The 72,089-nt window shown below is 37.5% G+C and overlaps 3 protein-coding genes across 5 annotated transcripts; 2 read left to right on the top strand and 1 right to left on the bottom strand.

The window, feature by feature from the left end:
- Positions 1 to 23,092: 23,092 nt before the first annotated feature.
- On the top strand, positions 23,093 to 28,539 carry LOC137727770 (uncharacterized). 3 transcript variants are annotated; one of them, XR_015952254.1, is made up of 6 exons: positions 23,093 to 23,485; positions 23,619 to 23,856; positions 24,760 to 26,367; positions 27,083 to 27,169; positions 27,434 to 27,520; positions 27,604 to 28,539. XR_015952254.1 is itself a non-coding variant. In XM_088677707.1 (6 exons), the coding sequence occupies exons 3-6, from the start codon at positions 25,904 to 25,906 to the stop codon at positions 27,639 to 27,641; spliced, it is 642 nt and encodes a 213-aa protein (XP_088533833.1). In that variant the 5' UTR covers positions 23,093 to 23,485; positions 23,619 to 23,856; positions 24,760 to 25,903; the 3' UTR covers positions 27,642 to 28,539. The 3 variants fall into 3 exon arrangements, 1 of the variants encoding a protein (XP_088533833.1); XR_015952255.1 differs by having other exon boundaries at positions 27,060 to 27,169; XM_088677707.1 differs by having other exon boundaries at positions 27,117 to 27,169.
- Positions 28,540 to 29,128: 589 nt separating this feature from the next.
- LOC137727769 (14-3-3-like protein 16R) lies at positions 29,129 to 32,072 on the bottom strand. The gene is made up of 4 exons (XM_068466585.2): positions 31,353 to 32,072; positions 30,453 to 30,575; positions 29,591 to 29,707; positions 29,129 to 29,479 (listed from the first exon to the last, which is right to left on the bottom strand). Exons 1-4 carry the CDS (start codon positions 31,836 to 31,838, stop codon positions 29,420 to 29,422), a joined length of 786 nt encoding a protein of 261 aa, XP_068322686.2. The 5' UTR covers positions 31,839 to 32,072; the 3' UTR covers positions 29,129 to 29,419.
- A 23,654-nt stretch (positions 32,073 to 55,726) lies between these two features.
- LOC137728143 (uncharacterized) lies at positions 55,727 to 56,413 on the top strand. The gene has a single exon (XM_068467019.2). The coding sequence runs from the start codon at positions 55,727 to 55,729 to the stop codon at positions 56,297 to 56,299; it is 573 nt and encodes a 190-aa protein (XP_068323120.2). The 3' UTR covers positions 56,300 to 56,413.
- Positions 56,414 to 72,089: the final 15,676 nt, after the last annotated feature.

Below are 72,089 nucleotides of genomic sequence, written 5' to 3'. Positions count from 1 at the left end.
ATCAAGAAGGCTGTGGTTAGTACTTGCGTACACATTGAGTGGTAACTCATTTAGACTAGTCAATTCTGGAAACTTGGGGAGGATGAACATTCTCTAACAAATGTAGTGGTAATGTTAATAAAATAATTGAAAATTCCTTCAGCAAAAATATAACATATGAAGCTTGGCAATGTACATACATATATTTGTACAAAATTAAGTACAAATTTTGTTTCGTATACTAACCTTATCCAGATTCAAGTGTAGATTGAGAGTGAGTAGCTGTCGAAAATAACTCTAAACCAATCCAAAACCTTGATTTAGATAATCATACACTTCTGACATAGACAAATTAACTAAAGAGGGTACCTGCTTCAAACTAATGTCTCATTTATGCTGATCCACGCCTTCATAAATAAGCAACACCTGATTAGGAGCACAAATCTCAAGTTCAAATATGTTCCAGCATTCACTTATCGGAAGGGATTTCAACTGCAGTGAAGAACCGGAAACCTTCAAATTCATGTAGTCTTTCGAGCCAGAGATACAGAGGTGTTCAAGTAGTGGGCAGCAAGAAAGGAAGTGCTTGACAAGCTCCCCACTTACATAGACAAAGTCAAAGAGAGGTGTCTAAGGGACATACCAAAAAGGCTTTTAAACGGCTTTTCTTGGAAAGTATAATCATTCGCAAAAGCGGCTGGTGAGCATATAGCTCCTAGGCGGCCAAGGTGTGCCTGAGGTGTCCAATTAAACTACTTATAACCAATCTCCCCCTAATTGAACTATTCATGACCAAAATCCCTTTGATTGAACTTCTCTTTTGACCAAGCTTCTCTTAATTATACTTTTCTTGACTAGGCTCCCCTTGATCAAAACTACCATCATCATTGGCAAAGGCGATTATAGACTTATTAGCTAGAAAACATCGCTCATCTTCATCTTGATCCAATCATCATCAGACATGCTTGTTGGCTTGATCTTAACACCTTCAGTAATGCATATCTTCCATTCTTGAATTCCATATGACTCAGGTAGAGCGGGTGAGTTCATCGTAATCGCATTTTCCATTCTAAGCGGATATCAGCCAAACTTGGCTCTGATACCACTTGTGAATATCGCCTTTAAGAATGGGAAAAACAAAACAAACTCAGAAATCGAGAACAAATAACCAAGATAAATAACACCAAGAATTTACGTGGTTCGGTTATATGTGCCTACGTCCACGGGACAACAACAATATTTTACTATATCAATAACGATTACAACCAATAATCTTGCCAAGCCTCTAAATTAAGACTTGACGGTAAACTTGAAAGAATGAGAACAAGAAATACTCTTACCTCATTTCTTTTCTCTTGTACACACTTTACAATATTCTCACTCTTAACTCCTTGAGTGTATACAAATTCATTGTTTTGCTCCAATTTCAAAACTAGTACAATAGCCCCTTATTATAGACATAATAAAAGTTCCTTCAATAAGGATTACTAATCCTAATTGGGATCTAGTTATGAATCTTTCTCTAACTGAGAAACTAAATCCAATTGGGAAAGCAACTCCAATTGAGAAACAACTTCAATTGTGAAAAGAATATAATCATCTAAGATAATAATTCCCAATAGACTTAGGACAACTTATAATGGGCTAGAAAAACTCAATAATCTCCATTTCTAGACCATGAGGAAGGTATACTGAAAATATGATTGCTTCTCTTGATCAAGCTCCTATTGATTGAACTTCTCATAACCAGGCTCCCACTGATTGAACTACTTATGACCAGACTCCTTCTAATTGAACTACTCATAACTAAGCTCCCCCTAATTGAACTACTCATGATCAGAATCCCTCTGATTGAACTTCTTTTTTACCAAGCTTTACTTAATCAGACTTATCTTGACCAGGCTCTCCCTCATCAGAATTACCATCATTATTCGCAATGGCAATTATAGACTTTTTTTTTTCTGGAAAACATCGCTCATATTCATCTTGGTCCAATCTGCAATAGATATGCTTGTTGGCTTGATCTTAACACCTTCAGTAATGCATGTCCTCCATTCTTGAATTCCACGTAACTTAGTTGGAGAATGTGAGTTTCATCGTAATCGCACCCTCCATTCTAAACTGATATCAGCCAAACTTGGCTCTGATACCACGTGTGAATATCACCTTCAAGAATAGGAAAAACAAAACAAACTCGAAAATTGAAAACAAATAACCAAGGTAAATAACACCACGAATTTACATGGTTCGACTATATGTACCTACATCCATGGGACAACAACAACAATCTTTCACTATATCAACAATGATTACAACCAATAATCTTGCCAAGGCTCTAGGATTAAGACTTGACTATGAACTTGAAAGAATGAGAACATGGAATACACTCTTATCACTTTTCTTTTCTCTTGCACACACTTTGCAATATTCTATCACTCTAACTCCTTGAATGTGTAGAAATTTATTGTTTTGCTCCCAATTCAAAACTAGTACAATAGCCATTTTATATAGATATAATAAAAGTTTATGTTATAAGTGATAGTCCAATTCAAAACTAATCTAATTCCAACTTCATGATGCGAGAATTACTTGACACTCAAATTAAACCCTCGTTTGACAATTGTAGTAGAATGGATAAGTGAGGGATCGTTCTAGACCGGGGATTAGGAGGGCTTGCTAAAACCTTCTAAATTGACTTAAAAACATAAAAACTAAATTAAAATACTCTTAACAAGACTACTATGACTCAGAATGGCTTTGAAAAACTCAAATTGTCTAAAACAATCAAATTGACTCAAATAGAAGCTAGAACTTGATTTAGATGAATTTGCAATTGTTTATGACTCCAAAAGCTTAAAGATACAAAAATAAAACAAATACGAATGATTAAGACTTAACAAAATAGGGGGGGAATTGTGGTTGGACGATATTAAATTAAAAAGACAGAATATAATTAAAGGCAAAATGTAAATATGAATGTGATAAAAATATGGATGATGGAATAGCCAAGGGGTTCTTCTCCACACATGTTACACTTGCAAACAAAATTGATTCTCAGTTGGTCTTTCGATAAGTTGTGAAACTCAATGCTCCAAGTTAATTAGATCCGCTTAGATTAACTTTCAGATTTCCCTAAATTCGTTGGATTGAATGGAATACGCATTACAACCAAATTATTCTTAATCAAAGTCCCTAACTATGGAATACGCATGATAGAGACATTTAACCAAGATCATTAAGTTCAACGGAAATCATAAACATCGACGAGGCATTCGTTACTATGGAAAACGCATGAAACTTATGCCAAGAATTCGTTTAACGCGATTGTTTATAAGCAACCTCTACTACTTGTGAATATAAGTTCATAACGATTAGGTGAAATTCACTTATATTCTAGCGTCATATTTATGCATGAAAATTAAGCTTGCAATCTCAATGAACATACATAAATAAGTTATCAATCAAACAGTTAAACGAATTGAATCCACAACTTATGAAATTCCAACCAAACGTAATCAATTCAAAATGCAAATATAAACATAGTTTCGAATCACCCCCTAGCTAAAGGGGGTTTAGTTCCTCATAACTTTGAAATCAAAGAAACACCTAAACATTCCAACAACTCAAACGTGAATTGTATGAACGTTTAGGCACTCTTCTCTTCCCTTCTCATACGTACAAAACAAAGAGAATTAAATTTAAACTTTGAAATCAAAGAAACACCTAAACATTCCAACAACTCAAACTTGAATTGTATGAACGTTTAAGCACTCTTTTCTTCCTCGTTGTTGTAGCACAAGGTCTAAGGTGAGCTTTGGGGATTATGTGAAGTGTTTTGGAGGGATGGGAAGTGGTTGGATAGTGGCTGCAATGAAGGAGAAAAACTGCACAGAAAATGGAAGTGTTTGTAACTGAAAATGTGTATGGAAGAGTGAATGAATTTTGAGGAGTGTTGGATGCTTATTTATAGGTGAAATGGGGGAACAAAAGAGGGAATATTGCAGCTAGGAGGGGATGAATGATTATGGGTGCATGTGTTTGGAATAATGAAGGGGGAATGTATGTAATAAAACAACTAGGAAAAGTTATGGAAAGTTGGAAATGGGAGTGGGAACTCACGGCATTGTTGGGTTGTTTATGGGAGAATAAATGTATGATAATGGCTAAATAATTAAAGGGAATGAATGGGAGTGACACTAGGTTGGTTATGCATGTGAATGCAAGGAGGAAAGCTGAAAATGCAAGGGAAGCTCACGGCACAATGTTGTTTTGCTTCTTGAAATGCATGTGAATGCATTTGAGTGTAATATGAAAAGAATGACTAATTAATGTATGTAGGGTTGATATGCATGTGAATTAGGTTGGAAAGAGGTGGAAGTGGAATGTTATGCAATGATAATGTCTTGTAAAGATGCTAATAAATAATGCATGTAGGGTTAGCTAGGTTGGCTTTGTTTGGGTGCATGTATGTTAATGGTGGTTTTGCATGTGAATTGATGGATTGTTTTTGATGGAATGGATGGTTCTTTGCATGGCTATAAGGGATAGAATAAGAGAGAATGGGCTAGGCCCTTTGTTTTATGTCCAAAGTGAAAATAAGGCCTTCAAATTCGTCCAAACTTTGGCTCCATGGATAAGCTATCCAATCCATGCCCAAAAATGCTCCAAATGGCCTCAAAATGCACTTTCTTGCTCCCTAAGCCCTTAGAACCTGAAAACACACAAAAGAAGCATAAAGAACTAAAATAACTAAAGAAACATAACGTAAATGTACGAGAACAAGCCATTTAAGTCGCATGAATATGCTCCTATCAAATACCCCCACACTTAGCTTTTGCTAGTCCTCGAGCAAAACAGAATAAAAACAAATAAACAAAACGACACTAAACACGTAAAACACAACCTAAACCTTCCAACAACCGTCTTAGGGATTTCCAATGCACATGACATGTTAAAAATCATCATTCTCACAGATTTTTAGTCATCTTCACACTTAAGTACATTCTTAATCATAGTCACCATATACTAGTTCACAATTAAGCATTTAAAACCATGTTTTGAATGTAGTAACATGCCTTAGAGAATTTGCTCAATTCCTTACAAGATATGCACTCGATTTTCACTCAGAATTTCTAACTACACACCCTAATCTAGTCATATGTGAGAAGATTGATGTAAACATGAAAACGAACACTCACATATATGTATCATAAAGAGAGCAATTTCTGGAGTTAATAAGCATGTTTAGGTATGATCTCATGAATGGAATGCTACTACTTAGAATGAGAACCAGTGATTCCATAAGCTCATATCAATTTCAAACTCCGCAAATTGAAACACATAACACTCAAGATAGAAGTTGAGGGAGGTAACGGGGCTAAGGGTAATGGTTTAACAAAGAAAGGTAGAGTACACAAACGTTCTTAAAGCAATAGTGAGCAAAGTATTGAATTAGGCACTTAGAATTCCCTTTAGAACGCAGAAGTTAACTTTGAACACCCAAGGGGAAGTCACAACACTTAGGGCCATATTCAAACTTTTTGGGCCCTTTCATCAACAATCACACTTGTGAGTCCATTCTCACTTATTTTCACTCTTTTTCTTTTCTTTTCTTTTCTTTTCTTTTTTTTTTTTTTTTTTTTTTTTTTTTTTTTTTTTCCGTGCCTCCTTTAAGACTTAGGCACATACATACACACAAAAATCCCTTCCCCCACACTTATTTTCTGCAACATATTAATAAAAAGGAATTCAATTAAGTCATGCTCACTATCCTTTAAGAACAAGGGTATAGGAAAGTCCTACTCTAGGCTAGGTAAGGGGTGATGTGGGTTAACAAAGAATAAAGGCTAAACGAGGCTCAACGGGGTTAAAACTTACAATAAATACGAAATATGGGAAGTAAGGCTATTTGGTTATGGTGGCAACTACACAACTTCATCTTGATATATGTTATGCAATTCAATGTCATGCTTTGAATGAAACGGATATAAGTTCTAGCATTTAGTTCTATCATGATACAATTGCATTCTAAGTAGTAACCAAGCAAGGAATAATGAGATCATGCAACAACTTTAGAAAACAAAGAATCACAGAAAATAACTCTCCAAAGAAGGTAATGGCTCGAGTCTCACAGGGTTGTAGCGTTTGTTTGAGTTCCTTCCTTCAAGCATGTTACAAAAACGAATTTTTCTTTTATGATTGCATGTGAAGTCATATATTATAACCATAACTAAGCATAAACCAAGAGCAAATCAAACTTTTCTCTATGTTTATAACTCTTTCTAACCGTCATGCAATTATAAACCAAATCCTTAACATTGTGTTGGAAGGTATCCTAAGACACAAACTCACAAAAACGACTCAAAACACTCTTTTTAGGCTTTTCAAAACAATTTTTCAAATTTTTATGTGCTTTTCGGAGTTATAAAACAACACACACTAAAATAGTTTTAAAACAGTGAGAAACAACATGTGAAGTGATAGGTGATAAAATCCAACGAATTTGCATCAAATATACTTAGTTACCCCCCCCACACTTAAATCAAACATTGTCCTCAATGTTTTAAGCATAGATTCACACAAAGCATAAGTAAATACACAAAAAGCACTTAAACATACTAAACATGGCAAAATGTAATTAACAAAGAGAAGAGTTTAGGGACGCAAATCTGGTTATGGAGTGTAAATTCCATCTTCTCTTTGTTGATTGCAATGAGGCTTGATCTTGATGATCCACAGGCTTACTCTCGAACTGGTTTCCGCCCATCATTGATTTTCCTTTGTGCTACTGGGCTGGAGGATTCTTTTGGTCTTCCCCGAAGGTCTGAGCTTATCCCTTTTGTCTGTTTCTTTGTTCAATCTGTGCAGGAGTGGTCCCTTCTCTGGAAGTGTATCAACCGTTGAAGATGACTACTCGAGAGCAACGCTAGGTAAGCAATCAGGAATAGGTTCCAGGCAGTTGGCTCCAGATCGGAAGACTGACTCCAAGTGCCGGCTGATTGCTTCTTTCACTTTGCCATGCGAGTAAGAACAAGGACAAAGAAAAAGACAGGGAGAGAGCATGATATGAGATACTTTTGCTTTTGACCTTGATGATATGAGATACCTTTGCTTTTGAAGAAGCGGTGAAGGAATCAGCGCATGTATTTCCTCCTGGGTCATATGTACTCCAGGTATCTGGTATCATCTTTGGGGAAGAAGAAAATTTTGAGTAATTCAAAAGGCTTTGCTGGGAGTGCGCCCTCAGAGGTGAGAGAGAGTTGGGCATTTTTCTTCAGGTTTACCCTGCCATAAAAGACGAAGGTCGACATATATAGAGATAATATCAAGTGGTGGTACTTTTTACCTTCGTCGACAAACGTTTTGATCCCGCAAATCCGGCTTTTTGAAATAATGGCGCCTCTTCGATCTCTGAACACGCCTCTTCGATTTCTGAGCAGGCGCCCCTTCGAGTGCTGAACGACACGTGGTAGTGCAGATGCGGCTCCTTTTGACAAAGCTGCACGCGTCTTCTGAAAAGCTGAGAAAGTGTCGCCGAACTTTGCGCTTGTCGGCTAAAGACGTGTAATTGAGATGATGGCCTCCACGTGTTATCAGCTTTGTCAGATATCTTTTGACAAAGCTGAACGCGTTTTCTGAAAAACCGCGAAAGCGTCGTCGAAATTTGCGGAGGAAAATCCGGATCTCTGAATCGGTGGACGCGTCGCCATGGCTTTTTATGGAGCTATCGATCACCCCAACAAATACACTCTGAAGAAATCCCATTCTTGAAAAATCGACTCCGGCCCTTTGAGAATTAACTCCAACCACCCCTTCTTTCTGAACACTTTTGAAAAATGGCAAACTCATCGAACCTTAGCTTGGAATTGAGCCTTAGCAGTGATACGGGCGCGCCGCGTCAAGGTAACGTATGGCGCCCTTCTTTCTTTTCTTCTAACGGTCCTCTCACAGGTGAAGACTCCGTGATGCAGGACGCCACAACAGCTACAATAGTAGCTAGGAACCTCCTCACTCCGAAAGATAGCAGGCTGCTGTCAGGACGGTCCGATGAGCTGGCCGTTCAAGAGTCCCTCGCACTTAGTGTTCAGTGTGCGAGTTCTGTGTCCAACATGGGCCAACGCCTGCTTGCCCGCTCCCGTCAGGTGGAATCATTGATGGCAGAAGTGGAAAGTCTCAAGCAGGAGATCCAGCAGCTGAAGTATGAGAATAGAAGTTTGCACGTGCTTGCAAACAACTATTCGACGGGCATGAAGAGGAAGCTTGATGAGCTGCAAGAGTCTGAAGGTCGGATTCACAGTGACCGTCAAAGGTTCTCGTCTTTCCTCCAGAGGCAACTTTTTCCTGGCTCATCCAGCGCTTGGCCAAGTATTGAGGCCTGGAATGCTCTATCTTCGATGCCTTCTGCTCCTATGCCTTCTGTTCCAACGCCTTCTGTTCCTACGCCTTCCGCTCCGATGCCTTCTGCTCCTACGCCTTCCGCTTCAAGAGTAAAGCCACGTAGTGGGGCCTCAAGCAAACACCCTTTGTGAAGCACCATCTTTCTTTGTTTAGCAGTGCCTATCAATAAATCAAACATTTTCTCAATGTTACAATCATAGACTCACATAATTAATAAACAAACAAACAATAACAACTAAACAACCTAAGTAGCGCTAAGACACAAACAAACACCAAAATGACTCAAATGACTCTAAAAACACATATTTTTGGGTTTTTCAAAAGATCTTTTTTTTTTTTTTTTTTTTTTTATTATTTATTTTTTTTTTTATCAAATTTTCGAAGTTTTATACCAAGACACTATAAAACACTCTAAAAACGCTTAAAACAGCAAGAAACAACATTCTAAGTGATAGGTGAATAAATCCCACGAAATTCATGCAAATACAAATTGTTTACCCCCCCACACTTAAATCAAACCTTGTCCTCAATGTTTTAAGCAGAAAGTCACAACAGAGCAAGCAAATAAACAAATACGAGAAAGAAAGCAAAGTAAGGCAGTAAAGAAAAAGAAAGGAATAAAAATAAGTCTCTTAAAGGGGTTTTCCAAGTTCTTCTCTATTCGGATGCATGGGTTGCCTCCCAAGTAGCGCTTTCTTTTACGTCTTGCAGCCGGACGGTACCTCCGTTTAAGCTTGACTAGGTTCCACGGCATGGAGGGGTACCTCCTCCACGACATGCTCCTCAAACATCTCGTAATAGGGCTTCAATCGATGCCCATTCACTTTGAATTCTTGCTGCGTCCTTGAACTTTTGATTTGCACTGCACCATGAGGGAAAACATTAGTAACAACAAACGGGCCAATCCATTTAGAACGCAACTTACCAGGAAACAACCGTAGGCGAGAGTTGAAAAGTAACACTTTCTGCCCAACTGTGAAGGTCTTGGTTCGAATCATTTTATCATGGAATGCTTTGGTCTTGGTTTTGTACATCCGGGCATTCTCATAGGCTTCATTCCGAATCTCCTCAAGTTCATTCAATTGGAGCTTCCTATGAACTCCCGCTGCATCTATGTCCATGTTGAAAATCTTCACGGCCCAATGTGCCTTGTGCTCTAACTCTACGGGCAAATGACATGGCTTACCATAGACGAGCCGAAAAGGTGACATCCCAATGGGTGTTTTGTATGCCGTACGATATGCCCACAGTGCATCATCTAAACGTACGCTCCAATCCCTCCTTGTTGGTCCAACGGTCTTCTCCAAAATTTGTTTGATTTCTCGGTTAGACACCTCGGCTTGGCCATTTGTTTGAGGATGGTAAGGTGTGGAGACCTTATGGTTGACATGGTACTTTCTTAGCAACGCCTCAATGGTCCGATTGCAAAAGTGAGACCCTCCATCACTTATGATTACTCTCGGCATTCCAAACCTAGCAAAAATGTTAGTTTTCACGAAATCTGCAACCACCTTAGAATCGTTAGTACGGGTGGCTTTTGCTTCCACCCATTTAGAAACATAATCAACGGCTAGCAAGATATAAGTGAAACCATAAGATGGAGGGAAAGGGCCCATGAAATCAATGCCCCAAACATCAAAAATTTCAACATTAAAGACAGGGGTTTGCGGCATTTGGTCCTTGGTACCTATGTTACCCATTCGTTGGCAACGATCACAAGACATACAAAAGGTTCTAGCATCCCTAAATATAGTCGGCCAATAAAAACCACACTCTAAAACCTTGAGGGCAGTGCGTTGTGTGCCAAAATGACCACCACATGCATATGTGTGACAAAAGCTTAGAATTGAGTGAAATTCAGAATCATGCACACATCTACGTACAATTTGATCTGAGCAATACTTCCACAAATAAGGGTCATCCCAAACATAGAAACGTGCATCATTTTTAAGCTTATCACGTTGGTGCTTGTTTAGTTCATTTGGAATTTGTTTAGCCACCAAGTAATTCACTAAATCTGCATACCATGGTTCACTTACCTCAATGGAAAGCAGCTGCTCATCGGGAAAAGTTTCAGGGATAGGTACGGCATGTTCATGCTCCTCGTGGATCATTCGGCTTAAATGGTCAGCCACTACATTCTCTCTTCCTTTCTTATCCCGGATTTCAATATCAAATTCTTGAAGAAGAAGAATCCAACGGATAAGCCTCGGCTTTGCTTCCTTTTTCGTGAGCAAGTACCTCAAAGCTGCATGATCAGAATAAACGATTACTTTAGTACCAATTAAATATGAACGGAATTTATCTAAAGCAAAAACCACAGCTAGAAGTTCTTTTTCCGTCGTGGAGTAGTTCAATTGGGCATCATTGAGAGTCCGAGAGGCATAGTATATGACATGCGGCCGCTTGTCTCTTCTTTGTCCTAGAACAGCTCCTAATGCATAGTCGGATGCATCGCACATGAGCTCGAACGGAAGGCTCCAATCTGGAGGTACAATAATGGGGGCCGAGACTAGCTTCTCCTTGAGTTGGTTAAATGCCGAATTACACTCTCCATCAAACTTGAATGGCACATCTTTTTGAAGCAATCGGCAAAGAGGGTTGGACATCTTGGAGAAGTCCTTGATAAAACGCCTATAGAACCCTGCATGGCCAAGAAACGAACGTACCTCTCTAACCGAAGTAGGAGAGGGTAAGTGACGTACAAGGTCTATTTTTGATTTATCTACTTCAATTCCTTTTTCTGAAACAATATGTCCTAAAACTATACCTTGTTTCACCATAAAGTGACATTTCTCCCAATTCAAGACAAGGTTAGTTTCAACACATCGTTTCAAAATTAAGGTCAGATTATCCAAGCAATTATCAAATGAACTCCCAAATACACTGAAATCATCCATGAAAACCTCAATGATCTTTTCAACAAAATCGGAAAATATACTTACCATACACCTTTGGAAAGTGGCCGGTGCGTTGCATAAGCCAAATGGCATGCGACGATAAGCAAATGTTCCAAAGGGACATGTGAATGTGGTCTTCTCTTGATCATCCGGGGCTATCACAATTTGGTTATATCCAGAGTATCCATCAAGAAAACAGTAAAAGGCATGACCGGCTAACCTTTCGAGCATCTGGTCGATGAATGGCAAAGGAAAGTGATCTTTCCTAGTCATGGCATTTAGCTTCCGGTAATCGATACATACTCGCCATCCAGTCTGAATGCGTGTAGGCACGAGCTCATTCTCATCATTCTTGATAACAGTTACTCCGGACTTCTTGGGAACGACTTGAACTGGAGAGACCCAACGGCTATCGGAGATAGGGTAGATCACTCCGCAATCCAAAAGCTTGATTATTTCCTTCTTCACCACTTCCATCATCGGAGGGTTGAGACGGCGTTGAGCCTCTCGGGATGGCTTAGTCCCCTCCTCAAGAAGTATACGGTGCATGCATGTGGTAGGGCTTATTCCTTTAATGTCGGCCAAAGTCCACCCTATGGCCGTTTTGTGCTCTCGCAGCACCCTCTCAAGCTTCTCCTCCTCCATTGCCGTGAGACTTGATGAAATGATGACGGGCAATGTTTCGCCTTTTCCCAAAAACACATACTTCAAATGGTCCGGCAACGGCTTAAGTTCAAGCGATGGTGCCTGAACAACAGAAGGTAGCATCTTAGTGGAAACTGAATTTGAAAGTGAGAGTGGAACCTTACCATATTGTTGTGGTAATGACTCAAGGGCTGCCACAACCTCAATTATTTCTTCACTAGAACCCATTGCAAAGAATTCCTCCTCCTTGCCGTGGCCTTGCATTGGCCCAAATCCTTCATTTTTGCGCTCTATGGCCTTAGTGATGGTTGTTTCCAGGGCGTCCTCATTCAATTCTTCAAGGTATACCTGCGCCAAAGAATCGATAACATCAATGGAAAAACAAGAATGGTCATCAACGGGATATCTCATAGTTTCAGAAATATTAAAATCAATCACTTCCCCATCGAATTCCATTGTCAAGGTGCCTTTGTATACATCAATCTTCGTTCGGGCCGTCTTCATGAATGGCCTACCAAGGAGAATCGGCAAAGATGTAGAATGGGCTGAATCCTCCATGTCTAGGACGTAGAAATCAGCCGGAAAAATTAAATGGTTCACCTGCACAAGCACATCTTCCAAAACTCCTTTTGGATACGCGTTAGAACGATCGGCCAATTGTATAATTACACCATCTTGTTTTAATTCACCCAAATTCATAGATGCATAAATCGAATAAGGCATGACATTTATGGATGCACCTAAATCAAGCATGGCATGTTCAAAACGATTATGTCCAATCACACAAGGAATCGTGAAACTACCGGGGTCTTTGCACTTGGTAGGCAGTTTACGTTGCAAAACAGCGGACACATTCTCGCTTACCTTCACTACCTCTTTGTTTGCCCTTCTTCTCTTTGTATTGCATAGGTCCTTGAGGAATTTAGCATACTTTGGAACCTGTTTGATTGCATCGAGAAGTGGTATGTTCACTTGCACCTTCCGGAACGTTTCAAGAATGTCCTTCTCGCTTTCTTCCTTTTTTTCTTGCATGAACCTACGAGGAAAAGGTACATTGGGCAGATTAGGACGTGAAGTACATGAATTTGAACTTAAATTACCTGATTTGGCCGAGTTAGGGTGATCTGCCTCAGGTTGTGTCTTCTCTTCATCTACTTTCTGGGCAGATGTGGGATTGTTTGGCTCGGTCCCAACTTCTTTTCCACCCCTTAGGGTGATGGCCTTGGCGGATTCGAATCCTCCCTTTGGATTGACTGTGGTTGAGCTAGGAAGCTTTCCTTGCTCTCTAATCTGTCCAAGGAACTCAGAAATCTGCCCTATTTGTTTCTTCATATCCATCATCTCCTTCTCGTTATTTTCTATCCGGTTGTTTTGATTTTGCAACCCCTGCGAAATAGAGGTTAGTAATTGCATAGCTTGATTACTTTCCAAAGACGTACCTGAATGAGATGATGCCGAAGGTTGTTGGGATTGTTGGGGTGCATACGGCTTGGAATAAAAACCAGGGGGGTTTGGCCTAAATCCTCCTTGTTGGGCAGCTTGTTGTGGCTCCCTCCATTTGAAGTTTGGATGGTCCCTCCATCCGGCATTATAAGTGTTCGAGTATGGGTTGTTTTGATTTTGTCCTTGGAAACCAATTGCATTGGCAGATTCCCACCCACCATTCTCGATTAGTTGAGGGCACTTGTCGGATGGATGCCCTTGAATTGAGCACACGCCACAGACTTGGTGTTCTTGTGCTTTTGGACCAATCACAACCTGAGAAACAAGAGAAGTAAGATTAGCAAGTTGTGATTGAATTTCAGAAATAGCACTCACCTCATTTACACTTTGTTGCCGTGGGGCTTCCCTTTGGCCCACTCCTTCATATTGTTGAGCGTTGAGCGCTCGGTTGGCTATGAGAACCTTGGCATCCCTTGGTGTTTTGTCCACCAATGCTCCTCCCGCTGATGCATCAAGCATTTGACGTTCGATAGGAAGGAGGCCCTCATAGAAATATTGAAGGAGAAGTTCCTCCTTCATTTGATGTTGAGGACATGAAGCTACAAGGCCCTTGAAGCGCTCATAATAAGCCGGGAATGTCTCACCATGATTCTGTTGAATACCACTAATTTTCTTCCGTAGGAGAATCACTCTCGAAGTAGGGAAGAATTTCTCCAAGAAAGCACGCTTCATACTCTCCCACGAAGTCACAGTTCCCGGGGCTAGTTCGTAGAGCCAATCTTTGGCCTTGTCCATAAGTGAAAATGGAAAGGCCTTCATCTTCAATATACTCCCATCCACATTGACGGGGGTCATGCTCGAACAAACCACCTCGAACTCCTTCAAGTGTTTGTTGGGGTCTTCCATAGACAAGCCATGGAACTTCGGAATATGGTGTAACAAACTGGATTTGAGTTCAAATTCATCGGTCTTGCCTTGGGCAGCCGTGGGGTATTGGATACAAAGAGGCAATGCATTATCCAGACCCGAGGCCGAAAGCTCCTTGATGGTTCTATTATCTGCTGCCATGGCTTGTTCTTCTTCAAAAATCTGATCCGTGGGCTTTTCTTCTACACCTACTTCGTCTTCTTCAAGCCCAGGTTGTGGTGGAGGTTGTGGTGGCTCTTGTTGACTCCTCGTTCTCCTCAAAGTGCGTTCAAAATCACCGTCAAAGTCGGAGATGTTCTCTATAATAGGCCGAGAGCTACGAGTCATACACAGTACCTAAAAAAAAACAAGGAAACAAACAAACTAAGAATTTGAAATAAGAATGCACGAAAAACAAAATATAAAAATAAAGACAAAGGATTAGCAAAGTTGCTAATCCCCGGCAACGGCGCCAAAATTTGATGCGAGAATTACTTGACACTCAAATTAAACCCTCGTTTGACAATTGTAGTAGAATGGATAAGTGAGGGATCGTTCTAGACCGGGGATTAGGAGGGCTTGCTAAAACCTTCTAAATTGACTTAAAAACATAAAAACTAAATTAAAATACTCTTAACAAGACTACTATGACTCAGAATGGCTTTGAAAAACTCAAATTGTCTAAAACAATCAAATTGACTCAAATAGAAGCTAGAACTTGATTTAGATGAATTTGCAATTGTTTATGACTCCAAAAGCTTAAAGATACAAAAATAAAACAAATACGAATGATTAAGACTTAACAAAATAGGGGGGGAATTGTGGTTGGACGATATTAAATTAAAAAGACAGAATATAATTAAAGGCAAAATGTAAATATGAATGTGATAAAAATATGGATGATGGAATAGCCAAGGGGTTCTTCTCCACACATGTTACACTTGCAAACAAAATTGATTCTCAGTTGGTCTTTCGATAAGTTGTGAAACTCAATGCTCCAAGTTAATTAGATCCGCTTAGATTAACTTTCAGATTTCCCTAAATTCGTTGGATTGAATGGAATACGCATTACAACCAAATTATTCTTAATCAAAGTCCCTAACTATGGAATACGCATGATAGAGACATTTAACCAAGATCATTAAGTTCAACGGAAATCATAAACATCGACGAGGCATTCGTTACTATGGAAAACGCATGAAACTTATGCCAAGAATTCGTTTAACGCGATTGTTTATAAGCAACCTCTACTACTTGTGAATATAAGTTCATAACGATTAGGTGAAATTCACTTATATTCTAGCGTCATATTTATGCATGAAAATTAAGCTTGCAATCTCAATGAACATACATAAATAAGTTATCAATCAAACAGTTAAACGAATTGAATCCACAACTTATGAAATTCCAACCAAACGTAATCAATTCAAAATGCAAATATAAACATAGTTTCGAATCACCCCCTAGCTAAAGGGGGTTTAGTTCCTCATAACTTTGAAATCAAAGAAACACCTAAACATTCCAACAACTCAAACGTGAATTGTATGAACGTTTAGGCACTCTTCTCTTCCCTTCTCATACGTACAAAACAAAGAGAATTAAATTTAAACTTTGAAATCAAAGAAACACCTAAACATTCCAACAACTCAAACTTGAATTGTATGAACGTTTAAGCACTCTTTTCTTCCTCGTTGTTGTAGCACAAGGTCTAAGGTGAGCTTTGGGGATTATGTGAAGTGTTTTGGAGGGATGGGAAGTGGTTGGATAGTGGCTGCAATGAAGGAGAAAAACTGCACAGAAAATGGAAGTGTTTGTAACTGAAAATGTGTATGGAAGAGTGAATGAATTTTGAGGAGTGTTGGATGCTTATTTATAGGTGAAATGGGGGAACAAAAGAGGGAATATTGCAGCTAGGAGGGGATGAATGATTATGGGTGCATGTGTTTGGAATAATGAAGGGGGAATGTATGTAATAAAACAACTAGGAAAAGTTATGGAAAGTTGGAAATGGGAGTGGGAACTCACGGCATTGTTGGGTTGTTTATGGGAGAATAAATGTATGATAATGGCTAAATAATTAAAGGGAATGAATGGGAGTGACACTAGGTTGGTTATGCATGTGAATGCAAGGAGGAAAGCTGAAAATGCAAGGGAAGCTCACGGCACAATGTTGTTTTGCTTCTTGAAATGCATGTGAATGCATTTGAGTGTAATATGAAAAGAATGACTAATTAATGTATGTAGGGTTGATATGCATGTGAATTAGGTTGGAAAGAGGTGGAAGTGGAATGTTATGCAATGATAATGTCTTGTAAAGATGCTAATAAATAATGCATGTAGGGTTAGCTAGGTTGGCTTTGTTTGGGTGCATGTATGTTAATGGTGGTTTTGCATGTGAATTGATGGATTGTTTTTGATGGAATGGATGGTTCTTTGCATGGCTATAAGGGATAGAATAAGAGAGAATGGGCTAGGCCCTTTGTTTTATGTCCAAAGTGAAAATAAGGCCTTCAAATTCGTCCAAACTTTGGCTCCATGGATAAGCTATCCAATCCATGCCCAAAAATGCTCCAAATGGCCTCAAAATGCACTTTCTTGCTCCCTAAGCCCTTAGAACCTGAAAACACACAAAAGAAGCATAAAGAACTAAAATAACTAAAGAAACATAACGTAAATGTACGAGAACAAGCCATTTAAGTCGCATGAATATGCTCCTATCACTTCATCAACACCTTATGATATAAGTGATAGTCCAAACTAGAGGCCTAACATTAATTACTCGGGAAATAGTTTTTGGTATACATTTATTCTTCCACTTCAATACTTTTCTTTTTCTATTGGATTGTTTATTGTCTTTTTCGAGAAATCAATAGGGTTGTCTCATTTAGATGAAAAATTTGTACCTTTAAATTCAGCTAATTGTGTTGTAAAAATGCATGGTAAATATGCATATCCACTATGTAGTGGATGTAGTAGGTGAAGCCTTAATGGTGTAGTAGGTAAAGGCATTAAGTGAGTGTGGTAGGTATTTATTTAAAATCTTGCCTATTTATTTGCCTATATAAGGAAGGCCAAAGTGTAAGAAGAGAAGAACAACATAAAAGAGAGGAAGAAGAGATGAGAGAATAGAGATAGTTATATTTGTACTCCTATTATTTCAAATTATAAATGAAAGCACCACTGTTGCCCCGATGACGTACACCAGTCACACTGATTGTAGAGGAACCTTGTAAATATTGTGTCTTGTTTCATTTATTCCACTGCACACATATTGCCAATTTTACAACACATTATCAGCACGAGAAGCTCTTGTGTTAGTAGAAAGCACAACGCCATAAATCCGATGAAGCACTACTTACTTCTCACATTTGTCAGTTGGAATCTCACAGATAAGAAAATCTTTTCATTTCATCTTCAAATCTCTGTACTACTGATTTTCTTGAAGCGACTATATATCTTGTTGTATGACTGTATATCATCCTTTGCAAAAGCAAAATGGTACAGATTCAAAATTCGTAGAAAATCTGACAGCCATGTAAATAGCCTCTAAACTCCGCATGCTGACCTTAGATTGAAATACTTTCTTTCTTCTTGAAAGTTGTTCGTCCGTCCAGTACCTATAACATATCAAATTTTCAGAAAATTCTAACGGTGAGATCGTTGCAGATGTTTGAAACACCTACCCAGTTTCTAATTCCGCAGAAAACTGGACAGCCATCTTATGAGTACCAAAACTCATTTTTCAGTAGCTCAGATCGAAACCGTTTCTTCACGAAAGTTGTTCAGTATCCTCTTATCCATATCATATTAAAATTTGATCTAAATATAACGATTTGATCTTCTTATAAGTTGCAGGCACTACTCTTGACTCCAAAACTTATGGGAACCATTTCGACTCTTTTGAAACTGACCAGAGGAGGAACACAAATTGAGACTTATTGTTACTGTCACTTCTTGGGTAACTAAAAAGACTTAAGAGTTCTAAAAATAAAATAAAATAAAAAGGATGAAACAAAAGAAAGTAACATATACAAAGAAAAGGAAAAGAAAAAAAGAAAAGATGGAAACTTAATCATCACCCTTTTCTATTATTGCTTTATTTATGTGAATGGTGCTGTTTTAAAGCCCTTTCACAAGTTCCATTTATTTAAAAGCAATTTATTTACAGTGGGTGGAATTATCGCCTTTGCTTTAAGTTTTGATTTATTTATGTGAATGGTGCTGAATTAAAGCACTTGTCACAAGCTTTATTTACTTAAAGGCAATTTATTTACCATGGTTGGAATTACCACCTATTACTTTAATTTACTTATTGTACCTCTTTTTGTTATGATGAGTATATACAGGACCCGAAGTTCCTTGATTAGATTAGAACCTGCAGTTTCTCGATCTTTATCATATAAAATGATTGGACCCGAAGTTCCATCATGTAAAAAGATTGGACCTGAATTTCCTTGATCTTCATTATACAAAAAGATTGGGCATGAAGTCCCTTCATCCTCAAGATCGGACATGAAGTTCCTTGAGAGTATCGTAAGTTTGAAGTGTCGTAGTGCCATAACTTAATTGTAATAAAGACCATAAGAGTCTCAGTTCACAAACTATTAAATAAGGACGGGAAGTTCCTTGATTCATGTAAATGATGATATAATCCATGTATATTTGTTGGAGAGTTTACATCTCAAAGTTTTTTATGATTATTGCATGTCACTGGGCATTAATGTTGAACACCATGTTCCTCATGTCCATACTCAAAATGGTTTAGTAGAAGCATTTATTAAGTAGATGAAATTGATTACACACACTCTGCTCATGAAAACAAATTGCCAGTTTTCTACATGGGGACATACCATTTTACATGATGCATTATTAGTTCGGTTGAGACCTGTTGCCAACCATCAATACTTCTCAATACAACTCGTGTTTGGGCACCAGCTAAAGATTACACATTTACAAGTTTTTGGTTGTGTTGTCTATATACCTATTGCACTGCCACAACGTACTAAAATGAGGCATCATCGCAGATTGGAAATTTATGTTGGATTTATTCACCATCTATCATTCAATATTTGGAACTCTTGACTGGGGATATGTTTACCGCACGGTTTGCGAACAGTCATTTTGATAAGACAATTTTCCCACCGTTAGGGGGAGAAAAGGCCATTCCAAAAGAATGACGAGAATTGTTGTGGCATGTACCCATTTTGTCTTATTTTGATTTAGAAAGCAATCAATTTGAAAATGAAGTGAGAATAATTGTTCTTCTTCAAAGTATTGCCAATTAAATGCCCGATGCATTTAATGATGCAACGAAAGTGGTAAAATCACATATACTAGCTGCAAATGTGCCTACAAGAATTGATGTCCCTGTTGGACAGAATAATATAGCAGCAAATGATTTATCTGTTGCACGCCTGAAACATGGCAAACCCTCGGACTCAAAAGATTCAGTCCTTCAAAAGAAGAAGAATATGGCACTACTAAACTATTGCATTCCCGAAGCATAACTTTTGCATGCTAGAAGCATGACAGTCGTTGCATGGATATACATCCCAGAAAGGACAATCCGTGGACATAGGAATTTTGATGTCTCATGCATCAAGCATAATAGATGTATAGGTTCCAATGACTCAATTCCCGAAAGTGGAGATTAAAATCCAAGCTTTATAACGCTCAAGAGAAGGTTATGATCCACATTCTCTAAACTATGATTATCTTGGAAGTGATAATGTAATGCCCTTGAAGAAGCAATGAATATCCAAATAAATGAAAAACTTTTATGCATGCGCATGCACATAAGAATATGGGATCACGGATTGATGATAACCAATGGTAATTTTGGTTTTTACAAGTAGCTACTAAATTCATCAATGAGCTGTGTTGATATTGAGTCCCGTTCTTTTTTCGTCGACGAAAGGAAAAATCATTGGCCAAAAACGGAGAAAGGCAATTTTATTACAATTTTGTAAGAATGTGGAAAAATGGACCTATATATTTATATATAATACAAATAGCCAAAAGATGTTGAACCAAGGAGGTTACATATGAGCATTTGTAATACAGAGAAATACACCCACATGATATGACACAAGGTTACTAAATGAAACCTGAAATTATACTCCTGTAAATGAGTTCATATGAATGAAGAATTATATACGAAGGGTTATGAGATGCCCACATCATATCTCCATAAGTAAATCACTCAAGTATACATGGGAGCAAATTGCTCCGTATAAGTTCTAAAAGGAGAATGTGTCATGAAGTGTAGAAAATCCATGAATGATTCAAGTTGCTTGAAGTAAGCCCTAGAAGGGTAAAACACAAATTATGTACTCAATACCAGTGGATGGTATAAATTGCCTTAGTGAGTACTATCATTATGATATTGTTGCAACATACTAAATCTCTTGCAATAGTTGATAATATTAGATTATCTTATCCATGACGTTTATGATATTAAAGAACCATATGAATTGAAGATTATGAGTTGAATACTCAAATGATTAACCAATATTTAGACACTAAGGATCATTTATCTTCGTGAGGGAAAACATAATTTGATATTTGGTCCAAAAGTACCACATCTTAGTGAAGTATATGCTTTATTGGATTTAGCATGACACTATTCTTATCCGTTAAGAGGTTCATTGATTTATATTCTTGGAACTAGAATATTTCATAGGTTCATTGATTTATATTCTTGTAACTAGAATATTTCATCGTTTCCTTATTTATTTATTGATTATGGAACCAGAAGTTTCCATGGGTTTCTATATCTAACAAGCTGGAATATAAGTTTTCAGGCATAAGGAAGGAAATTTTTATACATACATTATTTGGTAGAACCCTAGAAGGAGAAGGCACTGGAGACAAATCATGTGAAGCTTCATGTGCTTGGCAGGCACTGGAGGTTGATCATGTGACGCCTCAGTACTGAGCAAAACTCCAGAAAGAAGAGGCACTGGAGGTTGATTGTATGGAGTCTCAATAATTAGTAAAACTCCAGACGGCAAAGGCAATTGGTGCCTTTGGAATAAAGCCACAAACATCTAATGATCACTTTGAATCCGACTTTTAGATTCCTGCAGCTGGTCAAGCTTTCTTTTCATGTTCTTTAAGTAATTATTTGCAAGCATGTGCAACTCTTCATTCTTGTGCTTGAGCCCTCTAACCTCCTATCTAAGACTTACCACCTCATCATTAATGAGTCAACTTGGTGAGTTCGAGCAAGTAGACGTTGGCCCATATTGGAAACAAAGCTCGCACACTGAACACTGAAAGCTAGAGAGTCTTAAACAGTCAATTCATCGGACTGTCTTGAAAGTATCCTGTTATCCTTAGGAGTGAGAAGATTCCTAGCTACCACTGCAGCGTTTATGTCATTTTTCATCACAGAGGCCCCAACCATAAGAGGACCATTACAGGATAAGAAGGATGGTTGCCATATATTGTCTTAAGGAGACATGTCTACATCTCCCACAACATTCAAATTAAATCGACGATCAGATAGGTTAGCCATTTTCATAAATGATAATGGAAAATGAGGTCAGATAAATTGAAATTTCAAAAGTGCAAAAAGGGGAAATTTCTACAGGAAGCAACTTTCTGAGCGTGCTTTTGAACACAATTGATGCCTTTATAAAAGAAGAGGCAACATGGCCACTTGTTTAAAAATCAAAGAGGCACCGCTTTCCAAATTTTAAAAGCCAGATTTTCCTGAATAAAGTTCGTTGGCACTTTTTAGACGCAGTCTCCACTTTTCGGATATCACAGGCAACTTTTTCAAAGATCTCTAACAATGTTGCAATGCATGAATTTTGCAGTTCCAATTACACCATAATTGCCGATAAGAGTAAAGGAAAAACATGACTACTTGCTTAAATCCCTATATATGTCGACCTCCGTCATCTATGGCAAGGCAGACCTGCAAGAATGCCTAACTTTTCCTCCTCTCCGAGAGTGAATTTTCAACGAAGCATCTTGAAATTCTCAGTCTTCTTCCTCTCTGAGAATACCTATTCAACCAAGTTACTCAAAATGCTCAACTCATTTCCTCAGCAAGAAAATATTTTTGATCGAGAAGTTTTGTATCAGTATGAAAACATTCTACTATTTTCATATCGTTAGGGTCAAAAGTAAAAGTATCTTAAATCATGCTTATTGCTTGTCTTTTCCTTTGTCATTGCGCTTACATGCAAGATAAGAAGAAATAGAGAAATCAGTTAGAACTTGAAATCAAACTTCCAATTTGGAACTGATTGCCTGCAACCCCTTCCCTGATTGCTTACCTTGCATTACTCTAAAGTAGTCATCTTCAACTGTTGTTTTGTCTCAGATTTCCTAAGCAAATACCTCATAATAGTTGATATGATGTTGACTCTTTACACTGAAGTTGCCAAGTATGGATAAGTCGCTGAGAAGCGATGTTTTGAAGGATCATTCAAAGGCAAAGGTTGCACACCACTTATGCTATGCAAGAGACTGAAGCAGAATGATCAATGATGAGCCCACATAAGTTCAAATATAGCATCGATACGCATTAGCCTAAATAATTTTTGAAATTAGGAGGAAATACTTATCAGGATGAGCATCCAAAACAGATCAAGATTTTAAAAAGGCAACCAATATTGACATATGGCCATCCAAGGGAGTGTTGTAAAAATGTATGTTAAGTATGGATGTCCACTATGTAGTTGGTGTTGTAGGTGAAGACTTAATGAGTGTAGTATGTAAAGGCATTAAGTGAGTGTGGTAGGTATTGATTTAATATCTTGCCTATTCATTTGCCTATATAAGGATGTCCAAAGAGAAGAACAACATAAAAGAGAGGAAAAAGAGAGGAAGAAGAGATGAGACAATAGAGAGAGTTATCTTTGTACTCTTATTATTCTAAATTATAAATGAAAGCACCTTGTCCTGATGACGTACTCTAGTCACACTGAGTGTAGAGGAACCTCGTAAATATTGTGTTTTGTTTCATTTATTCCATTACACTGTGTGTAAAATCGATTTTACAACAAATTGCATTTTCTTTCTGGTTTGTTTGGCAAATAGATCAGTGCACATAATGTTGTGCAATGGGTTCAAATTTTAATTTCATTATGGGTTCGAACCCTTAATCTTTTCGGTTTTTGTGAAATTTCAGTATCATGGAACAACCTGAGGTGGGCGACAGCATTATGACATTCTTGGATGATCCTCAGCCTCAGCCCAAGGTAATTAGTGTGCGTGTTTGAATATTTTAAGAACTTGTATGGCCAACAAGTCAGCTCTCTTTACAATTTTTTGAATTTTGATAATTTCTATAATCTTCCTTCCTCATGAAAGTTCTGTCTGTCTCGATTTCAGCAATTGCAGCTTCAGAGCTTTGATCGAAGATTTACCATTAGCCTTTGAAGGGTCGTTTTACGAAAATACTGAGAGATTCTTAGATCTTTGCAATGAAATACATGATGGTGTGTCGACCTGCAAATTTTACACAAGAACAATCTAGGTGTAAGACGAGTTCCCCTCTACATGACGACCTGCACAGTTTTGGAAGGTCAATCCGAAACTGATCCTTCTTGGAATTACTGCAGCTCATCAGGTGTGTAAATGTTTAAGTTTGTTTCTATTGCTTTACTGTTCTAGTTGTATTGGTGGATTGGTGGATATTGTTTTCTTCGAGTCTTGTGTATAATTTCAACTAATGGAAAAGACTGGCAACTTCAAAATTGTCAGTAATGCATACTTAAATTAGACTTAATAAGGGTTTAGAGTTTAGGATTGTGACTGCATAGTCTTGTGCCGCCATTGTGATGTTTTGTGAAAATGACTGAACGAAATAAAAACCCAGAGGAGACTGAGATAGAGGTCGATCACTAATTTGATACTGTTTGCTTGCCACTAAGTGAGCTCACAGAGTGGTGAAGGTAGTCTTTGTAGTTCGGAGGGCCAGAAACTTAGCAACCTGATGCGCAGCTATGCTATAAGCGTTAACAGAGTTGATAAAAGAGAAGGGGAGCTATGGTTAAGCTTGTCCGTAACTACGGGGCAGGTAATCAGCACACTGCTATTGCCAACTAACGCAGATATGCTGGAGTATGTTTCAGTTTGTCTATATTTTCATTTTTCTTTTACTTGTATAGTTATTTTATCTGATATTCATGGTGGGTGGGATTTCCATTACCAACCGTTACTCGGATATGTAACCACCGTCAAATTTGAGAGTAGAAGTATGACTTTAATTTATCCTGTTGAGATACAGCCAACACAGTAGAAGATAATGAGCCTCTCTCTAGCTTCTTGTCAAACATAAATTGTAGGCTGTATTCAACGGCCTTGATTTTGTTCCTTTTTAATTCAACCTGTAAATTGATTGATGTTTATATTGGGGATTGATTTTTTTTTTGCTACCAAATTATTGAATTTCTGGACTGATGTTTATTTTATTTTTTTGCTCTTCCATATTATAGTTAAGTATTGATGTTTTCATTTTGATTTTGATCAGTGTTTTAAAAAACTCGTCTCGAGGCGCACCTAGGCGGCAGCAATTTTGCCTCTGTTTTCTAGGAGTGGGTGGAAACTCGCCTAGGCGACCAATGTGCGCCTGAGGCATTCCCAGTAGGAGATTAAAGTTGTCAATATCCGAGGGCAAAAGCATACAATCTAGACCTCTCCAATACCCATTATGCTTCGTCAATGAATTTAGACCACAACATGCATTATGATACCAATGCTGCATTCATCACATTGGATCATAGGCTCACCATCATCATTGGTTGCTCCACAACTACATTCAACCACCCATCCTCTTCCACCCTCCGCCATATAGCTTTCATTATTTTCTATTCTCACCCACCCTCTTCCCCGTTTACTATGGAATACGATGGATATAAAATAACAGGTATATCAATCATACCCTTCATATCACGGCCATCAATATCTTTCATTGAGAACTCCACAACCATACCATCACAAGGAAAATTGTTGAAGGGATAGTCTTTTATAAACACTTTGCTGCTTAAGATGTTTCGTGTTTGGAAACCTCCCTCCATCAGTATTTTTGTATATATCGTCCATAAGTGATCGTTGGCTACATGTTTTTTGCTCCGTCTTGAAGAAGACGACTCGCAGAGCATTAGCCTAAGAAGATCTTTCAATTCTTTAACATGAGAGTGGGAATTATGAAATGGTAATAGAATTTGGATACCCGATCTCATGTTAAACAATTGAAAAATCTTCTTAGGCTAATGCTCTGCGAGTCGTCTTCTTCAAGATAGACAGAGCAAAAAACATGTAGCCAACGATCACTTATGGACAATATATACAAAAATACTGATGGAGGGAGGCTTCCACAACGAAACATCTTAAACAGCATAGTGTTTATAAAAGACTATCCCTTCAAAAATTTTCCTCGTGATGGTATGGCTATGGAGTTCTCAGTGAAAGATATTGATGGCCGTGATATGAAAGGTATGATTGATATACCTGTTATTTTATATCCACCGGATTCCATTGTAAAAGGGTTTACTTGAGACAAAGTCAGCAAAATATATCATGTGGCGCCTACCTTTAGGAGAGTTGAAATTTGAGAAGATTTGAAGGGAAGAGGGTGGGTGAGAATTAGTGGAATAAAAAACAGTGATAGCTATATGGCGGAGGGTGGGAGAGGATGGGTGGTTGAATGTAGCTGTGGAGCAACCAATGATAAGAGTGAGCCTATGATCCAGTATGACGAATGTCAGCATTGGTATAATAATGCATGTTGTGGTCTGAATTCATCGATGAAGCATAATGGGTATTGGAGATGTCCAGATTGTATGCTTTTGCCCTCGGATATTGACAACTTTAATCTCCTCGCAGATGCCTCTTTATGTGACCTTGAAAAGCAAATTGGTAAGGAGAACCATGCTGAACATGCCTCTCAATGTGCCCCTGAACAAGGCCTTGATAAGGAGAACCGTGCAGAACATGCCCCTTTGTGTGTCCCTGAAAAATGCATTGAGAAGGAGTATCAAGAAATACTGTCATTCAGAAATAGAAATGTTTTGTCAAAGCTGAGTTTGGAAGAACAAAGGCTTATTGAAGGCTACTGGACCGATGCAGCTCAAACAGGGTAAGTTTCAACACTTTTCATCTCCTATCACAGAAGATGTGTTGCGTTAGTTGTTTTCCTTTCTCACAAATTTCTATTTGATAGGTGTTTCAACTTTGTGCATAACAAAACTATCTAGACGAATAATATTATTCAAATAAATTAGTAATAGAATCCAAACCATTTTCTCTATATTAATACAATACATAATTGAGATAACATGAGACAGAGGTAGCCATACAATTTTGTAGCAATGAAACTGTAATGCCCTCCCCGATCCTGCATTTAACTAAAGAAAACATAGAGAGAAAGGAGAGCAAAGTCAATAAAATTGAAAGCAGAACACACTGTATAGTCGGCTAGTCTGTTCCGGCAACTCGAATTCCTGACTTGTATGACTTCTTAATATTCGTCAATGAATAAAAAGCAAACACAACAAGAAGATAATAATGAAAGTCTTTAAATAAAGCAGAATTTATAGGAGGGAAAGATTAACCACAATCTGAATGAAAAGTAAACCATCAAAATCACCTTCCCAATTTGGTCCCAGGGGAAAGTCACCATTGACTAACCATGACAGGGAGGAAAATTTGAAGCATAGCTGGTGGAATTACCCATCTCTGTGATTGAAATTTGTTCAATTTCATCTTCTCCTTGCTGTTCTTTCGCTTTGTCAAAAAATCATAGTCACTGTGCTAATAACAAGATTTCAGATTTATTAACTAATGCAACTCAGGTTGTTGACTCGTATGCGGTGCTATTAACTGAAGACATGCTAAGAGATGGAGTCTCCAATCAATTTGTTATGAGCGGTTATGCATGGGTAAGCCATTATCTCTTCATTATTATAACCTTGACTAAATCTGTCAGAATTCTTATTTCTTATGAAAATTATCAATAGATGTTCATAAAACAGAAAAATAAAGGTGGACAGCGATTACATCTATTCATGACTATAACCTTGACAAAATCTAACTGCTTTCTTATCATCAAGACAAAACCATGGCAAGTCAAATTGTGCTTGCTTAATCTGGTACATATCTATTTCAGATTTATTTATAGATGTTTATTTGATTTCAACATGCAGAAGATAGAAGTGGAAAAGTGGATGTGGGCAAGCTGTTGATTTTCCACTTTTGGAGGAAAAAAGTTGTCCACAACAACATCCATCCTCGTAAGTAACTCTCAGTCCCTACACACCTAGTATTTAAAACTCGATCGTATAGTTGCTTACTTTTCATCACTATATATATGTAGAGTTGAAAGATTGGCAAGAGGGGCATCAGTTGAAGTAAAAGCTGACAGATGCTTCATGCAACAGTATAGGGCAAACTCTTTGGTTGATCTACTTTTCTAACCTCATCCAGATTCAAGTGCAGATTGAGAGTGAGTAGCTGTGGAAAATAACTCCGAACCAATCCAAAACCTTGATCTAGATAATCGTATACTACTGACATAGACAAATTAACTAAAGAGGGTACATGCTTCAAAACAATGTCTCCTTTATACTGACCCACACCTTCATAAATAAGCGACGCCAGATTAGGGGCACAAATCTCCGAATACGTTCCATCATTCACTTACTTGAAGGGATTTCAACCACAGTGAAGAACTTATAAGTGCGTTGCGAATTTACTGTCCTAAAAAATAGTGTTCTGTTCATGTTCCATCTCTTATATTCTCGACACCTGTCCACCCCAAAAAGATAGAGAGTAATTTACCCTAGTGGGATAATGCTACGCTGGTACGGGTTCGAAAGGTTAATGCCAAAATCGCCGCTATCTGGGGACTTTACGGTCAAAATCTGCGTGTTGGTGGAGGCGTGACCAAGGCGAATCCTAACCAGAGGGAGGACGACGATGAGCTCTAAGGAGAGGTCGTCGGTGACCGAGAGAGAGAGAGAGAGAGAGAGAGAGAGAGAGAGATAGGTGTAGAGGACACTGTCGTGTGATGTGGATGGTTGGAGTCACGAATTGGGCGACCAAGATAGGGGAGTAGGAGAGCTTCGGGGTTCCGAGGTTCAAAGTTGGGTGGAGGTGCCTAGAGAGGCTGAGTGATCTAGGTAAGGTGAGGTCGAGAGAAAGAAGGGTTCATTTGAATTTTATGTATTTATTCTTATTTGAATTTTCATTTCTTATAACGATTAGGAGATGGAAGTTCAAATCAAAATACTACAGTCCTTGTCCATTTTTATCATCCTCTCCACCTCACAAGAACCAGCTCGATCCCAAAATTAAAGCAATCCAAGTGGTTCTATTTGGTCCATCAAAACCAACCTCCAGTTGGATTTGGAAGTGAAAATGTGAATTTCGGTCCACTTACGGCACTAAATCACGTTCCAGGATAACTCTCACAAATCAATTCCATTACATTTCCAGGTCCGTTTTTCTTCTCAGAACTTAATGCTCCACGGGATGGATGGAACAACGACCATCCCTTTAACTTAGGCCGGAGTGTAAGCATAATGCATACACTCCGGCCTCAAGCAATCGTTGCTGACTTTTGAATTCCAGTCTGAATTAATATACAGTATACTTACCATATTATTGTTTGACTTGAATTTGTTAATATCACACCATAACTTAGATGGTCATACTAGGGATTATGGCAATATTCTGATAAACTACTCTAATTTACCTATCCAACTGGCCTAACTCACATCCACTTGATATATAAGTAATTGGGACAAAGACGGGCACGCGAGTAAAATAGGTACATACATCACCAACTAACCTAAACAGGATGAACTAAAGAGAGAATCCCAAGATTAAACGAATCAACCTTTCAAAAGCAAAATATCAAACACATGGATTACTCAAATTTGTAAGAACATTCAAACAATACACAAGCTTGTGCCTTGATCAATTTTTGGCCCCACACTCCATGAGTAAAGACTAATTGTACTACACTTCAACATGTAAATAATTATAGCTAAAATACGTTGATTTTGCCATCCGACAATTATACAAGCTAGAAAATGCAAAACAGAACGACTCAGATACCCCGTTTTATTTTGAATAACAAACCGCCAAGAATTAAGCGACAACAGATCAAGAATCGGAGGACGATTATCTTACTGCTGTGGCTCAGCCTGAGGCTTGGATGCTTCTTTAATCTCATCTGTTCCGTCATCCTATAACACATGCACCCAAATGACTACTAAACAATCACCATTAAAAATAAATAAATGACGTACATAAGCATCCATCTATAGTTGTAGACAGATTAATAGATAGGGACGAACCTGCATATCCGAAGTCCACAATGTGAGATTATCACGAAGAAGTTGCATTATCAGAGTGCTATCCTTGTATGAATCCTCTCCCAGTGTATCCAGCTCTGCAATGGCTTCATCAAAAGCCTAGTTGAAACAGAGACAAAAACAAGAAAATAATTAGGGACCATGATGATAAATAATTAAATATACAGGACAGAATATATAACCAATAGTTCCACAAGAAAAACATATATAATCGATAAAATGTTGAACATGAAAAGTCAATAAAGAAGCATAATAACTCTGATGCACTAATTAGCAGGCAATAAAGATGAATAATAAAAAAAAATGGCATAAAAATCAAGCAGTCCTAAATCCTTTTATCTATCCATGAGCATGAGATTTCAAACATTACTTAGTACTTACTGTACAACAAACATTAAGAACATAATCCAACTAATTGTAAGCATGCTGGTATGAGTTTAATAACCTATTTCTACCGGAATATGATCTTAAACTTAAGAGATTTTTTACTAAATTACAAAATTACATTGTCAATCTTTAAAGTTTACCCTAATATTGTATTTCACTCAGCATCACAAGTTTGTCTGCAAGTATAAAAGATGTGAAGCCAAACGATATAGATTTCTGAGTTTGTTGCATGCGTGCAAGAATATAGAGCGGCAAACTTTTGAGCTCTGGGAAGGAAAGATTGTGACTTCTCCTTTGTGCCAGATATTTACTTTTTTGAAAGAACAAGGTCAAGTTTCATTTTGTTACAAATATCTAATACAACCATAATTGATTGGGGGATATATAAATATACCAAGTGGGTCAAACAAATCACTAAGAAGTAGGATTATGGGCATTTCGTAGTAAATATCCTCACCTGCTTTGCAAGGCTGCAAGCCCGGTCAGGAGAATTTAGAATCTCGTAGTAAAACACAGAGAAGTTCAAAGCCAATCCTAAACGGATGGGATGAGTTGGAGCCAACTCAGAGGTTGCAATATCCTGGGAACAGAGTATTAGAACAAACACAGGAAATATCATATCAACAAATGAAGAGAATCAATTAAAAATGTAGTAACCTCAAAGCATGAATATCACAGAAACATATATCTCAAATTGCAAACAAGAATTATGTAATTCAAAATTAACGGGAAGAAACAGATTTCTACAGTCAGCCATCGTTAATACCATTTCAAACTATCACTAAATATTCCACATTCCCAATATGTCATGCACGTAATCATATAAGAACATATGCCAGCAAGCATATTACATGTAATCATGAAAAGAACCATGATCAGATTAACAGCGAAAAACCATTACCAAATATGAACTGAATTTTGTATATAGAACAATTTAACACAAAAATAATCAATGACAAATCATGGACATCCAAAGATTCCAGAAATGATTTTCCTCAACCATAACAGAAATTGAATCAAACCTGCACTGGCACGCAAGCGGTAATCAAATCATCAATTAAATCAAACCTCAAGAACCCATTTTTCAATTGCTAATGTCCACCCAAACAAAAAAAAGGATGAACATTCGAACCATGCATTCACAGGTACAAATCAAACAAATGGCTGCATGCATCTACAAGCAAATACAGGAGCACTAACATTGCAGATCATTTCTAAATCCATAAATCCCTAAAGAAAATTCACCAAATCTCGAAATCCAATAACAACCATTTTCCAATGCACATCAGATCCACAACAATATCCAAATCCAAAAAGTCCCCACAATGAAAAACTTTCCATCGAAACAAATCCAAACCTGCGCTGCCTTATAGGCATTGAGGGTGTTCTCAGCCGCCTCTTTACGCTCATCCCCGGTTTTGAACTCAGCCAAATACCTATGGTAATCCCCTTTCATCTTCAGATAAAACACCTTGGACTCTCCGACTTTCGCAGACGGAACGAGCTTCGATTCGAGAACCTTCAGGATCCCACCGCAGATGTTGGAGAGCTCGTTCTCGATCCGAGCTCTGTACTCCTTGATGGTGGCGACGTGGTCGGTGTTGCCGCGGCTCTCCTCCTTCTGCTCGATGGAGGAGACGATACGCCAGGAGGCACGGCGGGCGCCGATGACGTTCTTGTAGGCGACGGAGAGGAGGTTGCGCTCTTCGACGGTGGGCTCCTCGCCTTCGGGGAGGGAGGAGACGACCTTCTCCATGAACTCGACCATCTCCTCGTAGCGCTCGGCTTGCTCGGCGAGCTTGGCGACGTAGACGTTTTCTTCGCGTGGGGATAAGGCCGCCATTGGGATGGATTGGAAATCGGTATCAGGGAAATTGGGGATCGACTGAAATTGGGATTTTGGGGATTTCAAATGAAAGAGAAAGAGAGAGGGAAGGGGAAGGCACACGAGGATCGATATATATAAAATCAGCCGATTAACCTATTACCGTAGAATCCGTCCACCGTTCCGTCGATTAACCTATTGTCGTTAGATACTGTCCACCGTCCCATCAAATTTAAGAGCAAATTAATCAATTTATTAGACCAACTTCAATGGTGGGCTAAAAGTTAAATTACCATTCAAAATTCCCCCCCAAGCCCACTCCAACCTAAGGGAAAATTTTGGGCTAAATACTAAATGCTAAACTAATGCCAAATTCTCCCTAAAATTTAGCCCAGAAATCGGAGTGAACTCTACCTAATATTTATCGGAATTTAAATTTTTTTAAATTAAAATGTTCATAAAATTAATTTACGATAGTCTATATATTTATTTATTTTTTTTTAAATTTAATTTAACAAAAAAAATAGCCTAAATTCATTCTTTAATAATTCCGGGCTAAAATTTTAGGCTAGAACGGTTGGAGCAGAAAAACTGTTTCTGAGCTAAAAGCTAAATTTTTCGGGCTAAAAAATTTGGCTTTTAGCCCAACCATTGGAGATGGTCTTATTAATTCTTACTTGTCAATAATAACTACTAATAAAATTATAACACATGAATACAAAATAATGTGTAAACCATATAGCATAATCATAAAACAAAAAAAAACCAAAACATTTACACAAGGACCATTTCATATTATCATTGCACATTATTTTGTGTCCATATATCATAAATTTATTGGTGGTTATAGCTGACAAGTAAGAATTAATGATGGAAAGACTAATTTGCCCTTAAATTTGACGAAATAGTGGATGAAATCTACTAACAAGAGGTTAATTGGCTAATTTCAAATAATTTAGGGGGTTAGTTTACCAAAAAAATAATTCAAGAGGTTAATTTCAATTAGGGTAATAATTCAAAGGGTGAAATAACAGTTTACTCATACTTTTTTTAGGGTGGTTTTATCACAAATGTTTTTTAATGTATTACCAACTTTTCAGTTCTATCTTTTTGTTTCAAACTACTGATGATTATTATTATTATTATTATTTTCAAATTGAACCATCAATTTAATCTAAATCTATTATTACGGTCATCAATTTCGTTAAATTTTGTTAAAAAAATCTGTTAGTGTGTTGAAGTAGAATCATGATGGTTTAGAGTGGTGATTGAAGACTATCTTCCGGACATAAGATTAGTTGCTCGTTCTTATATATATATATATATATATATATATAGATATATCTATCTTGGTCTCGTATCTTTTGATAGGCGAATTCAGTTACTGATATCATTATTTGTATTGGGCACTCCATTTATGATACTTATATTTGGGATGTATTTACTCTTTATTTCTAGAAATACTTTCCTCTTTGATTGTACTGAAAGCGGTTGTATTATTTTTTAGGGGCTTTTCAATCTAAGTCCAAAAACATAGGTAGTTTTTTAACTAAGTCCAATTATCCAATTACATATTTTTATACCAATTTTGTCCTTTTAGATAAAAATATTTAAATTCTTTAATTTTTGTATCATTTATTCAGTTTTTAATTTTGAATATTTAAATACTAACTAAAATATTATCTAGTAACCACCTAATGATGTTTACCTACAAAACCGATATAATTTAGTATCTACCTATTGTATAGGAAGAAAAATACTTTATACCAACAAAACATATGTAATCTACTGCAAAACAAAAATAAACTACCTATTGTATAGGAAGAAAAATGCTTTATACCTACAAAATAGATATAATTTACCAACAAAATAAAAATAAACTACCTATTGTATAGGAAGAAAAATGCTGAACCTTCATGGCAGAACATTAGAATAGAAATATGATATAATATACCTCCATTAAAGGAACAAATACTAAACAAAAAAAAGGAACAAATATTAACACTATGTTTGGATGAAGAAATTTAAGATTACTAAGGAATTTAAAAATGACGGAAATTGAAATGACGAGATTTTATTTTCTAGAATTTGTAAATTTTCTTGTTTGGTTAACCTAAAAGAACAATGGAATTGAATACGGAATTTGTTATTTTTAAACTCTCAATCATAGAAATTGAGAAATGACACGTATTTACATGGAATTTAAACTTGGGATTTGGAGGTCCCAAATTCCAAGTTTTTTTTCCATGAGGAAATTCTAAATTTCTATATTTATGAATCCAAACAAGAGAATTAGTGCCTGTCAATTTATAAATTCTGACTTTTACCAAAATTCCATGTTTATTTTCCTCATCCAAACATAGTGTAAGTTTCAGTTTACCTTTATGATACGCACAAAAATATAATAGAGCAAATATAAATGCATGATACTGTATTATTGCTTGCAATTGATACTGTATTGCCGAACGAATATGTAAAAAAAATTGTGAAAGCTATGTAAAAACTGAAATTGTCATGAAGGAATTTGGAGGGAGGAACACAAAATATCACCCATGAAAGATGAGAGAAGAAAGAAGATGATTGATTCCATGATCTAACAAAGGGAATTGTTTAGAAGAAGGAAAAAAAAGGAGGGATAAAACAGACTGGGGGTTGAGATTTTATTGCTATAACTAATCCTACAATTAAGGGATTAGTTAAACCACAAATAATCATATAATTAAGAAATTTTGAATATTTACTACAATTTATAAGTCTAAGGGATAAATATGGTACAAATTATAAATAAGCTTACGTGGAATATCAATTATTGGACCTATTTCAATGCAGTGGACTAATTATAGTAATGGCTCACAAAATTGGATCTATATCAAATTATCCCTATTTTTTATTTTTTTGATAACGAAAGAACTTCATTAAAACGAGAAACCTCAAGAACAACCTATACCAATACAATCGAAATTAAGAGCCCTAAAGCGAAAGAAGGGGTTACATGATTCCAAATGTGATTCGAAACAATCTCAAACTCATTTATGGTAAAAGCATCCGGCGCAAAGTTTGCATCTCAAAATAGATTTTGCATCTTCAAAAGAGATCTCGAAGGAAGGGTATATTGAATTACAGAAATTGATTCCCGTGTAACCAATGTTATCAAACTTTTGAGCAAGTCTTCTAATTTCTTCCACTGTAGTAAGCAAATTCCAAGGCACCACCCTTCCACCAAAAGCTTAGAACAACCCTTCCTCGATGCAAAGGCCAAACCTTCCTTCAAAGCCTTTGCCTCAACCTCCGAAATAGTAGCTCCGTCTGTATTGAAGGAGGCAGCACCTAGGACCTGTCCACCATGATTTCGAATCACATACCCAGCAGCCGCCTTATGAAGGTTAACCGAGTCATCGAAGTTCAGTTTAAAGAATGAACACTCTACTGAGTTGACTAAGCTCTCTTTTATCAACATGCGACAAGGTTTCCATCCAATCCAGAAACAAATCAAAGTTACTATTCATGATGTGGGCGGACTTATCAATTATCATTTACAAATTCCAAGCTAATCTAGCAAAGTTGCATTGGAAGAAAAGATGAGCTTGAGTTTCATCACCATTATTGCAAAGAGGCACATGTTATCAATATCCTCGACAAACTTACCAAGTCTAACTTTAGTTTCAAGTCTTCCATGAATAAACATCCAAGTAAAAATTTTAACCTTGGGAGGGATATTTAACCTCCACATTCTATTAATAATGATTCAGTATGGGACCCAAGGTTAAAATTTTAACATTGAGAGTCCACCTCCACTTGATTTTGTGGTCTCGAGTCTCTCTGGTTGGCATTTCTGCTAAAGAGAAAGGAAGGGATGAAAGAGGGTAATTAGTGTTTTAATTCAAGGGTATTCTTGAAATTTCACATGGAAATTTGGTTATATTTGTAATAATTGTAAAAGGTTGGCTAAAATTCATTTTGTGGTACAAAAAGTGGCTAGTTATCAAAATTTCCCTTCTTCTAGAATGGGGTAGTGATTATTCTCTTGGATCCACATGGCAGACTTAATTGTAAAATCTCCCGACTTAGAACAATAATTTGTATTAATTTGAAGGATAACAATATTGCAAATTTTCTTAACTATCTCATTACTACTGTAGGGCTATTTAACTGAGCTATTCTAGAGGAATAGAGAGAGGGAGGCCGGTGGTAGTGAGAGAGAAGAGAGAGAGATTTAATTGTGAGGTGTGTGTTGTATCACCCCCATTATGCCTTTATTTATAGTAGTAAGATAGGTAAAATCCTTACCCTTTTAGGATTACAACTCTAATAGGAATTAGACTACTAAAAGGAATATAAAAGATATCCCTAGATACACTAGGATTTATACAATCACATTTCTATTCCAAATATGACTGCATCAGAACTTCAACAGATAAGGTAGAACAGTTGATGAAGTCGGTGACACAAAAGGCCAATGTGAGTCTCAAATTTAAGAAAGTATGCATTGGTAGTAAAACTCACAAAACCTCGCTATGGTAAAACCCAAGGCGGGAGAAAAACCCATAGGCTAAGGAGAAAAGTGAGAAGTATGCATAATGTCTAAAACAAATGTCAAACAGGACGAAAGTAGTGAACTCAACGGAGTATGATCATCAAAACTCATTAGGTAGTAAAAATCCAGTGGGAAAAATGCTCCTAATGGTAGGAAAAATAGTACATTAAGATCAAGTGAGTATGCTTCAGGATACTCCCCCTGAGTTAGACATAACTTCCAAATAAGAGAACAACAAGCGATTCAATTTAGATAATTTACGCATACCGATTCCTTGAACGAGCTTCTGAAAAGTAGACTTAGGCAATGACTTGATGAAAAGATTGGCCAAGTTGTCCTACGAACAGATTTGCTTAACTTCAATGTTTTGATGTTGTTGTTACTGATGAGAATAAAAGAACTTCGACGTTATGTGCTTGGTGTTGTCTCTCTTGATGTATCCCTTCATTACCTGCTTGATACATGTTGCATTGTCTTTAAATATCGTTGTAGGAAGGTCAACGACGGAAGTAAAACCACTAGTGTTTCGAATATGTTACATGACTGCTCTTAACCAAAAGTACTCACATGATGCTTCATGTAAGGCGAATCTCAGCATGGTTCGAAGAAGTGGCAACTAGTGTTTGTTTGGTAACAGTAAAGACATAGTTCTTTTGAGAATGTACCCTATGTGGGTCAGACAAATATCCAACATCTGCGTAACTAATAAGGCGAGAATCAATATGAGAACCGAGGGAGGTGGCAACACTTGAAGATTCGCTGGTATAGAACAAGCCCAAATCCGTTATACCCTTGAGGTAGCAGAAAATGTCTTTAACACCATTCCAGTGTCTGCGTGTGGGTGCATTGCTGTATCTAGCCAAAAAATTAATAGCGAAGGAGATGTCGGGTCTAATGCATTGACCCAAGTATAATAAAGCCCCAATTGCACTTTGGTATGGAACTTCGGGTTCCAAAATCTCTTCCTCATCCTTCTTTGGATGGAAGAGATCTCGTTTAGCATCTAGAATCCAAAAGACCATATGTGTACTCGAAGGCTTCGTTTTATCCTCATTAAAACATCACAACACATTTTGGGTGTAGTTTGATTGATTTACTAGGATTCCATCCGAACAATGCTCGATCTCAAGGCCTAGGCAATATCGAGTTTTCTTAAGATCTTTCATCTCAAATTCTGATTTCAAGTGAGCGACAATTTCCTCAAGCTTTATGGGAGTTCTGATGAGGTTCATGTCATCGACATAAATTGCAACGATTGCAAATCCAGAATGTGACTTCTTTATGAACACGAATATGCATAATTCGTTGTTCACATAACCCTGACTTGTCAAATATTCACTCAGACGATTATACCACATCCACCCAGATTGTTTCAATCCTTAAAATGATCTCTTCAATCTAATAGAAAGAGTGTTCCATGGTCTAGAACTATTTGAACCAGTCAATTGAAGTCCTTCTGAACTTTCATGTAGATTTCCATATCTAGATCGCCATCGAGATACGCGGTTACCACGTCCATAAGCTGCATATTCAGTTTTTCGGAAACTACCAACTAATTAGGTAGTGCAACGTTATAACATCCATTACGGGGGAATACGTCTCCTCGTAATCAATCCCAAGGTGCTAAGAGAGGCCTTACAATACGAGGTAAGCTTTGAACCGTACTATTTCATTCTTCTCATTATACTTCCTCACGAAAACCCACTTATAGCCAACGAGCTTCACATATGGTGGAGTAGGAACTATAGGTCCAAACATCTTACGTTTTGCAAGCGAATCGAGTTCGACCTGGATTGCTTGTTTCCAGTAAGACCAATCTGTTATATATTGGCATTCATGAACAGAATGCGGTTCAATGTCATCGTTAAGTATGATGTCAATAGCTACCGTGTACGTAAATGCATCATCGACAATCATCTTATTATGATTCCAAACCTCATCCAATACTGCGTAGTGGACCAAAATCTCACGATTCTCGAGAGGTTAGGTTGTTTCATATAAGACATCACTGTAATCTAAAATAACTCATGCGTTGGAACAGATGAGTGAGCGATGGTCGGACTGCTACACTTCAGGGTCAGAGCAGATGATTGGCTAGCCGCCAATATACCAGACCGCGTGGAAAGTGCGGCCTCCTCACTTTCAGGGACGGTCCAGCCTTCCTAGGCGGGATTGTGACGTACATAGGGTATATCTATCTTTGCAGGTGCGTTTGCAGCAGGTATATGTGATCTTGTCACCTTAGCTAGATCGGTAAAAGCATCCGGTATACTCTGAGCAATGCTCTGAAGATTTATAATTCATCGCACCTTAGTTTCAAACTGGGTAGTGCGGGGATCTAAATAAGACATAGTGGGAGCATACCACGACAATTTATGGCGTTTTCCAGGAACGTTAGCATACTTATCCCCCCTAACAACAGGAAGACTGTCTCATCAAAGTGACAATCTACAAAATGTGCGATAAAGAGATTTCTTGTCAAAGGTTCTAAATAGCGAACAATTGATGGCGAATCATAATCGACATAGATTCCCATTTTTCTCTGAGGACCTCTTTTGGTACGTAGTGGCGGTGCTATTAGCACATAGACTGCGCACATCCAGTAACCAACTGTAACGGTGAATGAGGTTGGGTAACAATGGGCCTCAGGTAGACCGGCATAGCTGCATGCAATATTGCAAAGCCTCAGGCAGATACCGGTAATTTGGTTCGCATAACTGAAGTTTGAGCTATCAATTGAATGCGCTTTATGAAAGCTGCTGCCAGGCCGTTTTGGGTGTGAACATAGGGTACATGATGTTCCACATCAATCCTTACTGACATGCAATAATTGTCAAAAGTCTGTGACGTAAACTCTCCAGTGTTATCTAGTCAAATTAACTTAATCAGATAATCAGGGTGGTGAGCCATTAGCTTAATAATTTGTGCTAGGAGTTTGGCAAATGCAGCTTGCGTGTAGACAATAGGCAAACATGTGACCATCGGGTCGATGCATCAACCAACACCACAAAGTATCTAAATGGTCCGTATGTTGGTTGGATAGGTCTATAAATATCCCCTTGAATCCTCTATAGAAATTTATGAGGGTTGTGAATGATCTTTGTAATCAAGGGTTGAGTATTCAACTTCTCCAAAGAACATGTTTTGCATGGCGGGAATCCAACATAGGGAGGTAAATGATGCCCATGTGATGATTTGAGGATATGGTGCATCATATCACGTCCAGGATATGCCATACGGTAATGCCAAAACAGCAAAGTGCTCTAGAACTCAGGCACAGGGCTGGCCACATGGTGGGCTTCTATGCCGCGAATGGTTGTTATGAATAATCTACTCGGGAGACGTTCCAACTTCTATTGAATACATTTGTGGCCATAATCGTACGAAGTGATACAAAGAAATTCAAAACCATTATCTTCAGTGGTTTCAATATGATATTGATTATCTTGAATATCTTTAAATCTCAACAATGTTCTTCTGGAACGTGAAAAATAGATGGCCTCTTTAATGATTAAGACAGTACCATTGGATAACATGATACAAGCCTTTCCGTATCCTTCAATCAGGTTGGATAGGCCTAAAAGAGTTGTCAGAGGTGCTTTCTTAGGTACAAAGTTAGTAAAATAGTGTCACTCACACAATATGGTGTGTGTGGTAGCACTATCAGCCAGACAACTAACTTCCATTCTAGACATATACCTAGAAATAAATTGATTGCATTGGTCACATGCATAAGTATAATTCCATTCATTCAATTAATCAATTCGAGAAACAATATCCATAAAATAACAATCCATAATTCAAAACAAACCAAAACCAAACAAATTATTCCAAAGACTTAGAAAAATTGTCCAAAAATAAACCATAAACCTAGAAAAATAAGAGGGTCTGGCCACTCCTAGTGGGTTCGGCCATTAAGGGTAAAACACCCTAAAACATGTCTAAGATTTATTCATCTATTGGAGTTTATGCCCTGAAAATCTGATATCTCTATGGATGCAGTAACATTTTTCGGATGTTCCATATGTCCAAAGTTGGACTCACAACGGGAATGATACTTGGCAATAGCCTCGGGGGTAGCTCATCATATGCTTGACCAATTATCCTTTGATCCATAGCGGTAGCACATGTCCATTTCAGTGGAAATCGATTGAACGATGGGTTTTCCCTTGTTCTTGAAGTTTGGGGCCTTGGGGTCAAGGGGTTGACACTTCTAGGTCACATTTCCTCCCTTGGGTGGGCCTTGATTCTATTGACCTTGGGCCCGTGGTGGGGATTGCCGCCCATTGCCATGGCCACGATGATTCTTGTGTCTTTTATGGCTGCTAGAATTGGTCGCAGACGCTTTCGGTGTGGTGTTCGAACCAGTGGGTTGAGCTTAATGATTTTTCATCAAAAGTTGGTTCTGTTTCTCGGCAAGAAGTAAAACAAATATCAAATCTAAAAATTTGGTGAACTTCTGTGCCCTATATTGTTGCTGTAGGACAATATTGGTGGCATATAAGGTCGAATAAGTCTTTTCCAAGATATCTGATTCAGTTAGTTTCACTTTACAGAACTTCAACAGTGATTAGATTCTACAAACTTCAAAGTTGTATTCATTCATAGACTTAAAGTCTTGGAAGTAAAGATGTTGCCAGTCGTGTCTTGCTTCAGGCAAGTAGATGTTTTTTCTAGTGATTGAAACGGTCGGCCAGAGCAAGCCAGAGAGTGCGTGGGTCCTCCTCAACGAGGTACTGGGTCTGCTGATCATCATGGATATGTCTTCGAATGAAGATCATTGCAGTAGCTTTCTGAGCTTCGTCGATAGGTTTGTCGTCGGTAGGTGCCTCGATGGCGACTCTAATACCCTTTGCAGTAAGATGGAGCTTTACGTCTTGAACCCACTTCAGGTAGTTTCTTCCAAATACTTCCAGAGCAGTGAAATCGAACTTGTTTAAGTTCAACATGTCCCTAAAATAGAGTATACAACAAAACGTAGTTAGTCATACGGTAATCTATAGACATACATCGTAGAACATTCGAGTTCTATAGACAAGTATCGATTTACTTTATCCATGAAAACTACAAGTTTCATGTGGTAAGTTTTGAATGAAAACTTTAGGTTTCAAAGGCACTAAATATGAAATTACAGGTTCAATTTAGTTTTATGAATGATTAGTTCATAAAGGAGAAGTTCCTGCAAGAAACACATAATGCAATATATTGATTTTAAGTGTAGTGGATTTGAGTTTTTTCAGGAATTATTGAATGGATGTCAACAGTTCAAAGTATACAATGAATTATTGAATTGATAATATCCAAAAGTGATCTTCAATCAGTAATTTTGGATTAATTATCAGATTAATGGACTGTAAGTCACTTTTCAATAGATTGGTACCAAACAGGGCAATCGTGGAAGCAAAAATAATAATAAAATTTGGGTTAAAATTATTTAAAATGCCAAAAATTAGCATCGGATTTGAAAAACCATAGCCTAATAGTATTTGGGCTTGGGTGCCATGAGTAGGGTATGAACCTGACTTTTTATACTTATGCATTTAGGTGTGCATCCACGTGCCAAGTTGTGCCACTGGCAACGTACTAATATGGGTCCTTAAAGAAGGATGTGAATCTTTGTCGCTTACGATTCTTCTTTACACTAGCTCTCTTAGAGCCCTTGCACGTGATCTCTTTACCGCTAATTTTGTGGATTGTCACTTCAATGAGATAGTTTTCCTACCATTAGTGGGAGATAAGAAAGTCAATGTTCCTGTAGAACGACGTGAATTTACGTGGCCATTGCCTACTATGTCTCATCTCGGTCCTCGTACTGCACAAGTGTGATAAGCAATTGCAATGTATTATAACTTTTAGAATGTTGCTCCAGACGTATTTCTCTAATCTAACTAAAGTGACGAGATCATATACTAGCTGCCAACATGCCTACAAGGATAAATGTACTTAATGGACATTGAGTCAACATCCCTGAAGGGTGTGCCACCCCTAAAGGACGGTTTGGTTGCCTTTGTTGGACGACCTGGTACATCGGCGGATTGCCAATCAATTTGTCTCGGCCTGACACACAATAAATCATTGGTTCATAGGATTCAATTCCCTAGAAGAGGAAGAAAACGACATACAATGAATCCATACTCGATTGCTATCTCAAATCATTTCCATTTCATGAGATTAATGTTGATTACTCTTGAGACTTGAAGTTCTTGGTCCAGTATACTAGTTTAGATGAGATAATTGAATTAGAATGAGATTATCATCGATGATGTTTTCACTTATATGGTAGCTACCGACTTAAATGAAAAGTGATGATATCAAACCATGTTCCATTGATTAGTGACAACGTAGAACTGATTGGACAACCGAAATCACAATATAGGTTTAAATTCCTTACCAAAGCTTGTTTTGGATCTATCGTTCCTACACTGCCCAAGGTAACCTTGTTGTGTTACAAGAGAGAAATGAAGCGTAATAAGATGAATGAAATAGTGTGATATGATGCACGTTTTACGATGCAAGGTTTCTCTCAAACGCCATGTGATTGATTGCAGCATTATGAAATGTGGTTAGTGTTTCTCCATAAGGATATAGATACGGAGATTTACATGTAAGTTTCTGAAGAATTACATGGATTGGTTCAAATAGTTTCAAACCACAGAACACCTTCTCAACTTGTTTGAGGCATTCATTTCGGATTGAAGCAATCCGATGGATGTGGTATACCCGTCTAAGTGATTATATGATCAGTCAGGGATATGAATTACGCCTTTGTGTGTTAAACTATGAAGTTTTATTCCAAATTGCTAGAGTTACAGTTTATGTCGTTGATATGAATCTCATTAAGGCTTTAGAAGAGTTTGAGAAAACTGTCTCGTACCTAAAGATGGAATTTGAGATGAAAGATCTTGAAAAAACTCGTTTATACCTTGAACTAAAGTTGAAGCATTGTTTTGACGGTACTTTGGTCTACTAGTCAAACTACACCCCGAAGGTGTTACCTTTCGAGTATACCTATGATCTTCCAAAGCTATATGCAAATGAGACCCTTGAAGAAGTTATGGAATCCAAAGTTCCATATCTGAGTTCAACTTTGCGCTTTGTTGTACTTTGGTCATTGCATTAAATAGGACATCTCCTTCGCTGTTGATTTATTGGTAAAGATGCAGCATCGTGCCCACATGCAACCATTGAATTAGTATTAAAGATGTTGTCCGCCACCCTGAAGGTACTACGGATTTGGGAAAATCCCAACATATCTTGAGCGGATCCAACCCCCTTGATCCTCGTAATGATGTTTGCTTTGTTTATTATGCTAAAGTTGGTTACTTATCAAACCTGCATAAGGCACATCCTCGAATGATTATGTCTTTACCGTTAGAGATATCGCAATATCCTGGAGGTCCATGATATGACCTTAGTTGGGAAATCTTCGAATCATTCCAAGAATCACCTTACTTCACTATGCCACATGTGAGACATGGTTAGGAGTTCTTGTTGAGTATATTCAAAGTACTTGCTGTTTGCATCCATCATTGAGTCTCAACGATAATCCATGAAGACTATGCTGCATGTATCAACCCGACCAAGACATGATACATAAAGTTAAGCCAAGACATATTGTGTCTACATCATATTAGCAAAGCATTAAGAGATTGAAGTCATGTAAGCCAATCCCATACAACCTTGCCAACCTCTACATAACGTCATTACTGAAGTCAACATTCTAGAAGCTTGTCGAAGGAATTGGTATGCCAAATTATTCATATGCAATGCTTGTAGTTCTCATTTGGAAGTTCTATCAAACTCAGGAGGAGTATCCAGAAGTATACTTACTTGATCTTAATGTACTCTTTTTCCCTATGCTTAGGAGAATTTTTCCCACTGGGTATTTGCTACCTAACTAGGTTTTGAAGAGGCACCCATCTTGGGCTGATCATACCCCTGTGAGCTCTTCTACTTGCGTCTAAAAGAGGTTTAGTTTTGATTTAATGCAACTTCTCACTTTTCTTTGTAGTCTATGGGTTTTTCTCCCACCTTGGGGTTACCATAACGAGATTTTGTGAGTTTTACCTTTTATGCATTCTTCCATTGATTTGAGACTCGCATTTGCTCATTGTGCCAACGACTTCATCAACTGTACTTACTTCATCGCTAAAGACCTGATGCGCCATTTGTTTGAGTATTTACACACTCAAGAGGGGGTTGTTGGAGTCCTATTAGATTAAGAATGCGATTGTGTAAGTCTTATCATATCTGGGATATCCTTGTGGGATTCTACCATATCTCTTAGACTAGATATTATCCTATTAGGGTAAGGATTTAATCTTCCTTACTACTATAAATAAAGGGTGGTGCTATCTACACACCCATTTTTACCTCTCACACACCCTTCTCAATTTCTGGCCATCAGATTGAATGCATTAAAGAAGATCAATAGACAAAAATTTAACAAGGGTGTGTGAGAGGTAAAATGGGGTGTGTGAATAGCACTACCCTAAATAAAGGCACAATGGGATGAGACAATACACACCTCACAATTACACATCTCTCTCTTTCTCTCTATTGTGCCGCACCCCCCTCTCTATCCTTTATATGATTCAGTAAATGAGGCCTACAACAAAAAACGAATTTAATTAAAAAGAATTAAATAAATTGGAAAAGTAAAGAAAATAGTTTTGAAAATCTATTTAAGCACTAAGGTTCCACCATCACCTTAATAATCCTACGTAGCTCTTCCAATTACTTATGAATTACACATGCATATTTTGAAGGTTAGATTTTCCTAAAGTATGTTCTACTTGGAACCTCCATGTTAGAACGTATATCTAACATGCAACCTATCTGTGGTGTTCAGATTGAATGTGAACATCCAAGACTCATTAAGTTTTGTGAAAATCTTTTGAAAAACCATATAACCCTTAAGATGTGTCGTTCATCCTATGAAGTTACACATATTAACCACAAGAAGCCTTAGTCAATTCCACGGATAGCCCTCCGCCAAAATCACGTCAGATTACTTTTCTAAATATCCTAATGGTGGCCAATCACTAAAACACTTAGATAGTTTCAAAAACGATGATTAATAATTAAAAACCTGCATACATAAAATCATAAGCAAATTGAAAAGAAACGGAATTAGTTATGCACAATCATAAAACAAAATATTATTAAAAACATGGATAGAAAACACCTTACAAATAAACTTCAATTCTCCAAAGTAGTGCATTCTCTCCTTTTTTTCACTAACCCTAATGGCTAATAAGCCTTATTTATACTTGAAAATAAAATCCTTCCTAGAAAGGGTCTTCTAAAAACTAGGAAACATAATAAAATAAGATAACTGAGAAATACATTCATATTCTAACTTTGGGAAATCTGCCCAGCCACAAAGAATCCCACGTTTCTGGATATTCAGGGCTCCAAAACAGGCCCAAAATAGCTAAAATTACAGCTTGAGATATCCCGAACATAATTACAGAATGCCTCAAACCCAAAAGACATCATCTTGGACGCCAAAAAAGCCCACGTAAGCACAAAACGTCACTTTGATAGCACTGCACGCTGCTCCTTTATTTCTTCACCATAAATTATCCGTTTGGTAGAAAAACTTGAAACTTTGATATAGACAAGTTGAGAGATTCACGAACATCCTCCAATTGGAATGACTCCAAAATTCATTCGTTTGATTACTTTTTTCTCTAGAGGAAGTCGAATGTCCTACATTAGAAATATAAATCAAATTATCAAAATTCTCACAAAATAACTAATAAATTAATACTAAGAACATGGCAAAGTATATAATATAATATCGACTCATCACTATTACAAAAAAAGCGCAGTTTAAATCGTGCACAAAAAATATGCTCAAACCCTCCCCCAGCAAACAACCAGAGATCATGATTAAAATATTAATTTTGAAATTTTCATTTTTTCTTTTTCCTAATGGTAGCCCTTGTTTGAACTTTGTATATATTTTGATCTCCTAACTTGAGCCAATTAACCTTTGCCTTTTGCGCCCACATGATTTCTTCCTGCTTTAAAACTTGCTGCAATACATCTTTGAGCTTCATCTCCAACTCCAAATCAGCATTACAATTGCACATATTCTCTTCTTGAATATCACTAATCCTAAGCATAAGATCTTTCTTCTTATCACTCACATTGCCAAATGTATTTTTATTCCATTGATACACTAAATATTTAAACATTCCAGCACAGATTCTGAAATGATCTCTCCGTAAGACCCCATAATCACGTTTCCAATTATCTTTAACAAAATTCTTAAAGTCAAGGTGTTGAAGCCACATTGCTTCAAACCTGAACTGACCATGTTTTTGTTCTTCAGAACACCATTACTTGAAAGGAAACTGGGGCTATGATCAGACCCAAAAATTTGGGTAGTTATGTAGTTTTTGCACCCTTAAAAGTATTTATAGCCAGTTAAGATTAACTAACGCTTTATCCAGTCTTTCAAATATTACAGTGCTACCCGGTGTCCATTAGTCTACGTAAAAGGTACCGCCAATGCAGGAAGAGAGATCAAATTCCCTTCATTCGTAAAGCTAATAAAATTTGTCATTTCTACCGTGGTACTTCTATTTCCTCCAATCTTTTCATCTATGGAGATAATATTATTAAATTCTCCGATCAAAAACCAAGGAGCATTACCTGGTTGAAGACTTAAAATGTCCTCCCGAAGAGAAACTTGCAGGTTTCTTTGAGGATAAGCATAAACAAAAGTAATATAGTGAATATGATCATTGTTCGACTCCGTAACCTTGGCAATGTCCTCCCAAAGCGGTTGTATTCGAGATTTCCCTATTTAAATAAATTTAATTTTTCATTAGAAAAAAGAATAATGATGAGACCTAAGAAGCCAATCATATGGTGCCATGTGAATTATACATATGTTTAAAAAATAAAAAAATAAAAACTGAAGAAAAGCCAAACCCATGCATCCATCCCCAATATCTTCCCCGACGCCAAACCCAGACTCCTACCGAACATTCTGATCACCCCATTCGCTTTCTCTCTCATATAATTGAATGTGTTCACCATGCCTTTTATGGAAGCCTGAATCCGGGTTGCTTGAAACCGATCTAGGTTGGGGGGTGGGCTAACCCGCCCGGTTGATCGCTGGGTCATGCACCACGCGCTGGGCTCACGCTTGCTCACTGTGGGCCTGTAACAGGTTGGGCCTTTCTGGCTGTTGGGCTACTGCGGCGTGGCCTGCTGGTGGGTAGCTTGGCCTTAGGCTTGCCAGGCTGCCTGGTTGAAAGCAGCTGCTGCTGACACTTAAGCCTCCTGCTATGGACTTGATGTTTGCTGGTGTTGGGCCTCCTGCCCGTGGCTTGCAGCTGCTAAGGCAGTGAGACAAGCTCCTACCTGGTGGCCACGTGGTGGCTACTGTGTGGTAGCCACGATTGTGGTGTTCGATGCTAGTGGGGCTTCTCTTGCCATCACTTTGAGTCTCGAGGATAGTCGATGAGGGACCTCGTCTCGTGTCCGTTCTTTGGTCCAAATCCTTGAATGTATGGGATTCTGTTCGTCATGGTTTCTGAATTTCCTATCATTGTATCCTTTCTCTAGGGACTGATCAAGAAACTTTTCAAAGAAAAATTAAATGATATTGTGTGTGAGAAATTCAACGTAACAGAAAAGAGAGATTATATTCACACACCCCAAATTACTTCTCTCACACCTTTTTATGTTTTTTAACATTTTTTTAGGTATCCTACACACCACTAACATTAGATAGTAAAATATTGAAAAATTAAAAGGGTGTTGGTGAAGTAATGTGGGATGTGTGAATATAATCTCTCAACATAAAATTCCAAAAACTAATTGCGAGAGTCATCTTCAAGTATTTGAATCAGTGCTTATATCATAATAGAGACCGATCATTTTCCTTGTTTTGTATGGTGTAATCAGTGAGGTTTATATCAGACTAGAGACTTTGGAAAACTGTAATTATGATTGAAGGACAAACAAAAGTATAAAATACAATAAATAAAGTTTGGCCATTTGTAAGGGTTTAATAATATACTAAAAATAGCTACCTCCTTAGTTTTAAATGCGTTTATGTAGTCGATGACACTTCTTGTTGCAACCTTAATGTCTCCTGTAGGAGGCATTGCTGCTTATATGCGATCCTGTTTAAATACACTAAAAATTTGTATCAAATCCTCGTTTATTTACTAAGAATCATACACTTCAATTATCTACTAAGAATCATCCAACTCAATATCAATATTAGTCTTATGCTTCGTTAGTCTTGTTGTGTTGACCCATCCCTAATTTTCTAAGTAATTTCTTCTCGAGTGTGTAAATTAACATTTCTACCCTGGTTGGGAATGTGATGTGGATGTAGTATTCAGCGTTTATTTTATTTTCCTAGTAGCGTAATTAAATAGTACTTGTCGTTACGATCGCGTGAGCGCGAATTAGACCCGAATCAAACTTGTAACAAAAAAGTTACGCTCAGTCAAAATACGTTAACAACGAGTAGAATTGTGCACGCGTGTGTGTTAATTTATCAGTGTTTGAAACACTGTTTTTGATAAGGAGACAGATTTTTGCGTACGAATTACTGTACCAAAATCTGAAAACTTTATCATTTTCTTCTTTTAAAAGCTATCCCGTGTGCCCTCAAATCCTTCACATTCACTCATTTTTCCCTAAAACCCTCACAACCAATCAGAACCTCTCCTCACACCTCTCCCATAATAAAAAAACTACTCCGTCACTCTCTCTCTCTTCTCTTTCTTTCCCATCAAAACTTTCCCATTCCTTGTAACCCTCTAGAACAACGTCAAAACTTCACAGATCGAGCTGAAAAACTTCACTGAGTTTTGACTCGTCAACTTGGAAGCTTCGACTCGGACGAGTTTATTCCGACATGATCCCAGCTGAGTTACAAAGTTTTGAAGGTTGTGGAAGCATCCATACAACTTCCTGGAGTCCATAGGCTAAGTTTTGTGTGGAGACCACGTCGAAACACATGGTTTTGAGGAGTCGAGTTAGGCCGAGACTTTCGAGGCTTTTTCAAGCCATTTCCCGTCCATGTTTGGACTTAGAAAAGGTACATACTTGTTCTTCTCTTCTCTAGCTTCACTTCCATATAAATTTCATCGAAAATGGTTAAGAAATGAAGAAGATATGAAGCTTTAAAATTTTTCTCAGTTTTTAGTGAACCAGATGGTGGGGGATGGCGAGGGTCACCGGAGAAGACGAAGAATATTCCGTCAAAGTTGAAGGAATATTCTAACGTCGTCAGGTAACACTGTTACTACTTAACGAAATATTTCGTCAATTCTGACGGAATATTCCTAACGTCCATCAATCTCGGTCAGGTGCGTGGCCTACACATGGGCGCGCGTGTGGCCATGGGCTAGGCGGCTCGTGAGGGTGCGTTTGGCCTCTGGTCGGTGAATACTTGACACGTACGGATTCGTGACTTCATGTAGATTATTTTTGTATATTCAAACCTTCCGTTTTGAGCAAAGTATGGGAGATTTACCTAGCCTTTTTGAATATGTCCTATTTAATTTATTAGTTTAGTTATTTCACATATAGGTGAAAATTATCTCGAGGATGTACAAGGTTAAGCGAGGCTAGGAGGCTACGATCCGACCACGTATTAGTGAGTGGGCATTTTGTTTTCTCATATATATAAACCTTATAGTTTCCACAAATGCTTTTGAATCGATTTATACATATCATGCCACTGTTGTTTTTAGATTGATATTACGCCTACTATGCCATGATTAAATATGTTATAAGAAATGTTATATTGCTGTGAAATGCCAAAATAATCCTACGGGATGGACTTGTACATTTATTATGTAGACGAGAATTATTGAATGGTTATGGCATATTTATATTTATGCATGTAGTCTGCTCATCATTGTTGCACCCCTGTGTTAATGCTTGCTTGGGGCTAGGGCTAGTCTTTCACGTGTATGTTCACCTCTGCACCGCTCGCTCATCCTGGATCCAAGTAAGTGCCAGTCCTGTTGTACATGTTGCATTAGATAACTCCGACTCGTAGGTGACCATGATTATCGTTAGTCTTCATGTGATTGTAGCACTAGAGCGTACTTATACATTACACCACAATCCTGTTCATGTTAGAAACTATCTGCATGAACTCGTGTGCTAGTGTAAATTGATGAGCAACCTATTTTCATTATGCTATTGTTTAGATACTATAGTTTGGCATATTTTTGGCATCATTGTTATTTACAGTTGTTTTCATACTTATACGTTGTAGTTTGGCATATTTTTGGCATCATTGTTATTTACAGTCGTTTTCATACTTATACGTAGTATGATTTTCTGGAAACTATACATGATTTACAGCGAGGGGTTAGTGTGTTTGGAAAATAAATGTGTTTTATAAACCTTTGTTTTTGTGCCCACTCACTCTTTTGTTTTTCGCCCCTCCAGGTCTTAGATAGCTAAATTCTCTGTGGCATACGAGGAAACTCCGGCGGATTCTGACATATCAAAAATAAATGTAGGGAGCCTTTCTTGGTTGTGTTTTAAGCACTATAATTAGTTCTGATTGCACTATTTTGTTATCTATATTTTGAATATTTGTACTCTTTGGGTTTTACCTAGGGGTGGGCATGGGCATGGGCTGGCTCGGGCCTAATTTTGAAGGGACCGGACCAGACCTAGGTGCAAAGGAGACAGGCGGGGCTGGCGATAGCAGAGTCCAATATAGGAATCGGACCTAACCCGACCCATTTGAAATGGGCCAGTCCACGTGTCCTTGTCATTTTTTTTTATTTTTCTATATATTAAAAAAAAAACATTTGCAGTTTTGCACAAAGTCAAATTCGATCCTAGCAAATTCACATTTGCAATAGATTCAAGTTCATTCCCTGATTCCTAACTATAAGATATCAGTGCAGTGTAGATTTTGCACTACTCCCTACACAGATCACATCTAATCCAAATGCGAGAGAAAGAGGGAGACATAGTAACAGATGGGGCAGGGTGGTGATATAATCGATAGAGCCACTGTATAGCTCAATTGTATGTTGCAAACAATGATATCAATGACACAAGTACAGTTTGCACAACACATCCAAATAGTACAGTTTGAACACAGATCACACAGCAGCTGCACAGATATATTTAGCAAATAATGTATTTAGCAAATATATGACAGAACCACAAATTCGAATTACTATATCTAATTTTCATATCCATTTACCCCTTGAAAAGTCAAAAGAATGGAGTGAATACCTTGAACTCATAGCAGTGTCAAGAAACTTTTGTATTTGATCAATATCATCTGATGTTAAAGATGTGGCAAACTGAAAAAACCCAGAATAAGAAGAATGATTAGAATCTCACTGTAATCAACATAGACTTATGGTACCTAAAATGAATTAGTCAATGGGGCACCCTTCTCATAATCTCACTGTAATTAACATAGACTTATGGTACTATTAAGTAAGAAGATGCCTTGTTCTGTCTTTCTTGCACATTTTTTTCATTAAGGTTGCAAACTTGTCTAGGAAATAATACTGTTGATGCCCCAAGGCATCATCAACCAAGACTAATAAACTACCAGAAAAAAGGATGAAAAGAAACAGCACAATTAACACCCTAGAAATAACACAACTTACATTTCTATTTAGAAAGAATCAGACCCTCCACATTATCATCTCTGTGGTAACAGCTTACATTCCTAACAAAAAGTTGAATAACAATGGTAACAACTTACATTTCTAACATCTTACATTCCTATTAAAACTTGTAATACGAATTCCACATTTTGCATACAAATACTGGTTTAATTCAATTGATTTTAAAACAAAATTTGATAAAGAATAGAAGAAAATGGGGGTTTGGTTTTTACCTGTGAGACTGAGTATCAGATTCCAATCCTTAAAATGATGACACTAATCACATAAAATTGACCTAAAAACACAACATGTGATTCAGATTACAACGAAATGCCGAAAAACAACTAAATCAAACTCGACCCACATAATATTTAGGAATTTAACACCCGAAATAAAGCAGAGAACTCGAAATGCAGATCAATTATATACACAGAGGTTGGTTTTTACCTGTGAGACTGAGAAAGAGGTGACAAATCAAGAAGATGGGTGGTGGGGTGACTAGGTTCTGTAAGTCTTAGATGCCGTCGAAGTTGCTAGGCTGTCGTGGTGGTTGTCAGGACCGTCGTGATGTCGGGGTGGTGGAGGGGAGGGGACGATGCACAGACAGCGAGAGAAACTCGAGTGACAGAGTGACAGAGTCGAATTCGATAAGTCGAGGACGAGGAAACCTAAAACCAATGATTAAGATTGGATGGAGAGATGATCTTCAATCTCATCCATCCATTCTAATTACAAACGGGCCGGTCCAGGTACCCATTTTTCTATACTTTTGGAACCTGCCCAAACCGAAAATGTCAAAGGCCCGCCCCGCGCCGCCCAGTTTCTGTTTTGCAAAATTAAGAGCTGACCCGTACCCGCCCCAAACCTTGATTACCCGCCCCGACTCGCGATTTATGTACCCGTTTGCCCACCCCTAGTTCTACCCACCACTACCATCGTAGCACGATATTGTCCGCTTTGGGCCTAGACCATGCCACCACGATTTTGTTTCTAGGAACTTACACGAGAACTTCCCAGTGGGTCACCCATCATGGGAGTGCTTTCGCGCGCTACTCGCTTAACTTTGGAGTTCCCATGGAACTCGAAGCCAGTGAGCTTCCAAAAGACCTCGTGCTAGGTAGGGATGGGAATATACATATAAGGATCACTCCCTTGGGTGATGTGGGATGTTACAATCCACCCTCGTTAGGGGCCCGACGTCTTAGTCGGCACATTCGCACCGAACGGCAGAGTGGCTCTGATACCAAATTGTCACATCTCGACTCGGCTCCATCGCATCCAAGGCTTAACTCTACTATAGCACAATGTTGTCGGCTTTGAGCCCCAACTACTCCCTTAGGGTTTTGTTTCTGGGAAGTCACACGAGAACTTCTCAGCGGGTCACCCATCATGGAAGTGCTCTCGCGCGCTACTCGCTTAGCTTCGGAGTTCCCATGGAACCCGAAGCTAGTGAGCTTCCAAAAGACCTCGTGCTAGTAGGGATGACAATATACATATAAGGATCACTCCCCTGGGCGATGTGGGATGTTACAACTGCATACTCACTTTATTAGTTTAAAATAAGTTATAGTTTTGATTTTAATTTATTCATATTTTTATATCACTTACACTTTTGGTTACATCACCTTCAGGTGACGGCCATCACACCTCGACTCCAGTCAGGGTGTGTCACTTGTTCTCTGTTAGTCTTATGCTTTAATCAATAAAACTTTTAATTTTGACAAAAAATGGCAACTGGGATTTAATCAATACACCGTATGTGGCCATTCAACATTATGTAGTTTCACTAATCCTATGCTTTAGTCAATAAAGCTTTTAATTTTGGCAAATTTTCTTTAATTATGCATATTATACTGGATGTGCATACCCTATTCCTTATTTTCAATTCCACCGTTAACTCGAGTAAATCCCTTCTAATGACAACCAAATTTACTATGGTATGAGAACTGCAAGCGAAAGAGGCTTCTAGCAATTTTAGAGCAACAGACGTTGTTGCTAAAAAAAAATGACAACTGGGAGGCACCTAACAAAAAAAAAAAGTAATCCCTAAAAGATGAATAAGAAGGGAGATACTTAACTAACGTAGCAAAAATAGGCAAATAATTATCAATGTTGCTGAAATCACAAAAACAATACAAAAATGTGAAGTTTTTAAAACATCGATTTTGTGTTCCATTCATCAAAAATAATTTCTCAACCAATGTGTTTGTAGTTTCATTGGTTAGGGTTTTATTCAACAATGAAGGTTGTGAGAGGTTTTGATAGTTGAAAAGATAAATAATACCTTAAAAGTGATTTGAGATGTATTTAATTTTTTTGAAACGTATTAAGTTCAAAATTGTCAATACACAATAGGGTACATAAGTCATTTAGCCCTAGTTTGGTACTGAGGTGATTCTGAAAAAAAGTGGCTAAATGTTTGGTAAACATTCAGCTTCAGCTTTTTTTCATAGTTTTGGATGAAAAAAAAGCCAAAAACACAAAGCTGCAAAACCCAGCTTTGAAAAACCAGCTTTTTTTCACATCTGTTTTACATAAAAGTTTATCAAACACTATAATACTGCTTTTTTTTTCGAAAGCACTTTTACAAAAAAGCTTACCAAACACTCTGCTACTTTATTTCACAGCTGTTTATTCTCACAGCACAGTAGAATCAGTTTTTTTTCAAAGCACAGCAATACCAAACCAACTCTTAATATTAAAATTTAAAGTGGGCTTCATTCAGCATTATGCTAATATAAAATAGTTCATTATAAGGAGTCTCACTACAGTTTTATGTCACACTCAGTGCTATCAGGTTTATGCAAGATCCATTAGATTCTAACATGTACGATCTAATTGTAGATTTTTCGGACCACTTAGTTGTATGTGACATAAAAAAAAAATTGCACCTTTATGTAATAGTAAAATTTGTCCTTATGAAGTTTTTTTCATGCTGATATCAACAACTTTAGATGGATTTTTGCAAAATGAGTTATTCGAAAGTGACTGAAATTTTAGAGGTGTTAACATAATTTCTCAAAGTGAAGAGTTTTCGTGAAAACACAATATATCCTAAAATGGGAGTGAAATTAACCCAAATTTGAGCAATGTTCCAAGTGTGAGGTTAAACAAGTTCATCGAAGTGACTTGGCTGCAGATGAACCAAAAACAAACAAACACAAACGAAGAAAGAATATTCAGCCACACTTAAGCAAATTTTACACTTTAACCATCACCGTAACATACTTGTCAAAACTAGATTATCATCTTTTATATGAAATTTGTGCACTAAATATTGTGGCACCAATCATATTTGAACTTTAATTCAAGTTAAATTTTAATAATTTAATAAAAATATTAAATGGTTCTACACCATTTGATGCTTGAATTTGGTGTATGTAGCACCAAATAAATAACAACTAATGGACACGTCTAGTCCGCTGTGTGCTACAAATAATTAAGTCACCTCTTTGAACCAATTGAATCATGTTTAATGTGTGCTCACAATTAAATTAAGCTAAATGCCCAAAAAGTAAAACATATTTCCATCGTATCCAAAATACAGTGTTGAAAATGGGGACGGATCCAAATTTGAAAGAATAGTTGACAAAAAAATATTACAATATATGTCCCATAACTTTATCGTTGATTATAAAGAATTAATTATTTAATTAATAAACAAAACAAACGCGTTTTTTATCTTCCTTTAATTAACCTCCAAAAATCGCCGTAGCCAAACGAATCATTGCCTAATGGGGATTTGCAACTCATGCGAATCAATCTCTGTAGCTACAGCCAAGCTGATTCTTCAAAACGGGCAGCTTCAAGAATTCTCGAGACCGATTAAGGTCTCACATGCATTGCAGATGATGAACGTCAGTCCCATGCATTTCATATGCGACTCAGATGACATGGAGTTTGGAGGCTTTTTTGGTGCTGTTGATGGGGATCAAGTGCTTCAGTTGGGTCAGCTTTACTTTGTGTTACCGTTGAGTTGGCTGAAAAAACCACTTCGACCGGAGCAGATGGCTGCTTTGGCCGTTAGGGCAAGTTTGGCGCTTACAAATATGAGACGGAGATATGGAGGCGGGTGTAAAAGTGCCAGTCCAGTTGTGTTTACTATTAAGAAGAATGTGAAGACCAGTCGGATGGCGGCCATGGGAGGTGGTGACAGCGGCATAAGCGATGGAGTCAGACGTCCTGAAGTTGTGAGGAGAAGAAGGAGAGGAGGGCGCCGCTATAACCGTGGTGGTGGAAGTGGTAGCTATACGACTAGGTTGAGTGTAATTTTAGAGGAGGATGAGAAGATAGAGGAGGGTGCATAATTATGTTGTAGACTGGAATCAACATTTTTATATATTAATTCAGAACTTAGTGAATTGCATTGTGTTTTTCATTTACGTGCCTGCCAGAAATTGAGATTATCCAGTTGATTATTAGGGTAACGTTTCAAGATTGTTTCAAGATTTTTTTTAACAAACGATTTATTTTTATTTTTTTTAAACAAACGATAGTATCTACAGTGGGTGGGGGAGTGTGCTGAGCCTTACAATGGGCTTGCGGTGATAATGTGGTTCAACTTCACCTTTGGCAAGAATCAAACTTGAGACTTCTCACTTATAAGTGAAAGAATACCACTAGACAATAGTACAAAGTGACAAAGTAGCGAGGAAACTTTAAAAAACTTTTGGTTAAACGAATTAATATAACGAAGGAACACTACCAATTTATAAGGTAGCCATCATTTGCTCTAGAGGGTCAGTGTTTTTTATTTATTATTTATTATTTATTTATTATTTAATTTTTTTTAACAATCCGTATTATCCACAATAAAGGGGTATAGGGAGTGAGTCAAGCCTCACCTGAAGCGGATGAATTCACATGAGTAATAATGTGGTTCAAATTTGTTTTTAGCAAGAATCGATCATAAAACTTCTCACTCACAAGTATGCTAAAGAAAATAAGAAAAATTATTAAAATTGTTGCAGTCATATTTAGAACAGGAATGTGATTGTGTAAATCCTAGGAGATATGGGAAAATATCTTATATTCCTATTAGGACTAGATTACCTATTAAATGTTGTAATCCTAAAGGGAAAGGTTTTTTCCTATTCTACTACTATAAATATAGGTACAATAGGGTGAATCAAATGCATCTCACAATCAAATCAATCTCTCTTCTCTTATATTGTGGCCGGCTCCTCTCTCTCTCTCTCTCTCTCTAAACCCTAAATCATTCAATCAAATAGGCCTACAACAAAAACACTATTTTCAAAGTATGTTAAAGAAGAAAGAAAAATTGTGGCCAACTTAGATGGTAGAGATGCATTATCAAAGGTAAAAAAAACTCATTCATTTTCAATCCAACTAAAAATGGTACAATTAGAAGACGGTATGGAAACAACGACACGTATACTAGGGGTAAGATTTTATTACCGGCAACTAGTCTAGATCATGATAAGATTGTCAATATAAACATTTTCATTATAGAATGATATTGGGGAAAGGAATCTGGCCGGCTAAACTACAAACTTTGACTCATTAGTACAAAAAACTACTTGCGTGACAGAATTTTGCACGAAAAAGAAAATTCCGTCGCACAATGGTACCTTGCGCAACGAGGAACAAACTTTCATCACGCAATGATAGTGAACTTTGCACGACGGAGAACTTAGTCGAGCAAAACATTGTGCACGATGATAGAAAACATGTTCGCCGCGCAAAGCTAACAAGAAAAACACGGGTTTTTTTTTTTTTTTTTTTTTTTTGGGGGGTGAGAAACCTAACACGCAATGAAGATTTTCCTGCTATATCTTTGCATGAAAAAGTGTTCGTTGCGCAAAGCATGTTGCATCTTTGCGCGACAAAGGCTTCGTTGTGCAAAGCTTGTTCATTTTCTTGGGCAAGACATTCAGCACTTTGGAAACTGAGGAACACTTGCGTGACAAAGGCTTTGTTGCGCAAGTTACAGTCAGTTTTCACTTTTCAGAGCATTCAATGCATTTGAATCAACATAATCTGAAACTATTTAGTGAAGTCTTTGCGTGACAAAGCCTTCGTCGCGCAAAGACCCTATCCTTCCTATAAATATACCCTTCTCCTCTCGTTTTTCTTCACAATTTTGTTCGTCCTGAGATGGAGAATAAAAACAAGGATGATAACATGACCAACACCAACCCGAATGATTTGATACATCATTTTCAATTCGCGCATTCGATTGTTGTAACCATGGGGAACAATTGTCTTACTGCAAAGTGGCATTCTTGGAAAGATGTGCCGGAGAATGCGAAGAAGGCGGTGATGGATGAATTATTAGTAAGTATACTGTTGATGGATCAATAATTAATTTTGTGAAAATTTTTGTTATATGTTAGAATTAATTATTTGCATATATGTGTAACAGTGTAAGTATACTCTTGATGATGAGCCGAAAGAGCTGTTGCTGAAGTTGATGGAGGATGCGTTGGAGGGAGGTTACAATAGGTGGCGTTACAATGTCTTGTAGAATGGACCAGGACCATCGAAATAGTAGTTTTAAATTTATCTTTTGTATGACAATATTTAAATTTAAGGTACATTTTATAAATTATGTATTTCGACTTAATTATGTTTTAATTTATGATTGGTTATTTTAATAATTGAATGGAGTATAATATCAATTTATTTAGGGTATTAATTGAATGGAATATAATACTAATTTATTTAAGGTATTAATTGAATGGAATAAAATATAATTTATTTAAGGTATTAATGATTTAGCGTTTAAGTGAATGGAATATAATATCAATTTATTTAAAGTATTAATTATTCAATGTATTAATTGAATGGAATATAATATCAATTTATTTAAGGTAGTAATTATTTTTAGAATATATATTATAACTGAAAATTTGTTGGTAATTATAAAGTTTACGTAAACATAGATATCTATGTTTATGTAAACCTTATAATTACAATAAGTTCGTCGCTACAACCTTTGCGCGACAAATATGTCGCTGTGCAAAGTCTTGCGCGACAAACGTTTTGTCGCGCAAGGGTCATCAATTATAGATCAATGTATTTGGTGCATCTGAATCAGAGAAATAAATAAGGTATTTATTGCATGTGTTTGCTCGACAACTATTTCATCACGCAAAGTTCCAAACCTTCCTATAAATATGCGCTTATGCTGTCCTTATTCTTCACAATTCATTTTGAAAACGCTTTGCAATTGTGGTGCTTATAATCAGTTGGTTCTTTGAGTGTTGGTATGACGGGCAACAAAGATGCACGTTCATCAAAAAGGCAACTGATGGAGAAGGTTCTGGAAAAGGTTTGCGTTGAAATTTTTGCATTTTGTATAAAGTTTTTATTTAGCTTTAGTATTATGAAATTATTTTTTGTTGATAGACAAGAAGAAAAGAGCTACGGTACTGGTCCGACACACATATGGAAAGAGCCGTTATCGAATCACTGCGGACGAAATAATAGGGGTTGTGAATTCAGATAAGCGCTCCAGCTTTTCGTCTGACGTAGGAGCAATGGTGCGTACCAAATGTGATGTGGATTGAGAGTCTTGGAGAGCCATCCCCGACGAGCTGAAGATACACATGATTGATGAGTTAGTTGTCTGTTCTAATTTCATTAGTTAAATAATAAATACTTTTGTTAAATATAATATAATAGTGAGATTTTAATGTGACAACCCATTCCAAATTTTACGTTTTTATTTTATTTTTAAAAGCGTGAATTTACGAAATTGCCCTAGAGGCAAGGACTTTGACTTCCGTTGACCATCGACTTGAGAGATGTGGGACTTATTCTTTTAGCATATCCTCGTAGTACTCGTTGGTACGAACGTATAGGCGAAAGCCGTTTGCGAATCCGGATTATAACGGTATAGTTACAGACGTTCGAAATTGGTTATTCAAGGTTTAGTGTTAATTAAATTAAATCCCTAATCAGAAATTGGTTATTTAAGGTTAAGCCCAATCAGAAATGGAGAAAAGAAAGAAAAGAAAAAAAAAAAAAAAAAAGAGATTTGGGCAGGTTGCCCAATCGGGGAAAGATGAGAGATGAGAGATGAGGACACTAACCAACCAGAGCAGAGAACAGGAGGGAAAGGAGGGAGAAGGAGAAGGAGGGGAAGTCGGGTTCCCTTGACCCGCAACCCGTTTTCAACCCGGTCGGCAAACACCTCCCTTTTCGACGATTTTCACCCATTTTTCCGACGAATTGCTTTCATAAACCTCTTGAGAACTCCTCCATAATCTTCCCTCTAACCATTCCATCTCAAATTTGGAGAGATTTGGCCTTGAAAATAAAGAAATTCGCAAGGAGGGGTGCGGCGGCTTTGGCTTCGAATCACCCAATCCCGAAGCAATTTCTTTCAATTTCCACCATCCATAGCATCCTCTTGAGGCCTAGAACAAAGCCCAAGCAATGGTTTGGACGACGGAGTTGTTTTGGAGTCGGATTGAACACACCTGCAACCTAGGGTTCCGCACGTTTTTGGTGAAATTGAGGTACTTCCAAGCCAATTTGGCCTTGGCCACAGGTATAAAGTTTACTCTACTCACTGAGATCTTTCTTTCTGTAAATTTTGGTAATTTTTGAAAATAGTTGGATTTTCCGGCGAGTCGTGGCGGTTGACCGCCACCCGCGGCGACGCGTGGCCAGTGAGCCGCCAATGCTATTTTTAGGCTATGTTGAATGTCTTGAATTCAGTTTTGTCATTTGAATGACATAGGTTGATCGTTGGAACCTAAATTCATTACGATACGTTACTTGATAAAAATGGGAATTGATGATCCGACCGTTGGATCGTCACCAAAATTGGATACATTATAATACGTAATATTTAAAGATCATAGGAATTTATGGATCGGGAATCCAACTTACGGATCTTCCTGAATTGGATTTGTAAGTTAGTAAAATAAATGTTCACGACCACTTGTTTTAAGCAATTGGCGGAGATCTGACCGTTGGATCGTAATGAAATTTAAATATGTTATTCTAGAAACATATTATGGATCGTTGGGAGTTGCGGATTGGAAATCTGATATGCGGATCGGAAATCTGATATGCGGATCTTCCGGGTCAAGTTATACAGGGTTGTAAACCCTACCGTCGATCTTTGATCGACGGTTGACTTGTGGTCAATGGGTCTCAAACTATTTTAGAATGTCGTTGAGGTTGTGTTTTATGTGAATTACGTATTCTACGGATAAGAGTTCTGAGATGTGATTTGATAATTGGCCACAGGGACCGATCATTCAGGACGCCTCGATGCGTGCGCTAGAGAATCATAGCGTGGACTCCAGGTGAGTGGATCTTTTTCTTTTTATCGTACATATTATTGAGAGTTCTATCGATACTTTTAAATTGATTAGGTATATTACCTTCATATAATTATTGTGAATGCTTGAAGTACCTATATGAACTACGAATGGCTTGATCCCTGTTTAGGGTACGTAAGCAGTCTAACGAGACGTTAGATGCAACCATAAAATATTTGAGACAAAAGCCTTGCTTGGGAAATTGAGTAATGCGAAGGAAATTGGTAAAGGCAAGTTTTAGTTTTGTGAATTAGTTAGTTAAATTAGTGTTAATTGGGTTGTCATAGATAATTATCGCTGAAAATAAGTAATTCGAGAGTAGGGCGTTATTGATTGTACACTTCACACCGTATTGTTTATAATTGAAAATGCTACAACATGGTTGAGTACTAGATTGTATCATGGTATATCCATATGTATATTACTTGCATATAATTATTGGGAATGCTTTCAAGTGCAAAGGTGAACTCATGACACCCAGGTAAGTTCAGGTGAGTTTATGGTATTAGTTGAATCGATTGCGCTATAGCATGACTACAGTTATGTGTTAGGCAACTTCGATACTGTCGTACTGGTTGCCATGAGTGCACATGTTATATTGAGATGCATTGAGAACTCATAAACCTGCACCCCGATGTTAGTGCTCCCGCCCATTGCCAGGGCACAGTCCTTCACGTGATGTTCACCTCCCGCACCTTACGCTCACCTTGGATCCAAGGTAGGTGCACAGTCCTGTCGTACAGACCACTTTAGGTGGTTCCGACTCGTAGGTGACCCGTGATTATTCGCCCAGTCTTCACATGATCATAGCACTTGAGCGTATTTATTTACACCCAGTCCTGTCGTACAGACCTCTTTAGGTGGTTCCGACTCGTGTGCAGGTATACTTATTGAGCTATTGGCCAGTCAAGATTGATGAGATATGGATAAGTCGTACAGGTCACTATAGGTGACTCCGACTTATATGCTAGCCATGATTGATGAGATATGGATAAGTTGTACATGTTATTTAGATGACTCTGACCGATATATCACTTTGTATTGATTTAGTTCATTTGGCCTACTTATTAATGTATGGTGGAGTTGATGGCAAACCGTGGTTTTGGTCATTTCTGAGTATGGTTTGGATATATGTATATATGTTGTACTGTCTTATGGAAAACGATACGGGTTTTACATTTAGGGGCATTACTTTTAGAGAGGTAATAACTTTGGGAAGCTTGGTTTTATTGCTTACTCACACTTTCTATTTGGTGCCCTCCAGGTTTTAGCTGCTGAGTTTGTATCGACAAGAATCTGTGGCGAATCTTAGTATTGTTGGATATGTCTGAGGGTATGATTCTTACCCACACTACTGTACCTTACTTATGCTCTGACATCGCGTGTGAAATGGGTTCGCTCCCACTCGTAGTGCAATCTGGTATTAATAATTTTATTCACTTTTTATACACTATCACATTTTATGGCTTCGTCACCTTCCAGGTGTCGGCCAGCACAGCTCGATTCATGGTTCAAGTGGACTTTCTGGGTCGGGGTGTGTTATTAATTTGTTAATTTTTGCATGACAGGCCAATTGGGACATTGACAAAAGTGACCCAAATCTGATGAAGGTTATCAACAATGTGTTCAAGTTGAGATTCTGGGAGTGGAAGTTTGATAATCAACGCTCCACATCACTACAACAAGAACAAGAAGTGCCGGTGGATGAGTAGAATAGGATTTCTTATTTTAATATTATTGCTTATTTAATAATTATATATGGATTTTAAGTTTTTTTAGTATGAAATTTTTTTATTAAATATGTACTTGATGTTTATTATGAATGAAATTAATGCATTTTAATAAGTAAGTATATTAATTAAATATGCACAAATGGAATTAGTTATTAAATATGTATGTGGTTTGAAAAAATGTGAAGAGTTAATGGAAAAATGTTGTCAATATTCCAAAAAAAACCACACAAGCGACGAACCATCGTTCGTCGCGAAACGGGTTAAAAAAACCCAAAGGCATGCAAAAAGTTGAAGGCCACGTCAATGTCCCCCCCCCCCCAAATAAAAAAAATAAAAATAAAAAAAGCTTGACGAATTGTTGTTTGTCGCACAAAGGGTTAAAAATCCTAAGAAATCATAGTCCAATGCCGCCAAAAATGTTGAAGCCCAAGGGTTTGCGCGACAATGGTTGTGTCGCGCAAAAGTTTTTTACTTTACTGAACTTAACTAGATTGCAAAAATGTAGAAGCTGCAAAACATCTATGGCAGCTACCTTCCCATGGTGCAATTTCCAACAGTTTGAGGTATCATTTTTTTTAACTAAGTTATCTAATTAATTTCCATTCATTTAAATTGTGTTGCATGTAGTTTATAGGTGCTGTGAGTTTATCTAATTGTATGCAACCATTTTTGTATGGATGTAGAAAAAATCGTTTGCAATGTTCTTATGAGCTTAGTTTCTCATTTAAGAATTAGTTGGATTTCACGAATGGATGCGAAAGCATGATTGCGGTCCAATTAATTCTTGAATTGTCCCAAATTTTTGGACAATTTGAGATTGCACATTTACATGTTGTAGTTTGCGGTTCACGCATTAGAGTTTGAGCGTGGGATATATGGTAGCATCTCTTTGCGTTCCTCGGGTGCTTCGTAGTTTTTTGTATCTACGTGGTGCACTTGAAGAACTGCAGGGAGATGCTGTAGAATTTTTCCCACGCTCGAACTCTAATGTGTTGGAACCGTAAATTATAACACGTAACTGTGCATTCTTGAATGAGTTAGGACCCATACCGGAGGCATAAGGTGGCATGTCATAATTGAAGTTGTTGTAACGCTTGTAAAAAAAAATTTTTGTTTGCAGGCGAAATAGACATACAGTGGATACATAATCCTAACAGATGTGCTGATGAATATGTGGATGGAATAAAATAGTTCATCGATTTTGCAATTGCAAACAACCACAGTTCAACTCAAATTCAATATCCTTGTAGAAAGTGTAACAACTTAATGATTGAATATTTTGAAACTGTTGGATACCATTTAGTGAGAAATGGGATGATGGAAGCCTATACTATGTGGAATCATCATGGAGAACAAATACAATATGCTTCATCCTCCGACACTACCTAAGCAGTGGATACAGTTGACTCTGTTATGGATCCAAATGATCAAATTATGGACATTATCAATGATGCTTTTCCAACCGCTAGTTCGAATATGAATGTGGAAGTAAAAGATGGCGCCCCTCCTACCATGGACAGTGAAGCATTCGAAAAATACGAAAAACTATTAAAAACTGCCAAGCAAGAATTATACCCCCGTTGCGAAGGATTTTCGATGCTCACGGCCATTGTTGAGTTGATGCATGGAAAAACAAAGTTTCGTATGTCAAACCAGTGTTTTGATTACTTTTTAGGGGTTTTCAACAGGATGCTTCCAAAGGACAATTGCCTTCCTAAAGATCATAAAAGTGCAAAAAAGGTGTTAAGTGGTCTTGGATTGGGATATGAAAAAATTACGCGTGTAAAAATAATTGCATTTTGTTCTACAAAGAGAATAAAGTGTTGGATAAATGCCCTGTATGTAATGAGTCGCGGTTTAAAATGACATCTCAGAATAGAAGATCGAAGGTTTCACCAAAAGTTTTGCGTTATCTCCCATTAAAGCCCAGGTTGCAGCGATTATATATGTCGATGCACACTGCAAACGACATGAGGTGGCATAAGGACAGATGGGTGGATGACGATGTTATGAGATATCTTGCAGATGGAGAAGCCTAGAAAGTGTTTGATCAACTGTACCCAAAATTTGCATGTGAGCGCCTGAACATTAGATTGGGACTTGGGACAAACGGGTTTAATCCGTTCGGGGTTCTAAACCAATACCATATCACTTGGCCAATCTTCGCAATTCTGTATAATTTGCCCGCTTGGAAGTGCATGAAAAAAGAATTTATGATGATGATGTTGTTAATAACCGAAGATCCAGGCACGTGTATTGTTGTATATTTACAATCGTTGATCGATGAACTAAAAGAATTATGGGAAAACGGTGTTCTCACATACGATAAATCTATCGGGAAGATGTTCACTTTGAGAGCAGTCCTGGTGTGGACTATAAACAATTTTCCTGCGTATGCTATGATGTTTGGGTGAAGCACTAAAGGCTACTACGCATGCCCAGTTTGCAAATAGGACATGATGTCTAGTTGGCACGCGGGAAAAGTTTGTTACCTAAGGCATCGTAGGTGGTTGCCGCAGGATCGCGAGTGGCGTTAGAACGAGATAGAGTTCTTCAATGGCATAAAGCTTTGGCCAAAACCCAGAGAATGGTCCGGTGATGAAATTTTGGCTCAGGTGAATCGATTGGATTTTGCTCGGTTGGGCAAGTACGTAACTAGGACAAGACCAGACACACATCTAAACTGGACACACAAGATGAGGTTGTTCAAGCTCTCATACTGGTCCAAATTAAAATTAAGACATAACATCGATGTAATGCATGTTGAGAAAAATGAGTTTGATACACTAGTCGGAACTATACTGGACATCGAAGGAAAAACAAAGGACACAATAAAAGCTCAGACCGATTTGGAAAAAATGGGCATTGGGTCGGGTTTATGGATGACGAGGGACGGAGACATAGCCATAAATAAGCAAATATTGTTTCGGTGAAACCAGATAAGAGGAAAGAGTTTTTGCAGTTTCTATCTTCTGTAAAGTTTCCAAATAGGTATGCTTCAAACATCAATCGTTGTGCAAACGTGGATAGAGGCAAGTTTTCTGACCTCAAAAGTCATGATTGTCATGTCATACTTCAACGTCTTCTCCTGGTGGGAATTTGACACCTTTTGCCTGAAGACGTGATGAAGCCGATTATGTTGTTGGCGAGATATTTTTCTCAATTAACTGCAAAAACTTTACGGAAGTCCGATGTTAAAGAGTTGTGCGACGATATTATTGAAGTGCTATGCAAGTTTGAACAAATATTTCCTCCAGCTTTCTTCACAAGCATGATCCACGTGATGATTCACTAACCAGATGAGGCATTTCTAGCCGAACCCGTCAACTATCGATGGATGTATCCGATTGAAAGGTATATAATCGTCATAAATATTTTAGTTCATGGAGGCATGGGTCGGCTTTGAGTCCCTTACATTTTGTGCAATGTACCTACAATACGTTGAGATTACGTTCAATAGACAACAATGTAATAATGATGGTGGTGTGAGAACTGAAAAAATTTATGTTTTTTTTTGAAATTGCACGACCATTTGGCAAACCAATCAGAGGGGAGGCGTGTGACAAAAAGGACATGGAGGTAGCACATCGGTTTGTACTTAACAATTGTAACGAGACAATTACGTACCTAGATGAGCATAAAGAGTTGATGAAGTGGGAACATCCTTCACATTTATATGCCAAAAAGCATAATGAATTGTTTCCTCGATGGTTTTGTGAAACTATATGTTGTTCATGTTTGGGTTTTTTGCATAATTTTAAATATTAAACTAACACGACATCTTTTTCTCTTTTATTTAGGTGAAGAAATTGAAGGAAATTAATTCGCCCACTTACAGTGAAGAATTGTACAGCTTGGTGATTAGGCCCCTAAGCGTAGAATTATACTCCGGTTGTCATGTAAATGGCATCAAGTTTGCAAACATTGATTTCTATGGAAAACTCACAAGTGTTGTGCAATTGCTTTACAAAGACCGGTGTCAAGTTATTCTCTTTAAGTGTCGCTGGTTTGATACAAACCCATATCGGGTTGGAGGTGTTAAGCAAGATGATGGTTTGCTATCGATGAACACTAACAGACGTTGGTATAATGACGACCCATACATTTTGGCAACGATGGCTAAACAAATTTTCTATATAGATGACCTTAAGGCCGGAAGGGGATAGAAATTAGTTTAGAAGATTGAGCACAGAAGGGTGTATGATATTGCGGACCGAGATCTTGCTACCGATGACGATTATGGTGACATTGCTAACCAACAATTGGAGACTTCAACGACACTTGGTGCAGATACACTGCGATATATGACTATTGTACAAGAATCGTATCAGGTAGCTAGAGGTCCTAAAATCGAAATACTGATCGATTTCATTATGATTGACCTCGCAGATTTAACGCGATACAATGCACCCGAGCACACGAACGACGATGTTGGTGTGTCTACAGACGAGGAGGAATGGGAGTTTGAATCTAACGATAGTGATGATCTTTATTCTAGTTCATACGAGGATTAATGAAAAATTGTGATGTATATTAATTAAATGTATTGAATGGTATTTAAAACTGTTGTATACAAACAAAAGTTTCCTTTAAAATTTGTAACAAAATTAAATTAAACAAAAATTTATTTATTTTATTTAAACCAAAAAATAAGTTAAATCTACAGTTATGCGCAATGACGTTTTATAAATAGTTGTCGGGCAAATATTAAAAAATTCAATTTTTTTTTTTTAAAACTGGTTGCGCGATGAATGTTAAAACATCTTCATCACGCAAACATGTAAAAAATTTGATTTTTTTCCCAAAATTGGGCGGGTTTGTAAGTCGGCTCCTTTAATTCATTTAACGCAAATATTTGTCTCAAACCCAAGCTCATCTCTCTCTCTCTCTCTCTCTCTCTCTCGTTTGTAAATCGAACTTTATCTCTCTATCTCAAACTTAATCTCAGTGTCTCCCTCTTTCGCACTCTCGCTTGCACTCCCTCGGTTTCTCTGTCTCTCTGTCATTCTCTGGTTCAAAACCACAGCAATCCGACACCACACCGCGTGCAACTTTACTAGGTAAGGACCCAGTAATGACCTCTAGCATTTAATTCCCCGACGTTGAACTACCTCCAAAAATGACCTCCCAGCCCCCCGCCGTAGCAGCTACATCCTCCCAACCCCCCGTCGCAGTAGCTACGACCTCCCAACCCCCTAACACAACAACACCACTAGCTGACGATTGTGACGTCGAGGACTTCTTTTTTTCAGTTTTGTTTTAGAATTTAAAAATACGTTTTTCCATTGTATGTACATTTACAATAATTTTTCAATTCAATATTCTTCTTTACATTTTTCTATATTTATTTCCATTAAATTCACTTTTACATAAATGAAAAAATAAATAAAAAATAAAATATTTATAAAACTAATTTACAAATAAATAATAGATTACTTAAAAAACAAATTTTAAAATTTGACTGCAACGACCTCTATATCCGTCGCGCAAAAGTTCGTGGGTCGAACGGCAACCTCCGCTGCACAAAACTTTGAGGACTAAACCCTAAACCACCGTCACGCAAGAGTTTGGGGGGTCAAAACCCAGTTTCGTTGCTCAACACGTGCAACGACCATGAGTTGCGTCGCGCAATCTTCATTTCGCGCGATGAAGACATTTTCTCTGTCACGCAATGCCTAACGTCATAAGCTTTGCATGACGGAGTCTTCACCGCCCAATGTTTCTAGCGACGATTTTTCCGTTTGCATGACAATTTCCCCTTTGTCGCCCAAGATGTTATTCCTAGTAGTGACTTACAAGATAAAGAAGAATATACTATTAGATTGTAGGACTAGTGAAGGGTGAAATGACCGAAGGAGGGTGGTGAGCGGGAAAAGACAGAAATGAGGAAATTAAATGTATGAAACAAATAACAATTAAAACCTTTTAGTTTCAAATTGCAGTCTCTTGCCTATCATGCCACTGCATGAATTTAGGGTATTTACCCCTTCCCTTATGGCTAGCTAAAGTACATAAACGAAGATTCAAGCTTACAAACTCTCACTTACAAAATAAAAAAGAATATACTACTAGATTGTAAGGCTAGTGAAGGGGTGGAAGAACCAAAAGGAGGGTGGTGAGTGGGAGGAGAAAGAAGCGAGAAAATTAAATGTATGAAACAAATAACAATTAAAAAATTTTAGTTTCAAATAGCGTTCAATTTTTAGTTTCTAATTGTAATCTTGTCTATCATGCCGCCACATGAATTCCCCTCCCCTCCTTCTCGTCTCTCTCCCAAATCCCTTTTGCCTGAAGTAACAAAAATAAAAATTAACAATTCATGAAAGGAAATGTTATTGACACTCCAAAAATCTTATTCTACACTCCTCACAAGTATATTTTTCTTTCCAAATATAGAAAGTTAGGAGTGTAGAATGAGATTTTTAGAGTGTCAATAATAATTCCCTTTATGAAAACCAAATTATTATCATCGACTCATCACCGTCATTGGTGTGCATATTCCTACTTCATGAATAACTTACAGCAAAACATCAATTAAAATTGAACTAATAAGCATCATTTGAATGAATTGAAAACCCAAACAGTTTTTTGTTGTTACAATACTAATAATAAAGATAAATAATATCAAATGGATATATATATATATATATATATATATATATATATATATATATTGAAGATGCTGGTGTGGGCTTATTTTAGTGAAGGAATAAGGAGAAGGTACGACACGGGGAAGAAGAGAGAAAAAGAGAGTTTGGGATATTTTTGCGGTGCAGTTTCTCACCGTTTTGTGTTTTATTTATAGTAAACATAATGGGCTTTCTTATCCTACAAGGAATGCAAAGTCTAATAGAAAAGAGCTAGAAAATATCCTACTAAGATCTACACAATCACACTCCTAATTAAATTAGAGTTGCAACACTCTCCCTTGAGTGTGTAATCACTCAAGTAGATGGTGCCCATCAGGTCTTCACCGATGGTGGAAAAGTAGTTCATGAAGTTGTCTCATCAAGTTGACACCAATGAGTAAACACAAGTCTCAAATATGGAATACATATAAGAAGTAACTCTAACAAACCTGGCTATGATAAAACCCAAGACGGGATAAAACTCATAGTCTAAAGAGTAAGGTGAGTTAATGCAATAAATCAACACTTAATGTCTGCAGGACGCAAGTAGGACACACAAGGGCATGAACAACCCAGAGTCGGTGTCTCATCAGGCAATAAAAATCCAATGAGAAAAAATGATCCTAATCGTAAGGAAAAAGAGTATATTATGTATATTCAAGATATTCCCCCTGTGTTTGACAAAACTTTCCAATGAGAACTACAAACGTTGTAACTTAAGCGTTTAAGCATACAAATTCCTTGAACAAGCTCTTGAAAAATGAACTTCTGCAATGACTTCATGAAGAGATTAATAAGATTGTCTTGGGAACGAATTTGCTTGACTTCAATCTTTTGATGCTCTTACTGCTGATGTAAAAAGAAAAACTTCTGCCCAATATGTTTAGTATTGTCTCTTTTAATGTATCATCTTTTGATCTGGTCGATACAAGCGGTGTTGTCTTTATCGGTCACTGTAGGGACGTCAATGACAAAAGAAAATCCTTAAGTGCTTCGAATATACTCAACAACAACTCCATGACAAAAGCATTAATGTGTAGCTTCATGAAAGGAGAGAATTTTAGCATGGTTTGGAGAAGTCGCAACTAAGGTCTGTTTGTTTGACATTAGATAGTGCGGTGTCTCCAACGGTAAAGACATAACCCATTTGAGAACGTGCCTTATGCGAGTCAAATAAACAACATGCGTTAGCATAACTAGCAAGGTAAGAATCAACTTCAGAACTGAAGGGGGTAGCGGCTCTACTTGAGTATAAGAATGGATAGAATAAGCCTAAATCCATAGTACTCTTGAGGTGACGAAGGATCATTCACACCATTCCAGTGTCTGTATGTCAGTGCATTGCTAATCTTACTAAAAATTTCACAATGAATGAGATGTCTGATCTAATGAACTAAGCTAAGTACAATGAAGCGCTAATTGAACTCAAGTGTGGAACTTTAAGCTCCAAAACCTCTTCCTCGTCGTCTTTAAGACAAAAAGAGTCTCGTTTAGCATCTAGCCTTTTGACATCGCAACACCTTTAGGGTGTAGTTTGATTGGTAGACCATAATGTCATCCGAACAATGATCGAGCTTTAGATTAAGGTAGTGACAAGTTTTCCTAAGATCTTAGTCTCAAATTCTGACTTCATATACGCGACAGTTGTCTCAAGCTCCTTAGTCCTAGTGAGATTTATGTCATCGACATAAACTTCAATTATCTCAATTCTGGAATATGACTTCTTCATAAACACATATGGGCATATTTCATTATTCACATATCCTTGACCAATCAAGTACTCATGTAGATGGTTATATCATATCAGCCTAGATTGCTTCAGTCTTGATTTGATAAATATGATCATACATGTGTCTGGTTTGCTAATTTTCCTGTGGAGTTCATTTCTAGGTTAAATGCTGATATGTTTGGTGTAAATAGACTCGGCATTTGTGTCGTATTACTCATGTTCGTGTCGTTTTCATGACATACTTGATATCTTAATAGGTCGTGTAGTGTAAAACCCGTTAAAGTAAATGGGTAATATGATCCAACTCGAAATCCACCCGTTAATATTATTAAGTAATATGACTTGGCGTGTTATATGTTAAAGAAAATATATTTGAAATCAATAAATAAAGAAAATGAAAAAAACATAATTTGACCCAAACAAAAAAGGAAAATATAATACTAAATTAGTATATGCGTACCATATTATCACATAAATATTACTTCAAAACATAAAAATAAAATTAAAAAAAAACTTTTTTCTTTCAAGTATTACATACCCCAAAATAAGAGCCAAATGGAAAAAACATTAGTAAATTACCACTATATACCAAATGTTCAAGGATATGCAAAATGAAGGGAGTTGTGTTCAAGGTTGAGGAACCTTGCCTGTTTTGGATAATAAAACCATTCAATTTTCATCAATCACCAAGGGAAATGATATTGGAA

Source organism: Pyrus communis, chromosome 10 (assembly GCF_041283825.1).
Source record: "Pyrus communis isolate YQ-2024b chromosome 10, ASM4128382v1, whole genome shotgun sequence".
Lineage (NCBI taxonomy): Eukaryota > Viridiplantae > Streptophyta > Magnoliopsida > Rosales > Rosaceae > Pyrus > Pyrus communis.
Note: the sequence above shows the minus strand (reverse complement) of the source record. Positions and strands in the feature narration are given on the sequence as shown.

Excerpts from the sequence above, each read along its gene's own strand:
- LOC137728143 (XM_068467019.2), top strand. The coding sequence starts at position 55,727 with ATGGGGATTTGCAACTCATGCGAATCAATCTCTGTAGCTACAGCCAAG.
- LOC137727769 (XM_068466585.2), bottom strand. The coding sequence starts at position 31,838 with ATGGCGGCCTTATCCCCACGCGAAGAAAACGTCTACGTCGCCAAGCTC. Across the intron at positions 30,576-31,352 it reads ATGCCTATAAGGCAGCGCAG|GATATTGCAACCTCTGAGTT; the intron begins GTTTGGATTTGT and ends CTCTGTTCCCAG. Across the intron at positions 29,480-29,590 it reads TGTGGACTTCGGATATGCAG|GATGACGGAACAGATGAGAT; the intron begins GTTCGTCCCTAT and ends CATGTGTTATAG.
- LOC137727770 (XM_088677707.1), top strand. The coding sequence starts at position 25,904 with ATGGCGGAGGGTGGGAGAGGATGGGTGGTTGAATGTAGCTGTGGAGCA. Across the intron at positions 27,170-27,433 it reads TTATGAGCGGTTATGCATGG|AAGATAGAAGTGGAAAAGTG; the intron begins GTAAGCCATTAT and ends TTCAACATGCAG. Across the intron at positions 27,521-27,603 it reads CCACAACAACATCCATCCTC|AGTTGAAAGATTGGCAAGAG; the intron begins GTAAGTAACTCT and ends ATATATATGTAG.